Source organism: Hylobates moloch, unplaced genomic scaffold, assembly GCF_009828535.3.
Source record: "Hylobates moloch isolate HMO894 unplaced genomic scaffold, HMol_V3 SCAFFOLD_16, whole genome shotgun sequence".
NCBI classification, from domain to species: domain Eukaryota; kingdom Metazoa; phylum Chordata; class Mammalia; order Primates; family Hylobatidae; genus Hylobates; species Hylobates moloch.
Window position 1 is genome coordinate 34,776,704 of NW_026652291.1, and position 72,089 is coordinate 34,848,792.

At 39.2% G+C, this 72,089-nt stretch overlaps 2 protein-coding genes and 1 long non-coding RNA gene across 4 annotated transcripts in view; all 3 read left to right on the forward strand.

Annotated features, from left to right (window-relative positions):
- Positions 1–262, forward strand: part of LOC116484852 (uncharacterized) — a 33,443-nt gene extending 33,181 nt beyond the window's left edge. Inside the window, exon 3 of the long non-coding RNA XR_004252689.2 lies at positions 1–262. This exon is cut by the window's left edge and continues 2,289 nt beyond it. This is a non-coding gene — a long non-coding RNA (uncharacterized LOC116484852).
- An 8,347-nt stretch (positions 263–8,609) lies between these two features.
- MED6 (mediator complex subunit 6) lies at positions 8,610–31,008 on the forward strand. 2 transcript variants are annotated; one of them, XM_032179833.2, is made up of 9 exons: positions 8,616–8,656; positions 10,017–10,122; positions 11,516–11,675; positions 12,595–12,686; positions 15,916–15,998; positions 16,301–16,409; positions 17,894–18,009; positions 23,474–23,501; positions 24,309–31,008. In XM_032179833.2, the coding sequence occupies exons 3-9, from the start codon at positions 11,647–11,649 to the stop codon at positions 24,437–24,439; spliced, it is 588 nt and encodes a 195-aa protein (XP_032035724.1). In that variant the 5' UTR covers positions 8,616–8,656; positions 10,017–10,122; positions 11,516–11,646; the 3' UTR covers positions 24,440–31,008. The 2 variants fall into 2 exon arrangements, with proteins under 2 accessions (XP_032035723.1, XP_032035724.1); XM_032179832.2 differs by lacking the exon at positions 10,017–10,122 and having other exon boundaries at positions 8,610–8,656.
- A 38,759-nt stretch (positions 31,009–69,767) lies between these two features.
- The window catches only part of ADAM20 (ADAM metallopeptidase domain 20), a 12,938-nt gene continuing 10,616 nt past the window's right edge, over positions 69,768–72,089 (forward strand). The window contains exon 1 of the mRNA XM_032180257.2: positions 69,768–69,974. The gene's annotated coding sequence lies outside the window, so the exon portion shown is untranslated. The remainder of the gene's footprint in view (positions 69,975–72,089) is intronic.

The window sequence follows — 72,089 nt, forward strand, 5'->3', positions numbered from 1 at the left end:
TATGAATTACTTGTTTTATCTTTGAGTGTATATATGTATACGTGTATGTCTTATTTATCTAAAATACAAACTTAAGCATGTTAAGAATAGAAGCCTTTCCCATTATTCCACACCTCCATGGGGGCTTTAGAGCTGACTGATATTCTGTAAACTTATAATATCTATTATATCACTTTTCACTTTGTATTACAATATTGGATTATATGGCCATTCTGTACCCACCCACAACTGAGAGCTGAAAGCATAAACAAATGAAGACGGCAAATTGTTTGAGTGACTTGTCCATGAATCAGACAAATATTTTCAGGTTTGTACATAGCATATTTTTTAAAGCGCTGAATATTAACACATATACAATATGGTTTTACATTGTTTACATGGGTTTACTGTATATCCAAAAATTATATACATTGGTATTCTTCATTCGCTTATAACTTGAAGATAACTTATAGCAAAAACTGGAGACAAGAAAAGACACTGTATTATAAAATCTATTATTTTCAACCTTTTTTTCCCTGCTGCTAAGGTTTATTTGGCTGATAGTGAATTTTTAAAATCTTCTTATGTTTTTTATTTTTATTTTTATTTTTTGGTTTTTGAGACAGAGTCTTCCTCTGTCACCCAGGCTGGAGTGCAGTGGCACAATCTCAGCTCACTGCAACGTCCGCCTTCTGGATTCAAATGGCTCTCCTGCCTCAGCCTCCTGAGTAACTGGGATTACAGGCACGCACCACCACGCCTGGCTAATTTTTGTATTTTTTAGTACAGACAGGGTTTCACCTATTGGCCAGGCTGGTCTCGAACTCCTGACCTCAGGTGATCCTCCTGCCTTGGCTTCCCAAAGTGTTGGGATTATAGGCATGAGCCACTGTCCCGGCCTAAAATCTTCTTTTAACCCTGATCTGTGAAATGACATTGAATCTTATTCTTGACCACCCACAGAAATGTAAAGAATTAGCTCACTTTATGTATGGAAATCACATAAAGCCATAGCCGCATGGACAGACACTGGTGGGGGAAGGGTCACTTTCATCTGGCAGGAAATGGAACAAAAACCCAGAAATTTTCTTCCTATTAGTAAATATCTTGTAAATGTCCTTATATAAATACACACTATACATGAGCCTATGAAAATAAAATATTTCTTTATGTCCACATATTGTAGGTTTAGAAATAAATGTAAACTTCAGGAAAACTCAACAGGGGATAATTATAAGAGAATACAAACAACATAATTACTAGGAAGACAAGCCTGGGATCAGGGTTACCAGGTGACCAATCCCAGGGGAAAGTAACATGAAGGTGAATTGGGATATAGAGTCATCCATATAGAGTTATCCAATTAGCCAAATGCCTGGGCAGCTAGGTGTCTGAGAAGAAGTGGAATTGAACATGATATTTTATGGTGGCTTAGGAAAATTTCCTATCAAGTCAACAGAGAAATGATGAAGAGAAGGGGACTATTTGCTGACATGTTATTTCCTGTTTCCTGCCTTCTCCCTACCCACCTATTTGTCTCCAACTAAAATTTCATTAATCATCGTCAGCATCTACAGAATAACAAACCTTTTTTTAGTTTGTTGTTGTTGTTGTTGTTTGAGACAGAGTCTTGCTCTGTCACCCAGGCTGGAGTGCAGTGGAATGATCTCGGCTCACTGCAAGCTCCATCTCCGGGGTTCATGCCATTCTCCTGCCTCAGCCTCCCGAGTAGCTGGGACTACAGGTGCCTGCCACCACGCCCGGCTAATTTTTTTTTGTATTTTTAGTAGAGACGGGGTTTCACTGTGTTAGCCAGGACGGTCTTGATCTCCTGACCTCCTGATCCGCCCGCCTCGGCCTCCCAAAGTGCTGGGATTACAGGCGTGAGCCACCGCACCTGGCCAGTTGTTTTTTTTTTTACATAGTCTAATCTTGCTTTCACATGAGTAGAATTTTCCAAATAAATTTATGTTTGTGTGTATGCGTGTGTGCATACACATTTGCTCTCCTGTGTGGTGGGTTAAGGGTGTGAGTGAGGATAGAGACACAACAGCATTCCAAGTTTCCAGGTAGAACCATGCCCAAAGACCCAGAGATATAAACATCTCAGACAGTCCGGGGATCTGTGAGAAGCTCAGTGTTGCAGGGGTTCAGTGTGTGCAGTGGTGATTTCGGGTTGAGAGATAATGCTGAAAAGTAGGTTGGGGCCCATTTACATTTCATGTTGTGGGCTGAAAATAGAGTCGGTAAAGCTTTTAGAGCAAGAAAACACTATTTATGGAAAAATTACCCTGGCAACAATGTTCAGGCAAGACAGAATGGGCACTGGGATGGGAAGAATAGCAGTGGAGATGCAGAGGAGAAGCCCGATTCAAGAGAGGAGCCTGAGAAGAATGGACAAGACTTGGCACTAGATTAGTGTGGGAGGTAAGGAAGAGGGAGTGGCAAGGTTTCTTAGTAAGATCAAGAATACAGGTAAGAGTGAATCTCTTGTACTTTGGAACAGAACAGCAAGTTGGAGCTATCCAGTATGCAGTTACAAATATGTTCCTGGGATTCATGAGAGAGGTCTAGATTAGGCTGTTTTGTGAGCCATGATAACAGAGACAAAAACTGCAGCCACAGTGTGAATTAAATCATCCAGAGAGGAGAGTGAAAAGCAGGAAGATAGGAAAGATGGGGGGTGGGGCTGAGGATTAGAGGTCTTATAGGTAAAACAGAGGAAGAGAAGCCACTGTAAGGAATAGAAAAGGAATAGTCTGAGAGGTGGCAGAAATACTAGTGGAGGGCGGTGCCGTGGAGACCAAGAAAAGACAGTATTGAGAAGTTGGGGTGTCTAACACTGCCAGATTTTGTATCCAGCACTTAGAGAAGGCATTGGTTTCTTAAGCACACATGATCATATAAGGCATGAAGCAAAACCAAATGACAATTAAAGAATAGGTGTTATGTAGAACATGTTCCTTGAGGAAAACGCAATTGAGTTAGAAGTTAATAACAGGCCGGGCATGGTGGCTCATGCCTGTAATCCCAGCACTTTGGGAGGCCAAGGCAGGTGGATCACCTGAGGCCAGGACTTTGTGACCAGCCTGGCCAACATGGTAAATCCCCATCTCTACTAAAAATACAAAAAATTAGCTGGGTGTGGTGGTGCGTGCCTTTAGTCCCAGCTACTGGGGAGGCTGAGGCAGGAGAATTGCAATGGAGCGAGACAATGTCTCAAAAAAAAAAAAAAAGTTAACAAAAAGATAAATTTTAAAATTCCATATACCTGGGAATTAAAAAATAACTCACAAAGAAAAAATCAAATCAAAACTTAAAAAACACTTAGAACTAAATGATAAAGAAAATACTATACATCAAAACTGAAGGTATACAATGAAAGTGTTTCTTTGGGGGAAAATTTATAGCCTTACATGCTTACTTAAGAAATGAATAGAAGGCTGGGCATGGTGGCTCACGCCTATAATCCTAGCACTTTGGAAGGCCAAAGTGGGGGCAGATCACTTGAGGTCAGGAGTTTGAAACCAGCCTGGCCAACGTGGTGAAACCCCATTTCTACTAAAAATACAAAAAAAATTGGCCAGGAGTGGTGGTGGGTGCCTGTAATCCAGCTACCTGGGAGGCTGAAGTAGGAGAAATGCTTGAACCCCAGAGGCGGAGCTTGCAGTGAGCCAAGATTGCACCACTGCACTGCACTCCAGCCTGGGCATCAGAGGGAGACTCCGTCTCAAAAAAAAGAATAGAAGCTGAAGATTAATTGTTTAATGTTCATCTCAGTAAATTAGAAAAAGAACAACAGAATAAAGCCAAAGGAAATAGAATAAAAATATGAACCAAAAAATGAACAGAAATAAGTGAAACAGAAAAAATATAATAGAGTGAATTAATCAAGATAAAAGTTCATTCTTTAAAAGTACAATCAAATTGGATAAATCTTTGTTGACATTCATCATGAAAAAAAGAAGAAAGAAATATAATTAAAAAGGGAGACGTGGGTTTAGATATAGCCTAGATTAAACGGACAATATGAGAATACATTGAGCTACTTTATTACTGATAAGGTCCCAGAATTACTACTTTCTTCCCTGCATTTTTCTTCAGGAAACTGTCTAATCCTCTACCCACAGATCCTTAAGAGTAAAGCAAGAACTACCAGCAGATTTCCAAGATACTGCCACAGCCACCTCCTTTTCAGGGTTTGCTGGGATTGTTCCTTGAGACACAGCAATTTGACTTTGAGTCCCTACCTGCCGTATTGAGTTGGCAGTCAAGTATCTTCCTTGGGATGCTTCTCTTTGCTCTGCTCCAGTATTAACCAAGCATCTCAGGGGCATACTCACCCCAAAGAATGTGGGGGTTATTAAATATTCACCCCAAAGAATGTGGGGGTTATTAAATATTTTCTCATGCCATACTGGAGTATGATTACCTAGTTTGCCTTTGTTATTGCTTTTTGATGCCTTGATGGAGTCTTGCTTAAAGTTAGTGCTGTGTAATCTCATGGGCCCTTGACAACTATCCTGCAATGAGAGGAAAATCCACAAAGGTTCTTTGAGGGAAGATGATTCTGTTTGGACTAAGCTTATTTGTACTCTATGTTTAGGATTCTAGGGTTAAAGCTTTGTGATTAGATTTTTTTTGTTTATGATTACAGCCACTTCCTAAGGTAAACAGCTGCTTTCAGAATTACTGCCACAGGTCAGGTTTTGGCATTTGCCTTAAGGGGTTGTGTAGCTTTTCTTGTAACCCTTAAATCACAAAAAAATTGGTACCATATCTCTCCCTAGACCACTGGGGCCAATCTCAGAGTTTCCAAGGTAACTTTTCAGAGATAATTCCTCAGTATTTCTAAGGCAATTTTCTACTTTCTATAATGAAGTAGCTGGACTTTTCCTCACTAAATAAGAAGGAAAAACACCCCACACATTTGTCATTTGCTAAAATACTTTCCTGATAGGACACCAAATAAAATATAACCATGTTGTTTTTATTTAGAATATTAGTATAAATAAAGTTGTGCATTTGGCATTATTCTAACATCAGGAGAGATTTTAAGAATTTTCTTATAACTTCCCATAAATCAATTTCCATTAACAATTTCATATTTCATTTATTATTGAATGAATGAAGTTTATTATTTATCTGAGGGCCACTATATCATCCATTCATTTCTACATGAATTTGTTCATTCAACAAATATTTGTTGAACACCTACTATATCAAAAACACACTGCCAGAGACTAAGTAACACCAGGCAAACACAGACATGACTATGTCCTCACAGAGTTTACAGTCTAGAGAATTTTTTTTTAGAAAAGAGTCTGAATTCAGGCCACGCAATTATAGAGGTATTCCTATAAGGAAGGGCACACATTTCTATAGGTACAGAGTGGGATGACATGACGTGTAAATTTAGAATATTGGAGAGAATGTTAGAGAAAGAAAAACATAGTAATGAGGATCATGGTGTCAGGTATTTAAAGGGAGCGTATGTGAAGAAAAGCTGTTTTTCTAGATGGTGATCTTATGGAGGAAGATGAGTACCACACATTATCAATTATCCAAGAGCATCATTTCATCTTTAACCAATCAGAAATCATTTCCACTTCCATAGTGAAGATCTTGTTTTTTCTCTTTTACTTGCATTCTTTGTTTTTTTTGTTTTGTTTTGTTTTTTGTTTTTTTTTTTTTTTCAGATGGAGTCTCGCTCTGTCACCCAGGCTGGAGTGCAGTGGCGCAATCTCGGCTCACTGCAAGCTCCGCCTCCTGGGTTCACGCCACTCTCCTGCCTCAGCCTCTCCGAGTAGCTGGGACTACAGGCGCCCGCCACCAAGCCCGGCTAATTTTTTTTTTTTTTTTTTTGTATTTTTAGTAGAGACGGGGTTTCACTTACTTGCATTCTTACACTTACATATTAAATTATCTAAGTTTCCAAATCATAAAGCCTCAGAAGGTCATACTGTATATAGCAGAGGCAGGTACACATTTTAATATATCCTACAGAAAATAGATTACACCAGTATTACTGATTTTATGGAGGAGACAGTACATAGCAATTTTGTGTGCATGTGTGTGTTTTAATACAATAAAATCTTATTTCTTGCTTTGGATCCAGTTTAGGTCAGCAAAGTGGCTCAGCACCTGTGGTCAGTCATTCAGAGACCCTACCCCCCCAACTCCCCATCACCACCACTTTCAATCCATGACCTAAGGTTTTTCTGGCATCTAGCTGGTGAATACAGAGAGAGAAAGTGAAGATGGAACCAGTGTTTTTCACTGTCTTGGCCTGGAGGTAACACTTATCACTTCCATTCACAGTCCCTTGAGAACTGGCTACATAGCTCCATCCAGGTACAAGGGTGGTGGAAAATATAGCTTAGCTGTATACTCAAGTAGATAATAAGTTTTGCGAGAAGCTAGTTCATCTGCTTCAGTCAGTCTCATTTAAAAATGGGAGTAATAGCTTCTGCCTCATAAAATTGTTTTGAGGGAACTAGATAGTTCGTCAAAGTGCTTAGCACAGTGCCTCATCCATAGTAAGTGGCTCAATAAGCACAACAAATACTTTTGACATCCATAAACAAATTTCCAGTCAGAACTAATACCTTTGTGGCATTCTACTCTTTCAAATCTTTTAATAGTTCCTATGTTCTTTGAATAAAAAATAAATTATTGACCAGGCTCTCTATCATCTGGCCCCCGCCTTCATTCCCAGTCTCTTTTCCCACCATTCATCCTTCACTCACACAACCCAGCTTACACCGGCCTTTCTACAGTTCTCAGACCAACCCCTTTCCCACTGTAGGGTCCATGGTCCCCTCTGCCTGATATGCTTGTGGCCCAGCTCTTCACATGAGTGATTTGCTTTCATCTTCCAGGTCTCATCTCAGGTATCACTTCCTGAGAGAGGCCTGTCCTGACTGTCCTACCCAAAGTGGCTTCCTCCCTATCTTGTGTTCTCTTGTTTTTGTTACCACAATCTTTTTAATTTCTATTTCTTTATTAATTGAAACAATTAATATAAAAGAAATAGAGATGGGAATCTCGCTATGTTGACCAGGCTGGTCTCCAGCTCCTGGGCTCAAGCAATCCTCCCATCTTGGCCTCCCAAAGTGCTGGGATTACAGGCGTGAGCCACCTCGCCCTGCCTTCCTCAAGTAATCTTTCTAAAATGGAAGCTTGATCACATTTCTCCCACTGCCTACAAAATGAAGGTTGAGCTTCCAGGTCTTATTTACCATGCATACCATATGTTTTATTATCTACGGATCTGCATTCTGTCACTATTCTTCCTGATCTTCTAGCCTAATCAAAACACAAGGAAACAAAAAACTAGAAAAACAAAACAAAAAGCTTTATGTATCACACTTTTTATTGGACACGATACTCCTCCTTTTTGCAATGTCCTCCTACTAGGCTCCCAACCAGGCCTTCCTGAAAAATTCTCTCTCAAAACTCTACTCTGTGCATGCACATACTTCTGTTGGGACACCTATTTTATACATAACCATCTCAGGCAGAAAATTCCCAAACTGAAATGTACAGGCAATGTACTTTTATTCTACGGAGTTAAAAAATTTTGAATTCCTTGTCTATGAGGTTGAAAATCCCAATTAAATTTATGGTCTTCCCCTCTTGCCCCTGGGTTGTGGTTAAATTCTTGGGGAGTCTTCGCAGTACCTAAGTTTTGGAGAAGATGTAGGCACCCGCCCTCATCCCTCCCTTCAGATTTTGGTATCCTCTTCCTAGTATCTGTGTGTTGTTTGCACATTTCTGTATCGTTTTGCTTTTACAGAGCCACACTGAAGCTTGAGAATCTGAGGCTTTCTATAGCTTCCCCGTACACAGAATCATTCCCTCTTTGGAGTCTTGCTACCTACTCCAGACTACTTGGAATGCAGACATTTGCTCATTACCCTGGGACCCAGGGGTATTCCCTTTCTCTTAATCTTATTAATATTTCACTTCAGAAGCATTTCCTGTGTTGTGAAATTTTTCTCAGAGGCTTCCTTAATTGGTTTAGATTTTTAATGGATTTAGTCACATAAAAGCCAATAAATGACTCCCAAATTCTTAAGTCCTGTCCCATCCCAATAGCTGAGGCAGGGAGAAAAATATAAATGACCATCGTTCCTAAATCTGATAGCTCAGTGGATACACGAGGAGCTTTTAAAATTAAGAGACGCTCCCAAGCACAACTCTACAGCATCAGAATTTGTTTTCTTGACGATCACAGACGATCAAGACAGAATTCTTCCATCAGTGGTGGGCGTTGGGCGGGACTCCACTCGGTCTTTCTGTCCTCTAAGTCTTCTAATTTTTTTCCCAGTCATCCGCCCTCCCGTTCTCCTTCTTCGGCCCATCCCTCTTCTAGTCTTTCCCTGCTCCCCTGCACCAACCTTTCTGCGTCGCGTCCCCTCCCATCCCCCCAGCCCACCTCGCGTTTCCCGCCTCCGCCCGCCTCTCCCGCTTTCCGCCCCCTCCCCTCCCACCCGCACCTCCCAGCCCTGCCTCTCTCCTGCCCGCCCCGCCCCCTCTTCCGCGCTACGTCCCTCCTCACCCATGCGCACTCTCTTCAACCCGCTGCTTCCGGCGGCCTAGGCTTACGTTTACTTTGCGCCGGAAAGAGAGCCTGTGAACGCTTTCGGAATTATGGCGGCGGTGGATATCCGAGGTATACTGTATCGGTATATTTTGTCTCTTGATTGTCTATGGACTAGTTTGGGATGTTATAGCTCGCGGTTTCAAGGTTTAGGTTCCTTTGTGTGAGGTCTCAAGCTTTTTTGAGTTGTTTTTGTGGACAACCCGAGGCTGTGATCTAGCGAAACGTTGACGAGTTTTTTTTTTTTTTTTTTCAAGTTCTTGGAGCGTCTCTTGGAAGCGTCGGAGAGAAGGGGTTGGAAGAAGCTCTGGGTTTTGAGCTTTCAGAGCTGGAGTATTGTTCTACACACATATCTCTGCAACAACATTAGGGCTATTCTTTTGGAGTGAAGGAATAGCCTTTAGGCAGAGAAGAGAATGGGGTAATGAGCCAACTTGATTTGATTCATCTCTTGGGGCTTGGCGTGGTGGCTGCCTAATTCTTTAGACCGCGCCGCACGGGTCCCTGAGCATGAATCCCAAATATTTTCTTTTTTTTTTGAGTCGATAATACTTTACACCGAACGTCCAGCAATTATTATGGGCAGGGGTCGTATTTTTTTCACAGCTGAACTGTAGAGGTACTCAAATATTGAATCAGTCAGTGAATAAATGTATGGAGATGCCACCCCTTAACTGCTGCTTGATCTTGGGGAGCACGTAGAGTTGTTTTTGTTTGTGTATACAGTACTTGATTTTTAAAGGGAGGTGTTTGAGATGCCTTTTTAAAAATATTAACTGGATTGGGGCCTAACACATTTATTACAAATATTCTCATTTATAGTTATCCGGTGCCCTTCAGCACTTCTGGATCATGATTTTACATACGTGTCTTTTATTATTAATTTCATCACTTATGATTGTTAGAATGCTGTTAGAATGCTTGGGCTATGTCAACATGTTGCCTTGCTACAGAATAAAAAAGAGAAACATTTAGTTTGTAAAATGTTTTACTTATAATTCAGATTGTTAGGATCATGGCAAAGACTCTAAAATAAGAGTGTGTTTGGTGTGTTAAAGGAACAGCCAGGAGGCCAGTGTGGCTGGAGGGAAGTGAGAGAGGATGTGGGAAGGAGATGAGGTCAGAAAGGTGTTGAAAGCTATGATAAGGTCTTTGGCTTTTCCTCTGAGTAAAACGGAGAGCCATTGGAGGGGTTTCCATCAGAGGAATGATGTGATCTGACTTTTTTTAGGACTACATTGGCTGCTGGGAACAGTGTAGGAGGGCAAGGGTAGAATTAGGAAAACCAGTTAGGAGGCCATTTCTGAAAATGTTATTTCCTGGCCTGTTGTGTATTTGGTTATTGCATGATCCAGTTATGATGAACTATCTAAATGGTCTATACTAATTATTTGGTTATTAACGCACTTTATCTGTCTCCTTTATTTTATAGCACACAAAGTACATTTTACCTTTATATAATTTTTCTCAGTTGAGTCACTTGGCTCAAAACTGCCTGTCACCTTGAATTAGGTCTGACTTCTTTGAAGATGCCTGAGGTAATGACAGTATAAGAGAGATTGAAGTTTTTCAACCAGTATGGTATAGGCATTTTGATGTTCATGATTTACACCTAGTGGTGTTCAGTACAGTCAGTGGTGTGAAGCATGAAAGCCAATAGCCAATACAAGCTCATTTATTAAAAGTATCTAGCTCTATCATGTCTTTTTAAAAGCTGTGATTTAATTCTACTCTAAATATGAAACCGTGTGGCTGTAGTTAAGGGAACTCTACTTCCTGTTTATCCCGTAGCTTTTACATCATTATCATCTCATCTACAATAATAGCTTCCTAACTTCTCTATCCCTAATTGAGAGATCTCAAACTGGTAGCTATAGATGTGTTCTCTTGGGCATACATGTTATTTGAAAATTTTGAATTCCTTGCCAGCATGAAGGATTTCCAATTAAAAAAAAAGTCCTTTCTAAATTTTAAATCTTATCACTTCTTCACCTAATGAAATTATTCTCTAAAGATATAATATACTTTATATTTTTACACCTCTGTATATACATTCTCTCTGCTTGGAATTACTTTGCCCTTTTCTCTGTGTAAGTTTCTATTTATTCTTTAACATATCATGCTAAAACCCACCTTCTCACCACATGAAAAATGATTGTCATTTCCCCAGGTCCTCTGTAGTTTCGTAACACGTTTCTTCATGTCTTTTTTTTTGAGACGGAGTCTCGCTGTGTCACCCAGGCTGGAGTGCAGTGGCGCAATCTCGGCTCACTGCAACCTCCGCCTCCTGGGTCCAAGCGATTCTCCTGCCACAGCCTCCCGAGTAGCTGGGATTACAGGTGTCCACCACCATGCCTGGCTGATTTTTTTGTTTTGTTTTTTTCTTTTTTTGAGACAGAGTTTCACTCTTGTTGCTCAGGCTGGAGTCCAATGGTGTGATCTCGTCTCACCACAGCCTCCGCCTTCTGGTGCAAGCGATTCTCCTGCCTCAGTCTCCCAAGTAGCTGGGATTATGGGCATGCGCAACCATGCATTTTGTATTTTGTATTTTTAGTAGGCTAATTTTGTATTTTTAGTAGAGACAGAGTTTCTCCATGTTGGTCAGGCTGGTCTCAAACTCCCAACCTCAGGTGATCCACCTACCTCAGCCCCCTAAAGTGCTGGGATTACAGGTGTGAGCCACCGCGCCCAGCCAGAATTTTTTTGTATTTTTAGTAGAGACAGGGTGTCACCATGTCTTTATTGTAACACTTAATCATGTTATTGCTTTATTGCATAATCTCTTCTGTTACATCATGAGAGTGTGTTGGTTAGGATCTACGTTATCCTTATATTCATAGTGCCTACTACATTTGATATATAATAAATATTTGTTGGATTGGATTCTTTCTTTTTTTCTAATCCTTTATCATTTTGTTTTCTTTCCCATAGACAATCTGCTGGGAATTTCTTGGGTTGACAGCTCTTGGATCCCTATTTTGAACAGTGGTAGTGTCCTGGATTACTTTTCAGAAAGAAGTAATCCTTTTTATGACAGAACATGCAATAATGAAGTGGTCAAAATGCAGAGGCTAACATTAGAACACTTGAAGTAAGTTATTTTAAGAAGGTTAGCACTTTTACCAAATACAAGTTTTGCAATGAACAGTTCTTTCAAGCTGTGGATCATGAAGTGCAGAGTAGAACTTTTAGAAGAAAAACTGGAGTTTTGTTTGGGTTTATGCAAATTTGACATGCAAGGTAACTGTTAGTATTCACTTTTAACAGAGGTCTTTTCTGTATAACTTCATAATGTTTAATTACAATATAACAGGTTTAGATTTCGATCTGATGAGTGATTTTGGCAATGCTACTGTTATTCTCAACCAGGCAACTATCATTATTGTCCCTTTTATGTCTAGTTTATATTACAAAAGTATTTGAAACAACTGTTGATATAATTTTCCTATTGTCAGCTAAATATTGAGGAGGAGCTTATAAGATTAAATATCTGTTATATTTTAAATGGCTTTTGTTATGGGCCAAATACAGCTGTTGAGACAACTTATTGTTGCTTTTAAACATAATCTGTCAGGTAAAAAAATTTGTTGGGATGAGGATAAAGTTTTTGATGTTTTCTAGTTTGGTGGTATATATAGTTGTGTCTTCATGTTTATTTTTATATTTTGTATGTATTCGTAGATTTGGTCAGGAAGCATCATGGCATTTTGATTGCCTTTTTGAAATGGACACTCTTCGGTGTACTTTCCTGACTGAAAATACTTAGATTTAAATTTATAATACATTTTTGTAGAGAAATTTTGTTGCTTAAAAACAAATCTTACTGTATCTATATGCCACCTGTCTGGGAAAACAGCCAGTTTTACTCAACAGCCAGATTTTAACACCAAACATAGGCAGTTTTAATCCTACTTAAAGTGTTGCTGCATTTTTATATAATAATTTGAATGTCTTATAAAATTATTTGTAGGGCATTTATAGATCTTTGGATGTCTGTGTTCTGTTTTCAGTCAGATGGTTGGAATCGAATACATCCTTTTGCATGCTCAAGAGCCCATTCTTTTCATCATTCGGAAGCAACAGCGGCAGTCCCCTGCCCAAGGTAAAATGTGTAAACTTTAGGCATTGATTTCTTTTTGAAATACCATGATTTATTTACTTCCTGACCTAACTTGTTTTCTTGATTGGTTTCTGTTTGGGGGGTCTCCAAGACCACATACATGTTCAGTACTGTGCTGGAGGACTCACCAGACTTAGCATATGGTTTCACTTACAGCTAAGATTTGTTATGACAACACAGTAAGGGTACCAGCCAGATTAGTACTGGAAAAAGACATGTCAGGTGGGGTCTGTAGGAATCCATGTGCAAGTTTCCTACACTTTCCCTCTTGCTTGTGAAGCGCCACAGAGTGTGCTCTCCATCCAGCAGTGATCTGTAGCTGCATTCAATATGTCTGCTCAGGGAAGTCCATTTGAGACTCTGAGCCAGGGATTTTTATAGAGGGCTGGTTGCTTGGACATCCTCTGCCCACCAAATTTTTAGATTTTCCAAAAGAAATCTGGTGTCTACTATAATCACATTGTTTGTACAAATTGTCTGCAAAGGCTAGTACAACCAGCATAACTATCATGTAGGAAATGTTTCAAAAGCCAAGTTCCACTAGTTGTATACTTGGATACCAGGACTCTTCAAGCATGCCCAAGGACAACTCTTCAAGCACTAGCAGTCAGAGCAACTCGCTGCATCAAAGCTACCTCTTTCTGTGAGCCCAGTTGGTATACCGACTGAACGTCAAGCATCCCAAGTAACTTTGTTTTATTTTTTGACCTCTGAACTTTTTATTTGCCTCCTGCTCCTCAAAGGGTACCCTGCTTCTGCTGGCTTAATGTCTCAGAACTTTGATGTTGTTGGTCTCAGACATCACTCTGCCATCCATTACTTGGCGGATGGGGTCTTTTGGATGGTTTGCACAGAGTTGTTGCTGTCCAGGGCATCACCAAGATTGAAGTCCTGGCTGTCTTCCAGCAGGCGGTTGTAGGTGGTGATCTCAGCCTCCAGCTTGACCTTGATGTTCAGCAGGGCCTCATACTCCTGGGCCTGGTGCTGCCTCTCTGCCCCAGCCTGTGCCAGCTCCAACTCCAGGTACAGCAGGATCCTGTTGAGCTGCTCCATCTGCAGGGCGTAGCGGGCCTCCACCTCCCTCAGGCTGTTCTCCAAGCTGGCCTTCAGATTTCTCATCTAGTCCAGGTCCATCTCCAAGGACTGGACCATACCTCTCAGCTCCGTGAGCGTCACCTCAGCAGCTCCAACCTTGGCAGACTGCATGGTGACAACTGTGGTGCTCTCCTCAAGCTGCTGAGACCAGTACTTGTCTAGCTCCTCTCAGTTCTTCTGAGCCAGCTCTTCGTATTAGTCCCGGATGTCTGCTATGATCTTGGCGAGGTCCTGAGATTTGGGCTATCTACCTTCATCATCAACCCAGAGCTGGAAGTCTGGGCTTGTAGGCCTTTTACTTCGTCTTCATGGTTCTTCATGAAGAGCAGCTCCTCCTTGAGAGCCTCAATCTCTGTCTGTAGCTGAAGCCGAGTGACATTGGTGTCATTGACATTGCAGAGCCCATGGATACAGACTGATACATGGCCAGCTCTGTCTCATACTTGATTCTATGAGCAGCAAGATGGGCATTGTCGATCTGCAGAACAATGTGGGCATTGTCCACAGTATTTGAGAAGATCTGAGCCCTCAGGTCTTCGATGGTCTTGAAGTAATGGACCCAGTCTCTGAACTGGGGTCCCTTCTTATCCAGATGCTCCTGGATTTTGCTCTCTAGCCTCTGGTTCTCGGTCTCCAGGCTTCTCTGCCCAGGTAGGAGGCCAGGCATTGAACCAGGGTAGGTTCAGGCTTTGCATGGTCTCCTCCTCATTCTGGTTGCCTCCCATTCCTGCTAGAACCCTGGCCATCCCATGGCCAGGTCCCCGTACCCCAATCTGCCCTGGAAGCTGGTGGAGCAAGACACGGAGATCCGGGAACCAGAGCCTCCGGTGCCTGCATAGACGCTGACCGTGCTGCTGACTGGCTAGGTGCCGCAGCTGGGCGCCTGGATGGAGCCCAGGGACCAGTAGTTGGTGGAGAAGGTGGAGTGAGTGGTGAAGCTCATGCTATCTGGGGAGGAGAGTGAGAGGACAGGACTCAGGCTTTGCTGACGACCACAATTTACTTTGTTTTTTCATCTCAGTCCACTGAGTTAATTCTTTCACAAAATGCATGGTAGATCCGGTCATATCAAATTAACAGAGGATCAGTTGAAAATCCTCAGTGATGCATTCAACTAAAAGCCTCTCCTGGGTTATACTACCTGCTGAAAACTTGGTTTAGAAACAACACTGAAGAGTGTAGAGTCCAGATTTGGTTTTGAATCAAAGAGCTAGACACCGTTTCCAGTGATGACCAGAAATTGAAGACATTAGAATCAAGCCAAGACCATGGATAAAGTCATACTTAAGAGAAGATTCAAGATAGGGGAGCCAGATGGGTGTTATTCTAGCTACATCTCTCAATTAGATACCCTCATTAAGACATTTATGGACAACCTTTAACTTGGCATTGTTTTCAGAGAATGACTTGATAAAGAAGTTGTGATTCTGGAATCCAAATTTAGTTTCAAAATCAAAGATCTAGAGTCCCTGCCCAGAGTAAAAGAGAACTTTAGAACCAAGGCAAACCAGCGACAAGACAAGATTTCCATGGTGAGAGGATTCAAGGTATAGAAATTACACAGGACGGCAGTAGCCTCACTAGCAGCTATCTTATTCCTTAGGACTCAGCACTGGGGCACAAAAGCAAGCTCATTGCATTTGATATCTTTACACTGGACCCCCAGTCTGTCTTGCTCCAAGGTCTTACTCCCTTAAGTAAGGTTGACTGACAACAGTATTGGCATCTTTTGGAAACTCGTTAGAAATGCACTATCCCTACTGAATAAGAATCTGATTTTAACAAGGTCCCCAGGTAATTCAGATGCACATTAAAATTTGAGAAGCACTGCTGGAGGGCAACAGTGGGCATACTTTTTCTGAAAAGGGCCAGTGACTAAATACTTGGGGTTTGTGGGCCTCATAGTCTCTGTGACAATGCTCAATTATTGCCAGAGCAGCCATAGATAATGTGTGAATGATTGGATGTGGCTGTTTTCTAGTACAGCTTTACCAAAACAGTAATTGCTAAACCCTGCCTTATGGGAAAATGTCAGATTTTAGTTCTTTTTATGAGAATCTGTTTAGCAGTTTGTGTCCATAGCTGTATTTATAAACCTTTTTTCCCACTGTTTTAGTTATCCCACTAGCTGATTACTATATCATTGCTGGAGTGATCTATCAGGCACCAGACTTGGGATCAGTTATAAACTCTAGAGTGGTAAGTGTCTTCACATTGTTTAAGCACTAAAGAAAACTTTTAATTAGCTGCCTTGCTTTCAGTAATCAAACTGGAGCTCCTCTGCCTTTTGTAAGTTGCTATAAAGTATTGACTATTAGAATGTCTTGAACTTTGGTTACCGTGAGCCAAGTCGGTGCTCAAAGTATATTTCATAGTCTCAATAGTAATTTAGGTTCTGAAAAATAGGTTCTGTCTTTGCATATGTAATATTTTATGAGTATTTACTTTGGAAATTTTGGTCGACCTAATGAGAAATTTAGAATTTATTTTCCTTTTACAAGCTTACTGCAGTGCATGGTATTCAGTCAGCTTTTGATGAAGCTATGTCATACTGTCGATATCATCCTTCCAAAGGGTATTGGTGGCACTTCAAAGATCATGAAGAGCAAGGTGAGTAGAACGTCCAGACCCTCCTAAAGCACTTTTTGATCCTCTGAGAATGAAGCTGTTTTCTTTAGGAAAATGGCTGTTGATCTTTTCTAAGCGTGTTTCACTTTTTCATGGGATGATGGCTTTGTTGCAGCTGAGATTCATGTAACTAGATGTGGTAATAATAGCTTTCACATAGGAACAGATGCAAGTTCACTCTGTTAGGTAACTGGTAGTCTTTGTTAAGGTGATTCAAGGTTTTAAAATATTTGGGGCCAGGTGTGGTGGCTCACTCCTGTAATCTCGGCACTTTGGAATGCCAAGGCAGGTGGATCACCTGAGCCCAGGAGTTCAAGATCAGCCTGGGCAGCATAGTGAAACCTAGTCTCTACAAAAAAAAAAAAAAAAAAAGGAACATAGGAGAGACAGTGATGTGGAATGAGCAGAGATGATATTCCTTACTTACCTGACTGTTGAGTTATCTTGGTATCTGGAACTCTTTATTCCTCCAGTCTTCAAAGCAGAGGAGATGAGAGAGATTGCTTTTTAGAGCCCTATCCCCAGATGGCCAGTCTGTTTTCTGATCTTTCCATCTCATCACCTCTTGTGGCTCCAGGTCCTCTAAGTTTCCATGTAATCTGCTACTGTCTTCATCATATTTTACTGTTCGACTACTTCCAGAAATGTGCCTATAACAGCATACTTGTATTCTCCATTTCCTTTTCTGAGAAATAGCAACTCAGGATAAATTACTGAGGGAAACATAGCGTTTGTATAGAATTCAGACCTGTATCTTCTTAATAGTAGGTATAAGCAGGAACATTTGATGAAGGAAAGTTTGCCTTTGTTGACTAAAATTGGCCCAATGGCTCTTTTCCCCTACGATAACCAAGTGTTCGGAGTAACACTTATCTGGAATCCTTCGCTTAGAGACAGTTTCCCAATACACCTCCCTCCCAAGGGCAAATCCCACATGTGATTAACTTCAGAATTTCTCTTTCAGGTTTTCTTTTTTGTCTTCATGATTTTCTGTTTTATTTTATTTTTTCAGTGAATTACAGTCTTAATAATTGAATATGGTAGATTGAGTTTGTGAAACCTGCATTTCCATTTGTTCCTAGTAGGTTTTGTGGGAAAAGACCATTTAATACACTTAATATAACAAAGGTAATTTCAAGCCAATAATTTGGATTGTGATTTAGGTAATTATGAAAAACTTTAGCTTTAAAGCTCTTATGGTTGTGCATGCTTATATACCAAAACTGAAGTATCTTTAAAAGACATATGTATCAGCTTAAATGTTAGAATTTAACTTCAGTTAAGAGGGAGAGTTAACAACACTTCTGTATATATACTGTGTTTACCTTATTTTGGGAATTATCTTTGGCATAGCAGCCATTAAAAATAATGAAGTTTGGGTATATTCATGGTGGATAAAGATTTGTAAAATAGGAGACACCAAACTAAGTAGGCAATGTTTTGATTTGGACTTCGTATTCTAATAGATAAAGTCAGACCTAAAGCCAAAAGGAAAGAAGAACCAAGCTCTATTTTTCAGAGACAACGTGTGGATGCTTTACTTCTAGACCTCAGACAAAAATTTCCACCCAAATTTGTGCAGGTAATGAGAAGATGTGTGGTTAATCTTGATTTGACAATTCTTTACGGCATATATATTTATTTTTAATTGAGAACTGTTTCAGATGTGACCTAAAATTATGATTTTCCTCATTAGTTAAAAAATGATCTCTATATCAAAGGAAAGGTTTCGAAAGACTTAATGGAAGAAATGGGTAAATGGAATGGAATTAACACTGTTTTGTGTTTCTTACTGAATCTTCACAAACTATGAGGACTGCATGTAGATAATATTCTCATTCAAAAGGTTGCTGAAAGTGTCACAGATGGTAACAAAACTAGAATATGAAACTCATGCTCTTTTTACTCTACGTGCCACCTTCCAGCCTGATGTAGTAGATATCTGAACAACCTAAATGATAGAATAGTTAACACTTGTGTAACAAAAAGAACAGAACATCTGAGGTAGAGTGGCATAATAAACAGAGGAGACAGGGGTGATTAATAGAGATACACTGTGTTGGAGTTTTAAGTTATGAATTCCACTGTGTGATTTGGAGGGGCAGGGAGTTTTCTAACAGCAATAGCAAATCCACCTGCCATTCTACTAAATGAGCTTTTGGAGTCTAGTAGATATGGAATGGAATCGATGAATATGCTGTTCTCATGGCTAGTCTCAATTCTTCTGGACCTTTACAGTGTACATACAAGATCATATACCCTATTTTTGTTAGGAGCTCTTTAAGGGATTTTCAAGGGAGATTTTAAACTAAATGAAAATTTTCACATGAGATGACTTTAGAACAGGCCTCCCCTCTCTCTTCCCTGACTCTGCTGTAGTGAGAGATAGGTGCTATTGGAATTATGATGTGGTGAAGAGAGCAGAGGACACAAGATGGAACTCAGGACCGGAAAGCCAGTTTAGAGGAATCTCATCAACTGCACTTGAAGATGGAACATTGTCTGTTGAATGAATAAATAAATGAATTATAGCGTGTGTAGGGTGATGAGTGACCTCTACAGAATGTAAGAAGTTAGGTGTAGTTGACCATTCATTTGGTGAGTACATAGTATATGCTAGGTAGGCCAGGGGAAGACACCTAGACATGTGCTGTCCAGTACGGTAACCACGAGGCACGTGTGACTATTAGCATTTGGAACACAGCTAGCCCAGATTGAGTTGTGATGTAAGTGCAGTATACGTACTGGAATTCAGTCTTGTATGAAAAAGAATGTATGTAAAATATCTCAGTAGTTTAAAAATTTGATACATGTTGAAATAATATTTTAGGTATATTTGGTTAAATAAAATACAAGTTTCTTTTTAAAAATGTGACAAGAAAATTTAAAATTACATATATAGCTTGCATTTGTGGCTCACATTTCTTTTGAACAGTCCTGATCTAGAAAATGGTAATAGAACATGCAAAACCAGAAACATGAGTTAGTGAACGTATGTTCAGAAACCAGAAAAATCCTCTGAAGGTTTACTCTGTTTGTGGAGGGGAAGAGTAATGGAAGATGAGACTTAAAAAATGGATTAAGATCAGTTGAGAAGGATTTTGTATGCTATGCAAAGGAGCTGAGATTTAATCCTGGAGGCCTATGTTTCTTCTCTATTTTAAACTTACAACCCATTACCACTCCCATAAACATAACAGGCCTCCAGATGCATTCAGAGTTATTTTAAGTTTTAAAACAATAGCTATCATAACCAAAGACAGACCAAACCAGGAGAAATTTTGTATAATCTTTTTCAAGTATATAGTCTCTACGAGTGTATTCTCACTAAAAACTCCTCTACCTCATCTTCAAGTGACTAGCTGAGAATTATTGCTGTTGGTAATAAGGACCCATTGGATATTTAAAAGTAGTTGCAAGGGAGTAGTGTAGTCAGTTTTGTGTTTTAGGAACGTAACTAGTAACAGTATGGTGGGGGATGCTTAGGAAATCACATGTGAAGTTCGGAGTCAGGGCACTTAAATTGTGGAAAGCTTGAATTCTGTGGCCATAGGATAGAGAGGAGACAGATTTAGGAGGTATTTCAGAGTTAGGATTGCTTTAATTTGGTGGTTGGATTTGGAGAGATTGGACAAAGGGTGATTCTGGGGTTTTAGGCCTAGAATTAGACTAGGTATTGTTAACTAAAATTCAGAATACGGGGAAAGAAACAGATTTTGGTTGAAATACAGTTGTTAGGGGTTTGGTTTTCATTGACCAACCTACAGAACATTCAGTAGTTTGCTGTTGTATTTGAGTCCTGAGGTACTCCAGTGAAAGACAACTTTTTTTTCTTCCCCTGGCTAGGGGTGCTGCCTTGATTCTTGTTTGCTGTCCTATCCTAGTAAGCTAGGCTAGACATTGTAGAAAGCTCAAAGACTCTCTTGATTCTTAAAATAAAAACTCTTTAGTTTATAGAAAAGTATGGTAATTTTAAAAACATGAAAGCAGAGAGAATAATTAAAAATAAAATCCCCTCCACCCTTTAGCCTGCCTCAATAGTTATCAAAATGACCAAGCTTGTTTTATCTCTTATTCCCCTACTTCCTTCCAATTATTATTATTATTATTATTATTATTATTATTTTTGAGACGGAGTCTCGCTCTGTCATCCAGGCTGGAGTGCAGTGGCACGATCTCAGCTCACTGCAAGCTCCACCTCCTGGGTTCATGGCATTCTCCTGCCTCAGCCTCCCGAGTAGCTGGGACTACAGGCACCTGCCACCACACCTGGCTAATTTTTTGTATTTTTTAGTAGAGATGTGGTTTCACCGCGTTAACCAGGATAGTCTCGATCTCCTGACCTTGTGATCTGCCCGCCTCGGCCTCCCAAAGTGCTGGGATTACAGGCATGAGCCACCACGCCCGGCCCCTCCCAATTATTTTTAAGCAGACTGCAGATTTCATATCATTTCAGTGAGTTTTTTACCTTTTTCTTTTAAAGGTTTAGCCACATTCATGCTTATATCATCATATTCCTGAACCCCACATTTCTTTTACCAAGGGCCAAAAACCAACTCCCAAAGATAGAGTATATCCAGCTCTGTGTAACGTAGCTAGGAGAAAGATGGCTTTCTCTAGAACTATTAATAATCTTTTTGCTTTTCCTACCAAAAATTTTTCCAGCCTCAGATCTAGAGAAGAAAATAATCTACTTCAAGTCTCCCAGAACTTCTTTTAGCTCATATGAACTCCTCTTTACCCACTGCATCCTCCAGAACTATTTGTAGTTCGGATAAGGATACAGCAGGTATTCCTACTTATCAATGTTATCGAGAAGTTGGGCTTGTGGTACGCAGGGATGTTGCCCCTTATAAGGGGATGCTCAGGAGAATATTGGAGAAGTCCTGTCTGCTTCTTTGAAGCTCCTTTTTCCATATTTTAATTCTTGTTACTGCTGGAAGTTGCACTAATACTGATGTGATGAGCGTTTTGGTCCTTGGAGCCTTTTATGAGGACTGTCTTTTTATTGCTGGTTTTAGAAGCTGCTAGAATACCATAGGATATTACTTCAACTAGGATTATCTAAACCAAAGCTACCTGATTAAATTTGCTCCAAGACGCACTCTTGTTATATATCCCCGTCTCAAACCATGTTCTACTAGTCTGGCAGGATTTACTAGAAAAGATTAGACAGTATATTATGTTGGGTAAATAATGACATTATTCAATGTCCAAATACAGTTCAGTGTCCAATATAGTTTAAATATAGTTCAGTGCTGACAGTAGAAAAATCACCCTTTTCAAATTTTTTACTCTCCTCAACGTTCCTCCCTATGTTTCCTCTCCTATTTTAAAGGAAAACAATTTGTTCCCTCAGAATTACTTTGGACATGTTTAAGTATTGATATTTTCACAAGATAATGTGATTATGTGGCTTTGTTGGGGGTTCTCATGACGACTCCCATATTTGGAGATTGCTAGCAGGACTCAAAGGACTCAGCATGTAGTTGTACTCAGCTAAGATTTATTGCTATAATATAGTAAGGATGTATAGCCAGATCATAAGGGAAAAGGACACAGCAGAGTCTGGAAGAATTTATGTGCAGGCTTCCTTATACTTTCTCCTTCCCTTAAGAGGTTACACAGAGTGCAGTCTTCTCTCAACAGTGAAAATGCAGCAACATATGTGTGATATTTCTGCCCAGGGAGATCCATTAGAGACCTGGTACCCAAGGTGTGTTTTTGGAGTTGGGGGAGCTCTTCATGTAGGTATCCTCTATCTAGCACATACCAAAATTCCACAACCTCTGAAGAAAGCAGGTATTCAGCCTAAACTGCATTATATGTGCAGTCTAGGCACAGTAAGCCACTATTATCAGGGAATGGTGGGAACCCTCCAAAAATCTAAGTTTCTAGACACTAGCCAAGGGCCAACCTGGCAAGCAGGCCTTTCTAAGTATAGCAGCCTCAGGCCTTCTGTGGTGACCTTTTTATTGCACAGTGGATAATAATATGAAGCTCAGTTTTGGTCTTGTTAAGTGTAAAGATTCCCAGGACTTGCAGTTGGGGTAGGATAATTGGCAGTTGTCAGCGTGAACCTGGAACATGTAATATCAGAAAATTTTGTAGTTGTTAGGAGTGGGAATAGGTAAGAAGGCCTAGGGAGGGCATGTAAATCCAGAACGATTCAGCAAACAGATGGAGGCATTAGAAATGAAGAGACTACTTTTTTCTTCTAAGATGATATGGAAGTAATAAGGTATTTTAAATATATATGTGTGTATATGTATATAAAGTTATAATAAGTTTGAAAGTAGATGGTAAGGAAGTTGGTGGTGTTGGCATCCTGGTTTTGTTGTTGTTTTTAAACATGGGAGACAGTGTCATCGGATGAGAATGAGGGGTAGAAGAAGACAAGAGTGTTGTAGAGCATTTAACTTGGGGAATGGGGCAAAGGAGATGACAGAGCTTAATCAAGTGAAAGAATTGCTCTACAGAGTGAAGGACCTGACCTTATTTCTAACCTCTAATGCTCTTATCTTTTTTTTCCTATAGATTGGTTTTTAATAATAGACTCATCAGAAATCTCTTTTCCCTCCAAATTTCCCATGCCTGCCAACTTTAAAAGTCATGGTTCATCCATACTTCATTCTCCCTTCCCATAATTCATATCCCCTAAGGAAATAAGACTCTGGAGTATTGAAAGACTTCATTATTTCTTCCCATTGGATTCTACTGAACTGCTTTTTATAAAGCATTGTAGCCTGGGTGTGGAGGTGGAAGTCTTTGTTAAATATTCAAGTGTTTTTATGGTTGGTTGACTATCTTGTTCTAGTTTTTGATTTGTGTCTTTTCTAGAATGGGGACTAAGAAGTAGAAAATGATAAATTTACTTTATAGTACATAAATGGTAGCTTTTCTTCACAAAGTCGTTTGAAATGTAATTTGGATGAAGCTTTCATTTTATTAATATGACATCAAGAAGAAGAAATTTTGCCAACTTGACCTGTTTTCTTCTTTTTCCTCTTCCTCCACCTCCGTGTTTTCTGAACAATTAATTATAGCTAAAGCCTGGAGAAAAGCCTGTTCCAGGTATGGTTCATGTAATGTTCTTACTACTCTTGAAATAAGATCAAACAGCCTGTAAATCGGTAACAACTATAGCGTGTGAAATGAACTGTGGTCATTTTGTCCTTCTAGAGCTGGGGCTGGGTCTCATTGGAAGAATTGTCTTGGGTCACACATAAAATAACACTAATGATAGCTGATGAGCTGAAAAAAAGGGAAAAAAAAGTCTCATAACGTTTTAAGAAAGTTTACAGATTTGTGTTGGGCCACATTCAAAGCCATCCTGGACCACATGCTGCCCGTGGGCCAAGGGTTGAAAAGTCTTGTTCTAGAGTCTCCCATTGTAGTTTTTCACTCTTAATCTTTTGAGAGCTACTGAACTGTCAGCAGGTGGTGCCATTGTGGTAGTGATTGTGGTAGTGAAAAGATGAATTGGGAAGGAAAAAGTAGGTATTGAGGAGGTGTGAGGAAGCCACCGTGATTCGAGGTGTCTTCATCAAATCTGTGTTTTTACACAATGATGTTTTCTGTTACATTATTGAAAATAGGTATTGAACCATCATGGTACTGGGTTAGAATAATTATATATCTTGTTTTTACATACTGTCTTAAATGCTATGTAGTTTTGTCTAGTATCTTTAATTTCCTTGAGTTACCAGGTTAGGTTTTAACTGGGTTCTTGTATACATCTGCCTGGGGAAACAGCTAGATACTAGAACTTGAGATAAGCAGTTAAAAATGAATTTGAAAATGTGAACCATTCATATTAACCATTTATCTCATTCCCCCCACACATATCTCCCTCCCAAAAAAATCTGCTTTGATATCTAGTGGATCAAACAAAGAAAGAGGCAGAACCTGTACCAGAAACTGTAAAATCTGAGGAGAAGGAGACCACAAAGAATGTACAACAGACAGTGAGTGCTAAAGGCCCCCCTGAAAAACGGATGAGACTTCAGTGAGTACTGGACAAAAGAGAAGCCTGGAAGACTCCTCATGCTAGTAATCATACCTCAGTACTGTGGCTCTTGAGCTTTGAAGTACTTTATTGTAACCTTCTTATTTGTATGGAATGCACTTATTCTTTGAAAGGATATTGGGCCGGGCGCGGTGGCTCATGCCTGTAATCCCAGCACTTTGGGAGGCTGAGGCGGGTGGATCACTTGAGGTCAGAAGTTCGAGACCAGCCTGATCAATATGGTGAAACCCCATCTCTACTAAAAATACAAAAATTAGCTGGGCATGGTGGCGGGCACCTATAGTCTCAGCTACTTGGGAGGCTGAGACAGGAGACTTGCTTGAACCCAGGAGGCGGAGGTTGCCCTGAGCTGATTATCATGCTGTTGCACTCCAGCCTGGGCGACAGAGCGAGACATCATCTCAAAAAAAAAAAAAAGATATTATTCCCATTATGATTTCTTGTGACTATTTGTTATATATCTTCTGTAACCTTTCCTCTCCTGGAGTTGAGCAACCTACACACTCACATGTTTACTGGTAGATATGTTTAAAAGCAAAATAAAGGTATTTGTATATATTGCTTCATCATGACTTTTTACTTCATCATAACTGATAATTTTTCAGATGCACTTTGAAGACACAAAGGATGTTAAAGTAGTAACTAAGCGTATTTCTTTTTGTTAAGTTACATAATCCTCAGTATTAAAATAAAAAGTTGCTGACATTTTGGAAGATGAAGAAAAGGAAAAACCTCACTCACCAATACCATTACCCTATAAATACTTAACAGTGTTGTGAATTTCAATCTTATTCTGTGTGTAGATACTTTTGTTTTCAATAAAGAAAAGGAATTTATTTTTTTAAAAGTTATGAAGGCTGAGAAGTCCAGCATTGATTGGCTCCATCTGGTGAGGGCCTTCTTGCTGGTAGGAAGTCTGCAAAGTCCCTAGGCGGCACAGGGTATCTCATGGCAAGGGGGCTGAGTGTGCTTGCTGCATATAGATGCTTTTAAAACTGTACTTTAATCATTCCTTTCATACAATTTTACTTTGTTACATCTGTTGTAAGCTTTTCCCATGTTTATGTAGTTTTTATAGACTGTTTTAGTGTCTGAATTTCTGTAAATGATTGTATCTCAGTTTTCTTTCTGTGTTATATTTGGGATTTTTTCCCAGTTTACATTATTTTAAATAAGACTGCTGTGATTAAACCTTTGTATAATGCCTTTTCAATGTTTGGTATTTGTTTCCTTAGGATAGAGTTCCAGAAGTGGAATCACTAGAGTCTCTGCATTTTTATTGCTCTTAGTCCATATTGCTAAGTTGTTCCTCGAAAGGTTGGACTAGTGATCACTCAAACAGCAAAGTTTGAAAGTATGTATCAGGTTTTCCAGAATTGCTACCACTGAATTTTGTCATTTATGTTTTTAGTGTTAATTAAGTAGCAAAAGTGGTATTTTAGTATTTAAAGTGGTTGAAGAATTTCTCATCTTTGTTTTCTGCTTTTATGAAATGTCTAATTTTATGTATTGTGTGAGATTTTTGTCTTTCAGCTTCTTATTTTGACATAATTTCCAGCAAACAGAACAGTTGTAAGAATAGTGTAAAGAATTCTTACATATACCTTTTACCCTGGTTCTCCATCTGTTACCATTTTTCTGTATTTTAGTCTTTATTTTCTTTCTCTCTTTCTTCTGTCTCTGACTCTTGCTCTCCTGTCACTTGCTGTTTCTCTCTTTCTCCCTCTCTCTTTCGATCTTATTTGTGTTTCATCAGTGGTGCCAATAATGTCATTTGCAACAGAAGAAAATCCTGAGTTACGGGCCACATTTAGTTGTCCTGTCTTTTCAGTCTCCTGTAACCTGGAATAGTTCTTTAATCTTGCTTGTTTTTCATAACCTTGATATTTGTAGTTGAAGTCATTCATTTTGTGGAACGTCTCTCAATTTGGGTCTGTTTGATATATTCTCATGGTGAAATTCACCTCATGCATTTTTGTGAGGAATGCCGTAGAAAAGATGCTTACGGAGGCACATGCTGTCAATTTGCTCCATTTCTGGTGATGTTAACATTAATCACTTGGTTAAGCTAGTGTCTATAAAGTTACTCCACTGTAAAGTTATTTTTCCTTTTATAAGTTATAAGTATCTTGGAATATTTTGAGGCTCTGAGTATCCTATTATTTCTCAAACTTTTGCCCACTGGCTAGCCTCCATTGATAAGTCTTGCCTGAATCATTTATTACTCTGATAGTTGCCACATGGTGATTTTCTGATTTCATTGTTCTATGTTATTAGTTAGCTTTCTGCTATAAACAGCTTTTATTTCTCCCCCCTTTTTAAAAACAACATTGTGGACTCCTGGATTCTTATTTTCCTCAGTATGTATATTTCTTTACTATCATTCATATTGATGCCCAAATTGTCCTAAATTGGGCCAATGGGAGCTCCTTCAAGCCGATCCTGTGTCCTTTTGATATGACTTTATCATCCATTGAGTGATTTCTTTGCTCTTTAGCACAATCTGATATTCCAGGCTCATTTCAACCCTGGAGCCAGGCACTTCTATTTCTTTTAGTGGAGAATAGCATTTGGAAATCAAGATCTGTGTGCTGGGTATGTTCATTGCTACTGGGATGTCATTGCTTCTAGGCCTTTTCAACTGACAGGGTCAGTAATGGAGTAAAACTCATTGTAATCGTGTAACTTATGTGGGTTAAGAAATTGAACTTTGCTAGTACCCCAGAAGCTCCTTTATGTCCCCTCCTGATTTTAACGCTTAATCACCTTCATCCTCAGTTTTATGGTAATCGCTTGTCTTTACAGTTTTACTCTGTAACCATGCATCCCTAAATAAATGTTTAGATTGCCTATTTTAAAAATTTAATATAATTGATTCAGTGTGTGTGCATTTCATGTATGGCTTCTTTTATGTCTTTGAAGTTCATCAGAGTGTTTCATTTGTAGTTATTTTAATTTCTGTGTAGTATTATATTGCATGAATATATTACAACTTTAGAATTCATTCTAATGGTGATAGACATTTGTATTGTTCATAGTTTTTGGCTATTACAATTGCTTTTATGAATATTCTATTTTTATGAGCCTGTAATATGCAATTTCAGGAATATTCTAATCGTATGAATATTATATTGCTGTTTGGTGTATATTATGGGCTGAATTGTGTCCTCTTCTTCAAATAAGGTATACAGAAATCTTAACCCCTAGTACCTTAGAATGTGATTGAAAACAGGGTAATTGCAGATGTTATGGGTTAAGATGAGGCCATACTGGAGTAGAGTGGGCCTCTTATCTGATATGACTGGTGTCTTTATAAAAGGAAAGTTGTGTGAAGAGACAAAGGGAGAATGCCATGTGAAGATGGAGGATCGGAGTGATGCATCTACAAGCCAAGGAATGCCAAAGATTTCCGGCCAGTCAACAGAAGCTAAGAGGCAAAGAAAGATTCCCCTACAGGTTTCAGAGAAAGCATAGCCCATAGCCCTGCTGACACTTTGATTTTGGATTTTCAGCCCCCCGAATTTTGAGACAAAAAATTTGTTGTTTAAGTTCCCCAGATTGTTGTACTTTGTTAGGGCAGCTCTAGGGAACTAATGCAGTGTACACAGGCTCATTTTACTATTTTATTCAAATTGCTGGCTCATGAAGCTCCCTTTATTCAACTTCAGTTGATGATGTGAAAATACTTACCAAAGTGGTCATACCAGTTTATATTCCAGCCAGCAGGGCATAAGGCTTCACTTGTACCACACCTTTGTTGACCCTTGATATTGCCAAGGAAAAATTTAGTCATGTTTTCAGTGGTATCTTTTTGGGGCTGCAATGTACATTTCCTGGTAATTGGTGATGAACATTTTTTCATACGTTTGGCTACTTGGATACTCATTTTTGTGTTTTCAGGTCTTCTGCACATTTTATTTATTGGTTCATCAACGTGAAGTACATTCATGTTGTACTTTGACTTCACCATTATTCATCTCCAGAACTTTGTTATCGCAAATGGAAACTCTGTACCCATTCAACAGTAACTCCACTTTCCCTTTTTCCTCCAGCTCCTGGCAACCACCATTCTACTTTCTGACATTGACTAGATACCTCATATAAATGGAATCTTACAGTATTTGTCGTTTGACTTAGCATGATGTCTTCAGGGTTATTCTGTGTTGTAGCATGTGTCAGAATTTCCTTTTTAAGGCTGAGTAATATTTCAGTGTCTGTGTGTGGACACACGTTTTGTTTATTCAACTTTCAGTGGACATTTGAGTTGTTTCCACCTTTTGGCTACTGTGAATAATGCTTCTATGAACACTGATGTACAAATATCTGTTTGAGTCCCTGCATCCAATTCTTTTGTGTATGTATTCAGAAGTGGTAATTCTATTTTTAACTTTTTGAGGAACCACCATGCTGTTTTCAACGGCATCTGTACCATTTTACATTTCAACCAGCAATCCCTGAGGGCTCCAGTTTCTCCACATCCTCACCAATTCTTGTGATTTTCTGTTAATAGCTATCCTAATAGGTGCAAGCTGGGATCACACTGGTTTTGATTTGCAACCTCTAATGACTAGTGATATTAAGATTTTCATGTGCTTATTGGCTATTTGTTTAGCTCCTTTTGAAACATCTATTCAAGTGCTCTGAACATTTTTTTAAATTTAATTTTTTAGACTGAATGTGTGTGTGTTTATTTTTTATTGTTTATTTTTGTTGACTTTGTCAAATATCAGTTGATTGTAGGTGTGTGGCTTTATTTCAGGGGCCTCTATTCTGTTCCATTGGTCTATGTGTCTGTTTTTGTACCAGTACCATGCTGTTTTGGTTACTGTAGTCTTGTAGTATAGTTTGAGTTGGGGTAATGTGATGCTTCTGACTTTATTCTTTTGTTTAGGATTGCCTTGGCCAATCCATGAGTGTGGAATGCATTTCCATTTATTTGTGTCTATGATTTCTTTCAGCGATGTTTTGTGGTTCTCCTTATAGAGATCTTTCACCTCCTTAGTTGGATGTATTCTTAGGTGTTTTGTTTTGTGCCTATTATAAATGGAATTGCATTCTTGGTTTGGTTTGCAGCATGAACATTATTGGTGCATAGAAATCCTACAGATTTTTGTATGCTGATTTTGTATCCTGAGACTTTGCTTAAATTACGTATTATGTCTAGAAGTCTTTGGCAGAATCCTTAAGAGTTTTCTAGGTATAGAATCATATTGTCACTGAAGAGAGATATTTTGACTTCCTTTTTTCCCTATGTGTATGCCTTTTAATTCTTTGTCTTGCCTAATTGCTCTGGCTAGGACTTTTTGAACAGACACTTCCAAAAAGACATACAAGCAGCCAAAAAAACAAAAAAAATGCTTAATATTACTAATCATCAGAGAAATGCAAATTAAAACCACGACGAGATACCATCTCATGTGAGTCAGAATGGCTATTATTAAAAAGTCAAAAAACAGATGTTGGCAAGGATGTGGAGAAAAGGGAACACTTACACACCTGGTGGGAATGCAAATTGTTTCTGCACCTGTGGAAAGCAGTTTGGAGATTTTGCAAAGATCTAAAAATAGAAGTCCCATTCGACCCAGCAATCCCATTACTGGGTATCCTACCAAAGGAAAGTAGATCATTCTACCAAAAAGACACCTGCACTTGTGTGTTTATTGCAGCACTATTAACAACAGCAAAGACATGGAATCAAGGTGCCCATCAACAGTGGATTGGATTTAAAAAATGTACATATACATCGTGGAATACTATGCAGCCATAAAAATGAATCAAATAATGTCCTTTGCAGCAACATGAAAGCAGCTGGAGGCCATCATCCTAAGCAAATTAACACAGAAATGGAAAACCAAATACCACATGTTCTGACTTACAAGTGGGAGCTATACATTGAGTGCACATAGACACAAAGATGGGAACAATAAGCACTTAAGATTCCAAAAGTGGGGAGGGAGGGGGGCAAGCGTTGAAAAACTTATCAAGTACTATGTTCCCTACTTAGGCAACAGCATTGTTAGAAATCCAAACCTCAGCATCACACAATATACCCTTGTATCAAACCCCCATGTGTACCTCCTGAATCTAAAATTTAAAAAAGAGGCATCTGTTCATGTCCTTTGCCCACTTTTAATGTTATTTGTTTTATTCTTGTTCATTTATTTAAGATCCTTATAGATTCTGGATATTAGTCCTTTGTTGGATGCATAATGTGCAAATAATTTCTCCCAGTCTGCAGGTTGTCTGCTTATTCTGTTGATTGTTTCTTTCGCTGTGCAGATGCTTTAGTTCAAGTAAGTCTCATTTGTCTATTTTTTGTTTTTGTTGCATTTGCCTTTGAGGTCTTAGTCATAAGTTCTTCACCTAGGCCAATGTCCAGAAGAGTTTTCCCTAGATTTTCTTCTAGGATTTGCATAATTTGAGGTCTTACATTTAAGTCTTTGGCGCATCCTGAGGTAGTTTTTGTATATGGTGAGTATTAGAGGCCCAATTTCATTCTTCTGCATACACCTAGTCAGTTTTTCCTGCACCACTTACTGAATAGGGTCTCCTTTCCCCAGCGTTTATTTTTGTTGACTTTGTCAAAGATCATTTTTAAAAAGGATTTTTTTTGGTGGTTTTGAATTGTAGAAGTTCTTTTATATATTCTGGATGTTAAATTCAGTATTAGTTTTATGATTCACAAAGATTTTCTCCTATGTGAGTTGTTTTTCATTCTGTTGATAGTGTCCATTGATGTACAAAAAACTTTAATTTTTCTAACGTCGAATTTATTATTTATTCTATTGCCTGTGCTTTTGGTGTCATCCAAGAAATCACTGCCAAATCCAGTGTCATTAAGTGCTTCCCCTATGTCTTCTTCTAAGTGTTTTCCAGTTTAAGCTCTTACATTTAGTTCTTTGATCCATTTTGAGTTAATTTTTGGATATACTGTAAAGTAAGAGTCCAGCTTGTTCTTTTGCATGTGTATATCCAGTTTTCCCAACTCCATTTGTTGAAAAGACTATTTCTCCATTGAATAGTCTTGGTACTTGTCAAAAACCATTGACCTTGTATTTGAGAGACTCTGTTGTATTCCATTGGTCCATATGTCTGTCTGTATACCAGTACTACACTGTTTTTGATTACTGTAGTTTTGTGGTAAGTTTTGAAATCAGGATGTGTGAGAACTCCAATTTCATTATGTTTCAAATGAATTTTAGGGGTTATAGTTCTGCGCCAACCATTTTCCTTTCAAGGCTTGAAGGTAGTTGTTTCATATATTTTTTCTAGCGTTCTAGTTCTTATGATGTAAGGACATATTTGGTGCCAGTTACTCCACTATGGCAGAAAGTGGAAATCTAGTAGTTTTCAGTTTTATCAAACACATTTTATATGTACTTTTTTGGGAGGAGCATCTGTTGAGATAACAGATGATACTTCTCTTTTCTTCTGATAATATGATGGATTACACTGTTTTCGTTTTCATCCAAATGTTAACCAATGTTGTATTTCAGGAATAAACCCCACTTTTTCATGATGCTATCTTTTTATGTACTATTGAGGTTAATTTGCTGAGATTTTGTTTAGGATTTTACACTTGATTTAACACTTAAGATTAGCCTGTGATATTCTCTTTCCTGTAAGTTTTTATTTTGGTAACAAGGTTATGTGAGCATCATATGAGTTGGGAAATATTCTCTTCCCCGAAAGAGTTTGCATACCAAACAGTGTGGTTCCTGGAAGGGCTTCTAAGACCTTTATGCCTTTGAATGCCTGTTCTTGTACCTAGGCTTTCTTACCCTTCTCTTTGCCTTCCTTCTTGCTTATTCTTCACAGCCCAGCTCAGGGAACATTTACTGTGGGAAACATTTCCTGAGTTCTGGTCTCACTGGATTGTGAATCCCCCTTCTGTCTATTATGAAGGCAGCTTAATCCTAGCACTTTCCCTAGCAGGAAAACGTTAGCAAGTCATCCTATTATTTATTTTTGTAAGTGCTTCAGTGGCATGCTTAACACAGGGCACTGCTACCTACCTGCTACAAAGCCCATTCTCCTTCCCCCTCATGTCCCTCTTCAACCCTCTTTATGTACCCTATGTAGTTCTGACCTTCTTCTGTTACCCTGCTCTCTGTGAATTACTCCATGCACATGGCACATGTCGGATATTGCCATCTACTTGTTAGTATCCACTGTTGATCTTGAGTTTCTGAGGGTCAGTTGTTTATGGCTATTGAGTACATGAATGAATGAATGAGTTTTATTATTTCTTCCTCAAACACAGTAGAATCTACCAATGAAACCTGTATTATATTTGGCTAGAAGACTTTTAGTTATAGATTAATTTTCTTTCCTATTCAGATTTTTTTTTTTTGAGACGGAGTCTCGCTTTTTCACCCAGGCTGGAGTGCAGTGGCTCAATCTCGGCTCACTGCAAGCTCCGCCTCCTGGGTTCACGCCATTCTCCTGCCTCAGCCTCTCCAAGTAGCTGGGACTACAAGTGCCCGCCACCACACCTGGCTAATTTTTTGTATTTTTAGTAGAGACGGGGTTTCACCGTGGTCTCGATCTCCTGACCTCGTGATCCGCCCGCCTCAGCCTCCCAAAGTGCTGGGATTACAAGCATGAGCCACCGCGCCCGGCCCCTATTCAGATTTTTAAAATTTTATCAGCTTTTGTAAATTATATCTTTCTAGTTAGTAATTTGTCTATTTAAATTTAAAGTTAAGGCTAAATTAAAGTTGAAGTTAAGGCTAAAGGTGGTTTGTAACAGTGTGTGATATTTTACTGTCTGCAGAAGGTGTTATGCCCCCTTTTAAAATTTCTGACAGTTGCATTGATAGTTGTCTCTTTTTCGGATCAGTGTTAGTAAAGTTTTACTTTTTTTTTTATCTTCAAAGAACAAACCTACACTTTTGTTGATATCTCTATGTTATTTTATTAACTGCTAATCTTTATTATTGCCTTAATTCTACTTTCATTTATTTTAATTTTTATTCTTTTTAAACTTTTTGAGATGGATACATAGCTTGTTGATTTTGCCAGCTTGATTTTCTTTTGCACTTTTAGAATTGAGTTAAACATGCTAACTACATTCTGTAAGCTTTAGTCTGTTGTATTTTCCTTAACATGTAGTTTTAAATATTTTTGAAAAATCTCACACAGCACTGTTAATTGACTCTACTTGGGTCTTCTATCTATTCATATTGTATATTCAAATTTTTGTCTCTTTTTTAAGGCTTATTTTGAAATGCAACCTTTTCTGAGAAGCCTTTCCTGAAAACTTTCCCTCTTCTAAAGATCTATAGTTGTCTGGTAATACCTTCCTTATGACACTTATTTTTACCTAGAATTATAGTTACTTATGTATATCTCAGATCTCACTTTGAACAGCATGTCCCTTAAGAACAAACTCACCTGAAAATTTTAATAATATGTATATTTTTTAGTTTTACTGAGGTATAATTTTAAACAAAATTTTACAACTGTAATATATATGTCTTGTTTAGTTTGTATACATGCATATACTAGGTGATACCATTACCACGAACAAGGCGTTAGACATATCTGTTGCCTCTAGATCTTTTTGTGTGTTCTTTTGTGGGTATGGGTGTGTTGTGAAGAATAGTTAACGTGGGATCTATTCACTTAATATATTTAAAAGCAGACACAGGGTTTCACCATATTGGCCAGGCTGGTCTCGAACTCCTGAAACCCCATCTCTACTAAAAATACAAAAATCAGCTGGGTGTGGTGGTGTGCACCTGTAGTCCCGGCAACTTGGAAGGCTGAAGCAGAAGAATCGCTTGAACCTGGGAGGTGGAGGTTTCAGTGAGCTGAGATCACGTCACTGCATTGCAACCTGAGTGACCGAGCAAGACTGCCTCAAAAAATATATATATATATATATTTATATTATATATATGCATATATATGTTTTAAAGTACACAATACAATATTGTTAACTGTGGGTACTATGTTGTGCAGCAGATCTCTAGAACTTATTTATCTCGTGTTACAGAAAATTTATACCAATTGAAAAACAATTTCGTGTTTCTTCCCCCTCTATCCTCTGGCAACTGCCATTCTACTCTCTGCTTCTGTGAGTCTAGTATTTTTTTTAGGTGCTTCATTAAAGTAGATTCATCTAGTATTTGTGTGTGTTTGTGGCTGGCTTTTTTTACTTAGCATAATGCCCTCTAGGTTCATCTATGTTACTGCAAATGGCAGGATTTTCTTATTTTTTAAGGTTGAATGGCATACCATTATATATATATGCTGCATTTTAAAAATTCACTTGTTTCATTTGTTTTTCTAGTCTCTATTTCATTTATTTCTGCCCTGATCTTTGTTGTTTCTTCCTTTTGCTAACATCAGGCTTCGTTTTTCTCTAATTCCTTGAGATGTAACATTAGCTTGTTTATTTGAGATCTTTCTTCTTTCTTTTTTTTTTTTTTTTTTTTTGAGATGGAGTCTCGCTCTGTCCCCCAGGCTGGAGTGCAGTGGTGCGATCTCGGCTCACTGCAAGCTCTGCCTCCCGGGTTCACACCATTCTCCTGCCTCAGCCTCCTGAGTAGCTGGGACTACAGGCGCCTGTCACCATGCCCGGCTAATTTTTTGTATTTTTAGTAGAGGCAGAGTTTCACTGTGTTAGCCAGGATGGTGTCAATCTCCTGACCTCATGATCTGCCCACCTTGGCCTCCCAAAGTGCTGGGATTACAGGCGTGAGCCACCGTGCCCAGCCTCTTCTTTCTTAATGTAGCATATATTGCTATAAAATTTCCCCTTCGTACTGCTTTTGCTGCCTGTTATAAATTTTGGTATGTGGTGTTTTTATTTGTCTCAAGACATTTAAAATTTTTTTCTTTGACCAATTGGTGGTTCAGGAGTATTAATTTCCACATTTGTGAATGTTGTACCTTTTGTCTTATTGATTTCTAGTTTCGTATAATTGTTGAAAAAATATTTCAGTCTTCTTTAATCTGTTAAAACTTGCTATGTGGCCTAAGGTGATCTTCTAAAGAATGTTCTGTGTGTGCTTGAGAAGAATTGCTGTTGGCTAGACTGTTCTGTATATAATCTGTTAGGTCTATTTGATTTAATGTGTTGTTCAAGTCTGCTGTTTCTTTATTGATTTTCTGTCTGGATGACCTTTCTATTGTTGAGAGTGGGCTACTGAAATCTGATATTGTATTGGTATCTACTTTCTTCTTTGTTCTATTAATATTTGCTTTATATATTTAGGTGCCCTGATGTTGGGTATATGCAATTGTGTCTTCCTAATCATTATACAATGATCTTTTTTGTGTCTTGTGACAGTTTTTTATTTAAAGTCCATTTTGTCTGATACAAGACTAGCCACTTCTGTGCTCTTTTAATTACCATTTTCATGAAATATCTTTTCTATCCTTTCACTTCACTTTCAGCTTAAATGCACCCTTATAGCTAAAGAGAGTCTCTTGTAGGCAGCATCTGGTTGGATCTTGTTTTTGTAGTCACTCAGCCACTCTATCTTTTTCAAAAAAATTATGAATTCAGGTGGTGCTTGTTATGTTGGTGTATTGGGTAATGCTAGGGTTTGGGCTTCTAATGAACCCATCACCCAAATAATAAACATAGTACCCAATAGGTAGTTTTTCCAACTCTTTCCCATCTTTGTCCCTCATAACTGGAATCCCCAGTATCTATTGTTTCTATCTTTATGTCTCATGTGTATCCATTGTTTAGCCAACTGATAAGTGAGAGCATGCAGTATTTGATTTTCTGTTTCTGCATTAATTCTCTTAGGGTAATGGCCTCCAGCTGCATTCATGTTGCTCCAAAGGACACAGTCTCATTTTTTATAGCTGTGTAGTATTCCATGGTGTATATGTACCACATTTTCTTGATGCAGTCCACCTTTGACAGAAACTTAGGCTGATTTCATGATTTTGCTATTGTGAAGAGTGCAGTGATAAACGTACAAGTGCACATGACCTTTTGATAAAATGATTTCATTTCCTTTAAGTATATACCCAGTAGTGGGATTGCTGGGTCAAATGGTAGTTCTATTTTAGTTCTTTGAGAATTCTCCGTACTATTTTTCTAGAGGGGTTGAACTAACTCACATTCTCTACCAACAGTTTATAAGCATTCTCTTCTCTACAGCCATACCAACATCTATTATTTTTTTACTTTTTAGTAATAGCCATATTACCAGTGTGAGATGATATCTCATTGTGGTTTTAATTTGTATTTTTATCTGATGATAGTGATGTTGAGCATTTTTTCATATGTTTTTTGGCTGCTTGTATGTCCTTTGAGAAATCTGTTTGTGTCCTTTGCCTACTTTTCAATGGTTGTTTTTTTTCTTGTTGATTTTTGTTCCTTATAGATCATAGATATTAGTCCTTTGTTAGATATGTAGTTTGCAAATATATTCACCCATCTGTAGGCTGGCTGTTTACTGTGTTGAAACTGTCTCTTTTGCTATGCTAAAGCTCTTTAGTTGAATTAAGTCTGATTTGTCTATTTTTGTTTTTGTTGCATTTGTTTTTGAGGTCTTAGTCATAAATTCTTTGGGCCAATCCAGAAGAGTTTTCCCTAGGTTTTCTTCTAGGATTTTTATAGTTTGAGGTCTTACAGTTGAGTCTTTAATCTAATTTGAGTTAATTTTTATATATCGTGAGGTAGAAGTCCAGTTTAATTCTTCTTTGTATAGCTGGCCAGTTTTCCCAGCACCATTTATTGAATAGGGAGTCCTTTCACCATTGATTGGTTTTGCCAACCTTGTCAAAGATCAGATGGTTGTAGAGGTGTGGCTTTATTTCTGGGTTCTCTGTTCTATTCCATTCATCTATGCATCTGTTTTTGTAGTGTAGCAATAAAATTTGAATTTGGGTAATGTGATGCCTCTGGCTTTATTCTTTTTGTTTGGGATTTATTTGGTTAGTCAGGCTCTTTTTTGGTGCCATGTGAAGTTTCCATAATTTTTTTGTAGTGCTGTGAAAAATGACATTGGTAATTTCATAGGAATTGTGTTGAATCTGTAGATATCCTTTGGCAGTATGGTCATTTTAGTTATATTGATTCTTCTAATCCATGAGCATGGAATGTTTTTCCATTTGTTTGTATTATCTATAATTTCTTTCAAAAGTGTTTTGTAGTTCTCCTTGTAGAGGTCTTTCGCCTTCTTGGTTAAACATATTCCTACTTATTTTTTGTGTGTGGCTATTTCTAGATGGAATTGAGTTCTTCATTTGGTTCTCAGCTTGAACGTTATTGGTGTACAGACATTCTACTGATTTTTGTACATTGATTTTTGTATCTTGAAACTACTGAGTTTATCAGGTCTAGGAGTCTTTTGGATGAATCTTTAAAAGTTTTCTAGGTACAGGACTATGTCAGCAGTGAACAGAGATAATTTGACTCCCTCTTTTCCTATTTTGATGTCTGTTGTTTCTTTCTCTTGTCTGATTGCTCCAGCTAGGACTTTCAGTACTATGTTGTATAAGAGTGGGGAGAATGGATGTATTAGTCAATTCTCATGCTGCTTATAAAGACATAGTTGAGACTGGGTAATTTATAAAGGAAAGAGGCTTAATTGACTCACAGTTCAGCATGGATAGGAGGCCTCAGGAAACTTACAATCATGGCTTAAGGGAAAGCAGACACATTCTTCTTCACATGATGGCAGGAAGGAGAAGTGCAGAGAGAAGGCGGGGGGGGAAGCCCCTTATAAAACCATCAGATCTTGTGAGAACTGATTCACTATCCTGAGAATAGCATGGAGGTAACCACCCCCATGATTCAATTACCTCCTACCGGGTCCTTCCCACAACACATGGGGATTATGGGAACTACAGTTCAAGTTGAGAGTTGGGTGGGGACACAGCCAAAGCATATCAGTGGACATCCTTGTCTCGTTATCATTCTTAAGGGGAATTCATTCAAATTTGCCCATTCAGTATGATGTTAGCTGTGGGTTTGTCATAAATGGCTTTTATTATTTTGAGGTATGTTCCTTCGATGTCTAGTTTGTTGAAGGTTTTTATGAAGGGATGCTGGATGCTATTGAATGCTTTTTCTGTGTCTGTTGAGATGATCATACGGGTTTTGTTTTTAATTCTGTTTGTGTGGTGAATAATATTGATTTGTGTATATTGAATGATCCTTGTTTCCCAGGAATAAAGCCCACTTGATCATGATGAATTATCTGGTTGATAAGATGTTGAACTAGTATGTTGTTGAGGATTTTTGCATCTATGTTCAGAAAGTATATTGACCAGTAGTTTTTTTTTTTCTGTGTCTTTGCTAGATTTTGATATCAGGATGATGCTAGTTTTGTAGAATGAATCAGAGAGGAATTGTCCTTGATTTCCTATAACAGTTTCAGTAAGATTGGTGCCAGCCTTTTGAACATTTGGTAGAATTTGGCTGTGACTCTGTCCAGGGCTTTTTTTGGTTGGTAGATTTTTTTATTACCGATTCAATTATCTAACTCATTGGTCTGTTCAAGATTTCAGTATCTTTCTGGCTCAATCTTTGGAGGTTGTGTTTTTCCAGGAATATATCCATTTCTCCTAAGTTTCCTAGTTTGTGTGCATAGAGATGTTCCTAGTAGTCTCTGGTGATCTTTTGTCTTTCTGTGGTATCAGTTGTAATGTCACCTTTATCATTTTTTATTGTGGTTATTTGAATGTTGGTTTTTTTCTTGAGTAATCTCGCTAGCACTCTTATCAATTTTGTTTCGATGAACCAATTTTTCATTTCGTTGATGCTTTGTTGTTGTTTGTTGTTTTGGTCTCAGTTTCATTTAGTTCTCTAATATTTATTTCTTTCTTTTTTTCTGATACCTTTGGATTTGGTTTGTTTTCCTAAGTCCTTTAGATTTGACCTTAGGTTGTTAATTTAAGATCTGTCTTTTCACGTAGGCATTTAGCACTATAAACTTTCCTTTAAACACTGCTTTTGCTTTACTCAAGAGGTGTGGGTGTGTTGTCCAAGAAGATACTTGATATGATTTCAGTTTTTTTGCATTTATTGAGACTTGCTTTATGACTGAGCTTGTGGTCAAATTTAGAGAATGTTGCATGTACAGATGATTAAAGAAGTGGGTATTTGTGGTTCTTGGGTGGAATATTCTCTAGATGTCTATTAGGTACTTTTGGTCAAGAGTCCAATTTAAGTCCAGAGTGTTTTTTTTGTTGTTGTTAGTTTTCTGCCTCAGTGATCTGTCTATTGCTGTCAGTGGGGTAGTGAAGTCCCCCACTATTATTGTTTCACTGTATATCTCTGAAGTGCTACTAGTATTTGTTTTATAAATATGGGTACTTTGACATTGGGTGCAGGTATAGTTAGGATAGTTAAGTCTTCTTATTGATTGAATTGAATGTTTTATCATTAAATAATGCCATCTTTTTCGTTTTCTTTTTTTTAGCTTTATTCATTTAAAGTCTACATTTATGTGCTACAAGAATAGCAACTTGCTGGGCGCGGTGGCTCACGCTTGTAATCCCAGCACTTTGGGAGGCCGAGGCGGGCGGATCATGAGGTCAGGAGATGGAGACCATGGTGAAACCCCGTCTCTACTAAAAATACGAAAAATTAGCCGGGCGTGGTGGCGGGCGCCTGTAGTCCCAGCTACTCGGAGAGGCTGAGGCAGGAGAATGGCGCGAACCCGGGAGGCGGAGCTTGCAGCAAGCCGAGATTGCGCCACTGCACTCCAACCTGGGCGACAGAGCGAGACTCCGTCTCAAAAAAAAAAAAAAGAATAGCAACTCATCCTCTTTTTTGTTTGTTTGTTTTCCATTTGCATGATAGATGTTTCTCCATTTCTTTACTTTTAGCGTGGGAATGCCGTTCCATCTGAGATAGATCTATTGAAGGCAGCAGAATACTGTTTTTTAAATCCAATTTGCCACTCTGTGTCTTTTGAGTAGAGTATTTAGACCATTTACATGCACGACTAATATTGATATGTGAGGTTTCATTTCTGTCATAGCTTTCTTAGCTAGTTGTTTTGTAGTCTCAATTGTGTAATTGTTTTGTAGCATCTGTGCACTTTATACTTATGTGTTCTTTTATGGTAGCAGTATCATTCTTCCGTTTCCATCTTTAGAACTTCTGTGAATATTTCTTGTAGGGCTTGTCTGGTGGAGACAAATTCCCTTAACAGTTGCTTGTCTAATAAAGGCTTTATTTCTCCTTTATTTATGAAACTGTTTGGCAGGATATGAACTTTTTGGCTGCCATTTTTTTTTCTTTAAGAAGGCAAAAATAGGCTTCAGTCTCTTCTGGCTTGTAAGGTTTCTGCTGAGAAGTCTGCTGTTAGTCTGATGGGACTTCCTTTATAGGTAATTTGGGCCTTTTCTCTAGCTACCTTTAAGGTTTTTTTTGTATTAACCTTGGGGATGGTTGTGTTGTGTAGTATTTCTCAGGTGTACTCTCAGTTTCTATCTGGTTCTTGACCTCACTAGCTAGATTAGGGAAATTTTCCTGAATTATTTCCTCAAATATGTTTTCCAATTTGCTTGCTTTTTCTTTGTATTTCCAAAGGCTTTGTTCTCATTTTTACTTTTATCTGGGTTAATTTGAATGACCAGCCTTCAAGTTCTGAAATTCTTTCTTCTGCTTTGTCTAATCTGTTATTAAAACTTCCAGCTGTATTTTGAAATTCCTTTAGCAAAATTTTCAATTTCAGAAGTTCTATTTGTTTTTTTCTTAATATAGCTATCTTGTCTTTCATATCCTGAATTATTTTTCTAGTGTCTTTGTGTTGGATTTCAACTTTATCTTGGATCTTATTGAGTTTCCTTGAAATCCTTATTTTGAATACTTTATCATTTCAAACTTTTCAGTTTGGTTAGTATCCATTACTAGAGAGTTGGTGCAATCCTTTGGAGGCGTCAGGACATAAGCCAGAGTTCTTGCGGATTCCTTCTCGTCTGAGGAGCTGCTACTTCTCATTTTTGAGTTTGCTATCATTTGCATGGGATCTTTTAATTTTTCAATCCTTTTTTCCCTTGAGGGTATGACTGTGGTGTATGTTGTGTATGATCTTTCTGTTTCATTTATTGGCACTTTCAGGGGGCCAAGGCTGTATATGGGTACCTTGGTTGTGGATAGCCTCTGTGTAGTGACTTTCTTAGATGCTGATTGTTGTAGCAATGTATTGAACATAAGAGCAGACACACTATTTCCTGTGGGGTTGAGAGTGTAGGTGCACAGGTCTCAGGAAACTTAGACCAGCACTAAGCCCTTCTGGTAGCAGGATTTTTGTTTGGTGGTGCAGTTCAGGCTGTAGTCCAGTAGATGGAGATGACACTTAAGAGTAGGAGACAGCTCATGCTCAGGCTGATGTCAAGTGGTGTTGACAGGAGGCGTGAGAGGGGTTAGGGGGCCAGTGGGGAACAGGAAGCAATCTTGTTGGGGCCCGCTGAGATCTTGGAGGAAAGGTTGGGAAGGTGCATCAGGTCCTCATCCTGAATCAGCAGGAATGCCATTTGCTTTGCTATCTTGTCCCTGTTGCAAAGCTCACGACCTTAGTTCATAAATACTTTTGGTTCCTGGTTGCAGAGCAGCTGTGGGCCACCAAAACACTCTCTTGAAGGCTGGGACAGAGCCTCTTCTCCCAGTTCAGGGCAGGCAACTCTGTGATTTTTCTGTTCTCTGTTGCTGGGATGCTGCCATTCTGTGTAGGGAGGGCGAGTTAGGCCCTGCCATTCGAGTAAACCCCATGCAGTATGGGCTTACTTTCAGTAGGGATGGAGCTGCAGTGAAAAGCTTAAAAAATGCTTTCTCCAAATGCATTCCCCAGCCCCCAGTGGGAAGAACCTCTGCTGTGTCTGCAATAGTGTATGGCATTGGGTGGGTGGGAGATGTCCCTCTCTCCATGTTCATTTCCTGGTGTTGGCACTGCCTCCTTCAGCAATCAGTGCTGCATCCACATTCCCTTTGTCCTAAGGGGACTATGGCAGGCTGCACTCCCTTGTTGGTAGCCCATGCTGATGGTTAGATCTCCAGGGCCCTCACAACTTCCTGGGGGCCCATCAGTCTCCTGTGCTTGCCAAAGCCAGAGTGGGTTGTAAGTTATATTTGTGAGGGTTCTGGTGGTGTGATGACTCAAGGGCAGAGAAACCCTAGGCAGGGCAGAGGTCCACTAGGTGTCTACACCAGTATTACACCTGTCATCTCAATTTGGGTCAGGGGAGTACATGAATTCCTACAGGAGCTAGCCAGCTGGTTCTCTATCCCTGGGAAATTCCCAAGTCACCACCAATAGCTTTGCCCTAGGTCTTGAGGACAGAGGGGTTCCCAACAGTTTGGTGGTCAGCAGATTGTTAGAGGGGTGAAGGGAGCAGAGCAGCATTCCCACCTCCTTTTTTTTTTTTTTGGATGGAGTTTCGCTCTTGTTGCCCAGGCTGGATTGCAATGGCATGATCTTGGCTCACTGCAACCTCCGCCTCCTGGGTTCAAGCGATTCTCCTGCCTCAGCCTCTTGAGTAGCTGGGATTACAGGCGCCTGCCACAACGCCTGGCTAATTGTTTCATATTTTTAGTAGAGATAGGTTTCACCATGTTGGCCAGGCTGGTCTTGAACTCTTGTCCTCAAGTGATCTGCCCGCCTCGGCCTCCCAAAATGTTGTGATTACAAGCGTGAGCCACTGCGCCCGGCCTCCCAAAATGCTGTGATTACAAGCATGAGCCACCGCGCCCAGCCTCCCACCTACTTTTTCTGCAGGACTCCAAGTTTCTCTGGGGTTGATCTCTGCCAGATTCTTCCTCTTTGTCTTTTGTTTGGGGAATTTAATTGATTTACATATAAAGTAATTATTGATCGGTAGGGGCTTACTATTGCTATTTCATTAATTTTTTTCCGTCTATTCTGTAGTTCTTTTATTTCTTCTCCCCTTTTGTCTTCTTTGGTGACTTGATTTTTGTAGTGTTATGCTTTGATTTTTTTCTCTTTCTCTTTTGTGTATCTCCTATAAGTTTTTTCCTTTCTGGTTACCATGGGACTTACATAAACATATTTCTAACAGTCTATTTTAAGCTGATAACAACTTAACTATGCTCACATACAAAACTACCCATTTACTCTCCCCTAATTATTTGTTATTGATGTCACAATTTATATCTTCTTAAATTGTGTATCCATTAATTGTTACAGTTCTTAGTACTTTTGTCTTAACATTTATATTAGGGTTAAAAGTGACTTACATACTTTACAATATTAGAAGATTCTATATTTACTTACATATTTACCCTAAGCAGTCAGTTTTATACTCCTGTGGTCTTTCATGTTGCTATTTAGTGTCTTCTTGTTTCAACTTGAAAACTTTGTGTAGCGTTTTTCATAAGATAAAAAACCTAGTGGTGATGAACTTCCTCGGCTTCTGTTTGGGAAATTTTTTTCTTGCCTTCATTTCTGAAGGACAGCTTTGCTGGGTATAGCATTCTTGGTTAGTAGTTTTTTTTTTCTTTCAGCACTTTAAATATGTAGTGATCCCCCAGTACCTGTAGGGTTATTGGTTCCAGGAAACTGCACAGATAATGTAATCCACAAATTCTAAAGTCTGTTTTATAAAATAATGTATTTGCATATAGACCATGTACATCTTCCTGTATACTTTACATCAGCTGTAGATTACTTATAATACCCAATAAAATGTAAGTGCAACATAAATATTTGTTCTAACTATATTACACTTATTTAAATTTTTAATTGTTAGATTGTTTTTTGTTTTGCTATACAGTTGCTTGAATCTCCAGATGCAGGACATGTGGATATGAAGGGCTGACTGTATATATCATCTCACTCTCTTGGCCTGCATAGTTTCTGATGAGAAATCTGCCAGTAGTCTTATGGAGCTGCTTTGTCTATAATGAGTCATTTTTCTCTTGCTGGTTTGAAAATTCTCTAGTTGTCTTTGATTTTTGACATTTTGACTATAATGTCTTGTTCTAGACCTTTTTGAATTTATTCTATTTGGGCTTCATGAATCTGGATGTTCATTTCCATGCCCAGATTTGGGAATTATTGAGTCATTATTTTTTTAATTAGGGTTTTTACAGCTTTCTCTTTCCTTCTTCTCTGGGCCTTCCATAATGTATATATTGGTTTAATGGAGTACCATGATTCCCTTAAGATTTCTTCACTTCTTTTCATTATTTTTTCATTTTGCTGTTCTGACTGTAATTTCAAATTGCCCATCCTCGAGTTTTCAAATTCTGTCTTCTGCTTGATAAAAGTTTGCTGTTGAACCTCTCTTGTGATTTTTTAATCCAGTTATTCTTTAATAAAATCTAATTTTCATAATAGAAAAAAAAACAAAATCCAATTTTCTAGTATTTTTAAAATTTAATTAAATTATATTTATTTTATTTTATGTTATTTTTGAGATGAGGTCTTGCTGTGTTTGTCGCCCAGAGCTGGAGTGCAGCGGTGTGATCATAGCTTACTGCAGGTTCAAACTCTGGGGCTCAAGCAATCCTCCTGCCCCAGTCTTCTGAGTAGCTGGGACTACAGGCATACACTACCATGGCTGTCTATCAAAAAAAATTTTTTTTAGACAAGAGGTCTTGCTGTGTTACCCAAGCTGGTCTTAAAATCCTGGCTTCAAGCAGTCTTCTCACTTCAGCCTCTTGAGTAGCTGGGATTACAGGTGTGAGCCACTGTGCCTGGCTAAAAAAAAAAAAAAAAAAAATTACATTTATCTCTTTGTTGATATTCTCAGGTTGTCCATGTTTTATTTTTTGATTTAGTTTAGTTGTCTATCAACTTTCTCTTTTATCTCACTGAGCTGCTTTAGGATGATTAATCTGAATTATTTTCAGATACTTCATAAATTCCCATTTATTTTGGGTCGGTTGGTAGAGATCTATTTTCTTGCTTTTTTTTTCAATGTTTTCTTGATTCTTCATGTTTCTTATATGATTGTATTCATGCCTGCACATTTGATGAAACAACACTTTTTCCCTGTGTTGCAGAGCAGTGTAAGCTCTAGAGAGGCATCCTCCCTTCTTCTCTTGTTCCTGGCTGGTCCAGTCATCTAACTGTCCCAGGCATCTAGATTCTACTGTTTTTAATGCTAAGTATGAGACAAGATAGAAATTAGGCCCTTGGAAATGCACTGAAAGTTTGGGGACAAGGCTCAGTTTGCTTTTCCCACTCCCGCCTGAAGAGAAAGCCTTAGTTCTCTGACATTTACCAATCTTGCTCAGCAGTGCTGGTGTAAGAGGATACCTGCCCCCTCTCTTTTGCTCCTAGTTGTCTCAGGCTCACAGGCTCTACCAGTCTTTCAGTGCTTCAAATGTGAGATGACAGAAATTAGCCCTTGGGGAGTACACTGAAATGGCAGTAGGCCAGGCAGCTGGCACACTCTTCACTGTCTCCTTCCCACTCATGGGAGAAGTCATGGGCTGAGGTGATCCTCTGGCTCTGAACTAAGCCAGTTTGGGGGAGAGACTGATGTGGGAAAATTAAGTTTGCTCTTTGTATTAGGCCCTTCTTGCATTGCTCTAAAGAAATACCTTAAATTAGGTAATTGATAAAGAAAAGTGGATTAATTGGCTCATGGTTCTGCAGGCTGTACTAGAAGCTGCTGGCATCTGCTGGGCTTCTAGGGAGGCCTCAGGGAGTTTTACTGATGGCGAAGGTAAAGTGGGAGCTTGCATGTCACATGGCAAAAGCAGGAGCAAGAGATAGAGTGGAGGGGGGCAGGTGCCACACTTTACAGCAGCCAGGTCTTGGGAGAATACACTCACTATTACAAGGACACCACAAAGCCATAAGACATCCAATCCTGTGACTCAAACACCTCCTAACAGGCTCCACCTCTAACACTGGGGATTACATTTCAACATGAGTTGCAGGCGGGGACAAATGTCCAAACTATATCACTCTTCTTCCTATGTTGGTTGCAAGTTTTCTCAGCTTTGTTCTTGTGTAGAGTAACACAGTTTTTTAACTGGATTAAAAGTTTCTCACACAGGTATTTCAGTCCAAATATTTATTTTTGTGTTTCTGAGAGTAAACCAACACCAGAGTTCTTGCTCTGCCATCTTGATGTCATCTCTACACATCTACTTTTTTTCCCCCAGAATGTCTCTCTCCCCTGCCTGCAATATAGCAAACCTTTTCCTTTGGGGAATTGTTCATTTCTGTGTACTCCAATCGTGTGGTTGTAATGAGGGCTGCTAATTACCTGTCATTCTCCTGGCTTCAGGGAAGGGTGTGTGACTTAGACCTGGCCAAACGGGTCATCTCATTTGATCGAGTTATGGTCATGTGACTCAAGCAGTGACAATGTGTTCATTTCTGGATTTCTAAATGGTAATTGTGAGAATTCTTTTCTTCTCAGATTGCTAAGGAATATGAATCCAAAGCTGATTGAAAGTTGTCAAGTTTCATTAATGAATATCCTACTGTAGGGAATATGGTTGGCAGACATTGAAATAGATGTAATTTAGAGAAATGACAAGCTACCAACATTGAGAATTCTTACTCAGAAACATATTTCTCCATTTATTCAGAAGTTGTATTAGTTTGTTCTCACACTGCTATAAAGAACTACCTGAGACTGGGTAATTTATAAAGAAAGGAGGTTTAATTGACTCACAGTTCCACAGGCTTAACAGGAAGCATGACTAGGAGGCCTCAGGAAACTTACAATCATGGCAGAAGGTGAAGGGGAAGCAAGCACTTTCTTCACTTGGTGGCAGGAGAGAGAGAAAAAAGGGGGAAGTGCTACACACTGTTAAACCATTGATCTTGTGAGAACTCACTCACTATCATGAGAACAGCAAGGGAGGAATCTGCCCTATGATCCAGTCACCTCCGACCAAGCTCCTCCTCCAACATGAGATGTGGATGGGGACACAAATCCAAACCATATTATTTCACCCCTGGCCTCTCCCAAATCTCATGTCATTCTTACATTGCAAAAATACAATTATTCCTTCTCAACAGTCTCCCAGCCTTAACTCATTTCAGCATTAACTCAAAAGTCCACAATCCAAAGTCTCATCTGAGACAAGGTAAATTCTTTCCATTTATGAGCCTGTAAAATTAGAAACAAGTTAGTTACTTCCAAGATACAGTGGAGATACATGCTCCCATTCAAAGTGGGAGAAATTGGCCAACACAAAGGGGCTACAGGCCCCATGTAATTCTGAAACCCAACAAGGCAGTCATTAAATCTTAAAGCTCCAAAATAATCTCTTTTGACATGATGTCTTACATTCAGGGCATGCTGATGTAAGGGATGGGCTCCCAAGGCCTTGGGCAGCTCTGCCCCATGGCTCTGCGGGGTACAGCCCTCCTCCCAGTTGCTTTTGTGGGCTGGCGTTGGGTGCCTGTGTCTTCTTCATGTGCTTGGTTCAAGCTGTCCATGGATCTGCCATTCTGGGGTCTGGAGGATGGTGGCCCTCTTCTCACAGTTCCACTAGGCAGTGCCCCAGTGGGGACTCTATGTGGGGACTCCAATCCCACATTTCCCCTCTGCATTGCCCTAGTAGAGATTCTCCATGAGGGCTCTGCCCCTGCTGCAGACTTCTGCCTGGACATCCAGGCATTTCCATACATCCTCTGATATGTAGGCAGAGGTTTTCAAACCTCAACTCTTGCCTTCTGCATCCTGCAGGCCCAACACCATGTGGAAGCTGCCAAGGCTTGGGGCTTGCACTCTCTGAAGCCATGACCCAAGCTTGGCCCCTTTTAGCCATGGCTGGAGCTGGAATGGCTGGGATGCAGGATGCCATGTCCCAAGGCTGCACAGAGCAGTTGGGCCCTGGGCCTTGCCCACAAACCATTTTTCTGTCCTAGGCGTCCAGACCTGTGATGAGAGTGACTGCCAGGGAGGTCTCTGAAATACCCTGCAGACATTTTCCCCATTGTCTTGGCTATTAACATTCAGCTCCTCTTTACTTATGCAAATTTCTGCAGCAGGCTTGAATTTCTCCCCAGGAAATGTTTTTCTTTTCTACTGTATGGTCAGGCTACACATTTTCTAAACTTTTATGGTCTGCTTCTCTTTTAAATATAAGTTCCAATATCAGACCGTCTCTTTCTTCACGAATATGTGCACACACTTTTAGAAACAGCCAGGTCAAATCTTGAATACATTGCTGCTTAGAAATTTATTCCACCAGATACCTCAAATCATCTCTCATAAGTTCAAAGTTACATAGATTTCTAGGGCAGGGGCAAAATGCCACCAGTATCTTTGCTAAAGCATAGCAAGAGTGACCTTTACTCCAGTTCCCAATAAATTCCTCATCTCCATCCGAGACCACCTCAGCCTGGACTTCATTGTTCATATCACTATAGGCATTTTGGTAAAAACCAATAAGTTTCTAGAAAGTTCCAAACTTTCCCATATCTTCCTGTCTTCTTCTGAGCCCCTCCAAACTGTTCCAACCTCTTAATGTTACCTAGTTCCAATGTCACTTCCACATTCTCAGGTATCTTTATAGCAGAGCCCCACTCCTGGTACCAATTTTCTGTATTAGTCCATTCTCACACTGCTATTACACCTGAGACTGGGTAATTTATAAAGAAAAGAGGTTTAATTGACTCACAGTTCTGCAGGCTTAACAAGAAGCATGACTGGGAGGCCTCAGGAAACTTACAATCATGGTGGAAGGTGAAGAGGGGAAGCAAGCACTTTCTTTACACATGGTGGCAGGAGAGAGAGTGAAGGGGGAAGTGCCACACACACTCTTAAACCATCAGATCTCATGAGAATCACTATCATGAGAACAGCAAGAGGGAAATCCACCCCATGATCCAGTCATCTCCCACCAGGCCCTTCCTCCAATTCAACATGAGATTTGGGTGGGGACACAAATCTAAACCATGTTTTCTGATGTTTGGAAAAATTTTATAATTTTTTTCTATGAGTCTGTCACATTTCTTTTCAGGTTTACTCATAGGTATTTTATAATTTTAGTTGATACTGTGAATAAGATCTCCCTCCCCACCCCCATTACATTTTCTAAGTGGTTTTTGGTATGTTACTGGAAAGCTGCTGGTTTTGGAGTATTTATTAGCATCTCTATTCAGCCATGTGCCTGGACCATTATAAAATCTTTTTTGATTGAGCCTTTTTGGTATTCTAGGTAGACTATCAGAAAGTTCATAAATAGTGATAGTTTCATGTTTTTATTTCTATTTCCTTTCTTTTTGTTTTAGTAATACATTTAAGATTGCCATTAAAATATTGACAAACAGTTATTCCAGGCAACATCTTTACCTCATTCATGAATGTCTTTTAATACTCCAGATTATTTTCTATGAATATTTTTTATTCACAGCTTGTAATAAATTTTATATTGGATGAGTATTGAGTTGGATGAAAACATATTTTGAGAGTGCTTTAGATTTTCCTACATTTTCTCCCCTTTATTCTTAATGTAGTGAATTAGGCTAATGGATGACACAATAACATAATTATTATTAACACAAGAGCAATAATAGAATAACCTCCCTATCTTCATCATAGTCTAGTCATTTAAATACATTCCTTTATTCAAATGGATTTACTTTATGGATCATCCCTTCCTTGCTTTCTTCTTTCCTTTCTTCATCTCTACCTCTCTCCTGCTTTCCTTCCCTCCATCTACACAGGTCAAAGGAGCAGCAAGAATAAAGACCCTGAGGTGGGTGTATGCTTTGGTCTGTTAGTGGATCAGCAAGGAGACCAGCTGAAATGAACAAAGGGAAGAATAAATAGGACATGAATTAGGTAAAAAAGGAGAGAGCGATAGTGATGGCAGGAGGTATATTGGGTACAGCCTTGTAAAGCATTGTACAGACTTTTACTATGAATAAGATGGGAAGCCACTGGAGCATTCTGAGCAAAGTAATGATATGATATGACTCGTATTAAAACAGAATTTCCCTGATATGTGGGAATTGAGTGTCGAGTATAAGAATGGATGCAGGAGACATGTTAGGAGGCTAAGGCAGTAATCAAGGTGGGAGACAATGGTGAATTTGACCAGGGTGATAATGGTGGGGATGATGAGAAGTGATCAGATTTTGAAGGTCAAAACAACAGGATTTGCTGACAGATCGGTTGTGGGGTATGATGAAAAAGGAATTAAGGATGACTATAAGCTTTTGTTTTTTCTAGGCAACTTGAAGGATAGAATTGGGATTAACTGAGATGGGGAAGGCTGTGTGTTAAGCAGGTTTAGGGAGGAGGTGGTGGGAGGAGGGAGCTAAAGAATTCACTTTGGACATATTTATTTTCAGATGCCAATTACACATTTCAAGTGATGATGCCATGTGGGCAGTTTTTAGGTTGAATTTAGGTTTTAAGAAGTCCCAGGCTGGAGATGTACATTTTGGCATCATAGAATATATATGGTCTTTAATACCATGAGATGGATGAGATCACCAATAGAATGAGTACAATAGAATGAGTATAGAGAGAGTTAAAAAGATGTCCAAGGACTGAGCACTGGAACTCTAACTTAGTGTTGGGGAAGAAAGGGAAGATATAAAATAATAGCAAACGAATATGAGAAGTAGCAGCTACTGAAGTGATCCCATGGAAATCAAATGAAGAAAGCAATTCAAAGAGGAAGAAGTCATCAACTCTGTCAAATGCTGATGATAGTTTTTTGTTTGTTGTTTGTTGATTTGGCAAATGTTTTTCCCTTTGCCTGAAATGTGTGTATTCTGCCTCCCCACTTTTATGTATTTTATTTATTTTTACTTTATTTTCATGTCTCCCCTCTAATAACCTGTACTTCCAAGAACACTGTGCACACCCATGTTAATAGCATTTACCCCACTCCACTGTAGTTCTGTACTCTCTTATCTGTTTCTCCCAGCTGGACAGTGAGCAACTCTGAGGGCAGGAGAGTCTCTACAACTCTAAACACTGTACTTGGCACCACACACACACACACACACACACATTCATACATGTATAACACACAGACACAGATACATATGTTTGAAAAGTAATTCACCAGCATCATTATCCAGACATCTAAGTGGCAGCTAAAGACAGCTAGAATCTGCAGGGTTCCTTTCTAGTAGCCAGGGTAGTAAATATCAAATCTGATCTATTTATGTTTTCTTACCAGATTCCTTTTTGAAACTACCTCACTGGAGATCCTAGGCTTTCTACAAAATCCTTGTATTTGACTACAAGACTTTTTATATCTCTTTATAATTTTTTGTCCCTTTATGGCTATTTTGTTATCCTTATTCTTCAGTTTTGATTGCTTCTACCATTTCTCCTTCAGATTTTACAAAGGGAACCTGTACCTATCAATATTCTGTCTCTGTGATTGTGCCACACACTTATTACCTTATATCTGGTTAAAGTGTATATCCACAGAGCTAATATGATAAAAATAGTGGAACACATTCCAGGATTCCCTACTGAGTGCAATCCTACCTTAAATGGAAAGAAATGAGTCCTTTTTAAGGACAAGATATTTAATTTCAAAAATTCAGTGCCTGTTTGTCTTTCAGTTAAATACAAGGAACCAAGAAAATCTGCCTTTGATCGCATCTTCTTAATCAAGGGTGTCCAATCTTTTGGCTTACCTGGGTCACACTAGAAGAAAAATTATCTTGGGCTGCACATAAAATACACTAGCAATAGCTGATGAGCTTAAAAAAAAAAAAAGTGCAAAACATCATGTTTTAAGAAAGTTTATGAATTTGTGTTGGGCTGCATTCAAAGCCATTCTGGCCCACATGCAGCCCATGGACAAGCTTGTCTTAATTAATGAACTGGAAGTCACTGGACAGTGATCATGCACTATCTTCTCTTTCCAAAATGTTTTCTTTGAATCAGTGAATACTTTGTAATACTTCTATTTCCTATTTCAATCCTAATGATATTTTCTTGAGTAAAAACTTTGTTGAAAGCAGTACTCTGATAAAAGTGTAAGATAATGAGGCAAGGCAAAAGAGTGTGAGTTGAATTACTGTGCAAAGAATTGTTAATAGTTGGGGAAGGAGACTACCCCGTGGAGCTGAGCCACTGTTTGAGCTTTCTCCATAGCCGGTAAACTCACAGTAGGTAGGGTCCACCCATATAAACCATGGCAATCTTATGACATTTCTTCAATTTGCAGTCATATATAGAATAATTGACATAGCTCCTCATATATTATCTTTTCTAGACCACAAAGGTGCCATCTTTTACTTGCCCAATATCAACTGTATCCCTTCCAAAGTAATAGTTCCCCAACACCTGGGACCATTAACTGATTTTTTAATTATAGCATTATGTTGTTTTTCCTTGGAAATTGTTTATATATTTTCACACAAATTATTTGACGAAGGGCATCTTTTGTATATTAAACCTTCCATGCCACAGGGACTGAAATGATCTCCTTGTACATTAATTTTTTATAGCAGCTCAGAGAGGCATTCCTTGCTGTCTGGCCAAAAATATATCAACATTGTTTATTGTGACTGTTGCATATTTTGTGATGGGGTAGACACTGTAGACCACAGAGTGTCCTATCTGATACACAGGGATCTTCAGGGCACCACCTTGCGTTTTCTTTTTTTTTTTTTTTTTTTGAGACGGAGTCTCACTCTGTTGCCCAGGCTGGAGTGCAGTGGTGTGATCTCGGCTCACCACAAGCTTCGCCTCCTGGGTTCACACCATTCTCCTGCCTCAGCCTCCCGAGTAGCTGGGACTACGGGTGCCCGCCACCACACCCGGCTAATTTTTTTGTATTTTTAGTAGAGATGGGGTTTCACCGTGTTAGCCAGGATGGTCTCGATCTCCTGACCTCGTGATCTGCCCGCCTTGGCCTCCCAAAGTGCTGGGATTACAGGCGTAAGCCACCACGCCAGGCACCACCTTGCACTTTCATAGCACCATTCAAGAAGCTTACATGCACTGATGTGTGCTCTACACAGCTTTCCCAGAGAAGCAAATTTACATTTCATACAACAAGGCCCCAAATCACAGTCTGCCCAAGGTTTTAATTTACAATTAGAGTCATGGCAAGGATCCTTTCTGCACTGAAGTTCTGACTCACAGTCACATTCTTCTTCACCTTGCAGTATCCTGGTACCACACTGTTCCACTGGGTTAACATTGCAAGAAGACAGTGTGTTTATCAAACTCCTCTGTGGTTCATGAGGTTAACCACAATGCCTAAAACGCTGGTATTTGTATTATAGGCATTCATGATGCAATATTTTTTTCCTGCATAAGCAGAATTCCTCAGTGTGGAGGATTATGGCCCAGTGGGTGAGCAGTGGCTACTGCAAAATGAAAGAAATCTCTCTTTTTACAAACTGCTGACGCAAAATGAGGGGAGCATATTCCTGGATCCAAGCCAGTCCAAAGATTAAAAATTACTGCCCACAGAGAGTCCCAGAATCACATGGCAAATGAGGATAAAGATGAACACTTCCGCATTCACTGAAACTGTCAGGAAGTTGACTTATGTCTTGTTCAACATTGATAAGATTCCCATTTCCAAATCTCAGTCTCAAAGAAACCTGAAGGCCTAACTGTATTGAAGTAGAATCTACTAAATTGATCACATTTATCTTCTGTTGCCTTTGAGTAGCTGAAACTATAGTTACCCACCACTACAACTCCACAAAGGGCCAGCAGTGAGTCCACCAGCCGACAGAATGTTGTGGTGGTTTTGAATTCTGTACCACAAACCGCAGCTTCTGATACTCTATACAGTTGTCCCTTGGTGTACCACAGAGATTGGTTCCTGAACTCCCACGTATACCTAAATCCATGCATACTTAAGTCCTGTAGTTGGCCCTGCAGAAACTGTGTATACGAAAAGTCGGTTTTCCATATATGTGGGTTTCACATTCTGTGAATACTGTATTTTCTGCATCTGTGTTTGTGGAGGGCCAACTGTATTTATTGAAAAAATCGCACATGAGTGGGCCTGTATAGTTCAAACCCACGTTGTTCAAGCGTCAACTGTATTTCCTCTTTTGTTAAGCCAATTTCATGGCGGCAATTGAATCCTATCTTATCTGGTGTTCGTATGTGGTAAAATGCCTTATGGGCTCGATTTCATAAGTTTGCTTGGTTATCTGTATCTGTGCATCCCTCCGAAGTTTTCCAAAGGGGTGCTGAGAACTCCCAGAGACTTGGGGCTGGGGGCTCCATATAACCGTGATAGTAGCAGTCATCTTGGACAAAGGGCTGATCCTCGTGGGGAGCGTGCTGCTCCGTGCAGGTGAACACTAGGAGGCGCCTGGAAAGGAAGGGCCTCTTAGGCCTTAAACGAGTGATGTGGGTATGGCGCCGCAGGTGCAGGCCATGAAGACAGCCCTCAGACTTGTTGAAAGCCCCACTTCTCCAGGGAAAATTCTAGGGAATCACCACTTGGGCGGGGCAGAGCGCCAGTAGGGCCTGGTTTGTGAGCCGCTGGCAGGGGCCAGGAGCATCTCCCGAACAGCAAAAGAGCGTCCTGCTGCAGGCTTCCGGCTGCACCTGTTTCAGGCAGCTGCCTTCTGGAAAGACTTGGTTGGTGACTGCTAGGAAAGTGGGCGTTGGAGACTAGAGTCGGAAAATGCTCTTCGGAGGAGGGAGCCCTGCCTCCTGGGTTTGTTGGCCGCCACCCCATCCGGGGAGTGGTTTCTCATCCTTGGTCCGTTAAAAGGAACTGTTGCAGGTAAGGCTGGGATTCTAGGGACAGGAAGCTGGCAGGAGAGAGGTTTAACGGAAAAAGCAGATGGTGAAAACAAGAGGGAATTGAACCAGAAACTAAGTGGTTTGGAAGGGAGAAGTAAGAGGGTGCAGAGGGACGAGTAGAGACAGCAGAAAAGTTGCACTGGGGTGATGGAAATTAAATTCAGAAGAGAGAAACTTAGGGAATCTTGGCCACACTGTAAGAGGCTATGGAAAATTAGAGCCAAGGCTGGTTCACCCCTTAATGTCTGTCTTGAAAAAAAAGAAGGAAAACTAAATTTTCAGTAAGTTGTTTCCACAGAGAACTGATAAAGGTTTGCTAAATCTAGCTGCTGGCTGTCCCTAAAAGGGATTTAATGCAAGCGTTTCCCAAGAAAGACTAAGAGGGTGTTCGTATATTTTCACCAAATTCCTGCAGTAAATAGTGCGTGTTATAGAAAATTCTCTGAAGTGTGATTTTTCACCTTTTTTAAAAAAATTGACAGTTAAAATTGTATATATTTAAGGTATACAACTTGATGATTTGATATACACTTGCCTTGTGAAGTAATCACCACAATCAAGCTAATTAATGTATCTACATCTCACACAGTTATTTTATTTCTTTTTTTGTGGTGAGAACACATAAGATCTACCTGCTTATTAAATTTCAAGTATAAAATACAATACTGTTAACGATAGTCATATTGTTTGTTGTACATTGGATTTCCAGAACTTATTCACTTTCATTACTGAAACTGAGGCAGGTAAATAGGGTCTGGAGGCCGGGGAACATAAGGGCGATTCACACTTCAGCTATAACTGGAAATATTCTCTCCATCGGGCGTACGCCGTAAATGACTTTATAACTTCACTTCATCCTCTCCATTTACATAAGGCATACCTGAAGCAACCAGTGGAATACTCTAGGGGGTATTTAAACTCCTAAAAATTCTGTCACGGGGCCTTTGAGCCCCCATGCTCAGACCCTCTCCCACACTGTGGAGTGTACTTTCATTTTCAATAAATCCCTTCATTCCTTCCTTGCTCTGTTTGTACGTTTTGTCCAATTTGTTCAAGATGCCAAGAGCCTGGACACCCTCAACTATTAACAAAACTTTGCACTCCTTGACCAACCTCTTCCCATTTCCTCCTACCCCTAGCTCCTAGCAACCACTATTCTATTCTGTACTTCTGTGAGTCTATTTTAGATTCCACTTATAAGAGATCAAGCAGTATTTGTTTTTCTGCATCTGGCTTATTTCATTTAGCATGATGTCCTCCAGGTTTATCTATGTTGTTGTTAATGGCAGGATTTTCTTCTTTGTTAAGGCTGAATAATATTCCCGTGTGTGTGTGTGTGTGTGTGTCTCTGTGTGTTTGTCTATCACAATTTCTTTATCCATTCATCTGTTGACAGACATTTAGATTGTTTCCATATCTTAGCTATTGTGAATAATGCTGCAGTGAACTTGAGAGTGCAGTTATCTCTTTGAGATCCTGATTTCAGTTCCTTTGGATATATATTTATAAGTGGAGTTGCTAATTGTTCTAGTTAGTAGGTAGTTCTATTTTTAATTTTTTAAGGAATCTCCATACTGTTTTCCATAATGGCTATGCCAATTTACATTCCCATCAACAGCATACAAGGGCTCCATTTCTCCACATCCACACCAACATTTGTTATCTTTTATTTTCCTGATAGCAGCCATTCTGTAAGGTATTTTATTTTATTTGTGGCTATTGTAAATGGGATTACTTTTTAATTTCATTTTCAGATTGTTCACTCTTAACATATAGAAATGCTACCAACTTTTGTACTCTGCAATTTTACTAAATTTATCAGTTCTAGTAGTTTTTTGGTGGAGTCTTTAGGTTTTCCAAATATAAGATAATATCATCAGTGAACAATAATCATTTGATTTCTTCCTTTCCAGTTTGGATGCCCTTTACTTCTTTCTCTTGTCTGATTGCTCTAGCTAGGACTTCCAATACAATGTTGAATAACAGTGGTGACAGTGGGCATCCTTGTCGTGTTCCAGACCTTCAAGGAAAGGCTTTCAGTTTTTCCCCATTCATGATGCTAGCTGTGGGTCTGTCATGTATGGCTTTTTTGATGTTAAGGTATGTTCCTTCTATATCAGTTTTTTTTTTTTTTATCGTGAAGGGATGTTGAATTTCATCAAATGCCTTTTCAGCATCAGTTGAAATGATCACATGGTTTTTGCCCTTCATTCTGTTGATATGATGTACCATCTTGATTGATTTGCATACGTTGAACCATCCTTACATCCCAATGATAAATCCTGCTTGGTCATGATGAATGATCTTTTTAATATGCTTTTGAATTTGGTTTGCTAGTTTTTTTTTTTTAGGATTTTTGCATTAATATTGATTAGTGTTATTGGCCTGTGGTTCTCTTTTTCTTGATGTGTCTTTTGTTTTGGTATCTGGATAATACTGGCCTTGTAGAATGAGTTTAGAAGTATCCCTTTCTCTACTTTTTGGAACTATTTGAGCAGGATTGGTATTAGCTCTTTAAAGCTTGAGTAGAATTCAGCAATGAAGCCATCACATCCCGGATTTTTCTTTGCTGGGAGACTTTTCATTATGGCTTCAATATCATTATTTTTTATTGGTCTGTTCAGGCTTTGGATTTCTTCATAGTTCAATCTTGTAGATTTTATGTGTCTAGGAATTTATACATTTCTTCTAGATTTTCCAATTTATTGGCATATAGTTGCTCTAGTAGCCACTAATGATCCTTTGAATTTCTGTGACATCAGTTGTGATGTCTCCTTTTTCATCTCTGGTTTTATTGATTTGGGTCTTCTGTCTTTTTTCCTTAGTCTTGCTGAAGGTTTGTCAGTTTTGCTTAACTTTTCAAAAAACCAGCTTTTTGTTGTTTTTTTTTTTTTTTGTATTTTCTTCATTTCAATTTCTTGAAATGTTGATCTTTTGTATTTTCTTCATTTCAATTTCATTTATCTTTGATCTTTATTATTTTTTTCTTTTACTAATTTGAGGTTTGGTTTGCTCTTGCTTTTCTAGTTCTTTAAGATGCATTGTTAGGTTGTTTATTTGAAGATTCCTTTTTTGTTGATGTAGGTGCTGTGAAAGGAAAGTATCTTGGATCCCCAAAATCACTAAGCTAAAGGGAAAATTCAAACCCAGAACTGCTCAGGGCAAACATGCCTTCCATTCTATTCAAAGTCATCCCTCTGCTCACTAGATAGATGCATATTCTGATTGCCTCCTTTAGAAAGGGTTATCAGAAACTCAAAAGAATGCAACCATTTGTCTCTTACCTACCTGTGACCTGGAAGTCCCCTCTTTGCTTTGAGTTGTCCCCGCCTTTCTGGATGGAATCAATGTACTTCTTACATATATTGATTGATGTCTCATGTCTCCCTAAAATGTATAAAACCAAGCTGTGCCCCAACAACCTTGGGCACATGTCATCAGTACTGTGTCATGGGCGCACATCCTCAAACTTGGCAAAATAAACTTTCTAAATTAACTGAGACCTGTCTCAAATTTTGGGGGTTCACAGTACTTATATCTGTAAACTTCTCTTTTAGTATGGCTTTTGCTGTGTCTCATAGGTTTTTGTATGTTGTGTTTCCATTACCATTTGTTTCAGAAAGTTTTTCAATTTTCTTCTTAATTTTTTCATTGATCCAGTGGTCATTCAGGAGCTTATTGTTGAATTTCCACGTTTGTACAGTTTCCAAAATTCCATTTATTATTGATTTCTAGTTGTATTTCATTGTTGTCAGAGGAGATATTTGATGTTATTTCAGTTTTTTGAATGTTTTCAGACTTGTTTTGTGGTCTTGTCCTTGAAAATGATCCATATGCTGAGGCAAACAAGGTATATTCTGCAGCCATTGGATGAAATGTTCTGTAAATGTCTTTTGGGTCCATTTGGTCCATACTGCAGATTAAGTCTGGTATTTCTTTTTTATTTTCTGCCTGTGAGATCCAGTGCTGAAAGTGGAGTGTTGAGGTCTCCAGCTATTATTGTATTGGAGTCTGTCTCTTGCTTTAGCTCTAATAATATTTGCTTTATATATCTGGATGCTCCAGTGTTAGGTGCATATATATTTATAATTGTCATATCCTCTTGATGAATTGACCCCTTTATCATTATATAATGACCTTCTTTGTCTCTTCTTTTTTTCTTGAAATCTATTTTGTCTGATATATATATAGTGATATATATATATTGCTCTTTTTTGGTTTCCATTGGCATTGCATATCTTTTCCCATCCCTTTATTTTCAGTTTCTGTGTGTCTTTATAGGTGAAGTACATTTCTTGTAGGCAGCAGATTATTGATGCTCCCTCTTTGGGCAGGTGTCAGGTGAGCACAGCCCAGTTCTGCTTTCTGCTGTGACAGGGAAGCACTGAGTTCAATGCAAAACCTCACAGTCTCTGCACCGTCCCTCTCCCAAGTGCACAGATTCTCTGTGCCAGGTGGGATGGGGGAAGGGTCATGTCAGCAATTCAAGATTGTCTTTCCTACCCTCTTCAGCAATAAGAAGTCAAAACGGGGCACTGCGAATGCTCACCTGATTTTTGGTTCCTATGAAGGTGCTGCCATTGTGTAGATAATTGTCAAACTTGGTGTTTCTTCAGTGGGGTTAATCGGTGGAGCTTTCTATTCAACCATCTTCCTCCACCCAAAAATCTTTTCATTGTATTTTTAAAGGTATTTTCTCATGTTGCTTAAATTTTCAAATTTATTGCCATAAAGTTGTTCCTTAGTACCTTCTCATTGTTTTGAAAATATGTATCGGAACTAATACTTACAATTTGTGTTTTCCCTATCAATATTGATCAATATTGCTAGATATTCATAAATTTTATTATTCCTTTCAAGAACCAGCTTTTGTCTTTGATTTTTAAATATTTTTAAAAATTTAGACATCTATTAATGTTGAAAATTTATTTTTAATTGACACGTAATGATTATACATATTTATGGGATATAGTGTGATGTTTGATATATGTTTATAATGTGTAATAATGAAATTAGTGTAATTAGCATATCTATCACCTTAGACATTTATCATTTCTTTGTGATGAGAAAATTCAATATTTCTAGCTATTTTGAAATACACATTATTGTTAACCCTACTGTGTAATGAATTATTTTGTACTTTCATTCTTAGTTTTTATTTTATTCTGTTAAAGGTTTAATTAGGTATTTTCTCTGTTATTTTTAAAAATCACTTTTTATATAAAATATTTTCAGTCTTTCTCCTTTCTCATATATACCCTGAAAGCCAGAAATTTCCATGTAAGCACTGCTTTAGCTGCATCCTACAAGTTTAATACATAGTATTTTCCTTACTAGTTATAAATTTTCTATTATGCGTTTTGAATATATTTGGACCACAGCCATTTAGAAGGATGTTCTTTAATTTTGAGGCATGTAATTATTTTCTAGCTGTAAGAATTAAAGAAAGAGGAAAGAAACATGAAAAGCGGCTCAACAGTCAAAGACAGGTTTATTTTGGAGAATAAACCTGAGAGGGGCTTCTGGCCGATTTTGGTCAGGAGTGCTCTCTCTTACAGACAAAGAGTTTTTATTGGTTTTAGGATGAGAGAACTTATCACAGGCTTGCAATGTTTCTTTGTGGGGGAGAAGTTTATGGCGGGGTTGAAATGTCTCTGGTTGGAGGGGAGGTTATCTTGGGGCTGACATCTCTCTAGCTGGAGGGGAGATTATCTCGGGACTGGCATGTCTCTGATTGGGGAGGGGTTTATCTTATGGTTGGAATGTTTCTGGTTGGAGATGTCGTTTGTGGTTTATGGTCACGCTGACCTTAGCCATTAGGCTGATGCACTTTGGATTTAGGCAGTTTTTGATCAAGGTGAACCTTAAAATGGCAGTGCTTATCCAAGATGGTGATGCTCCTGCTCTGTCAATCCAGACCCTATAGTTATAAAAAGGACGAGGGGTGGTGTGTTCTTTCTGGCTACTTCCTGTGGACGAGGGGTTGGAGAGTTTTCTGGTCTCAGAGTGACTGTAGGAGTAATGCCACCTCTAGATGTTTTTGAGTAGTTGTCTGTGAAATGGTCATGATCCTGTCAGTTAAAAATCTTTGAAAAAGGTTTGGTAGGCAGGGTAAGAACATTAGTCCTAGGCATATTATTAGGAAAGGGCCCAGGAATGGGATGACCCATGCTATTATTTTGTTCCCAAACCAATAATCTATTTGGTTGTTTTGGTATTCCTTTAGCTTTTTAGCCCTTTCTTTAAATTATATGGCAGTGTTTCCAACTAGACCCGACTGGTTGAGATAAAAACAACATTTCTCACCCAATAAGAGGCAGAGATGCATGTTTGGAAAGGCCCATGTGTTATTTTCTATTAGTAATTATTATTCCTGCTATGAGGATAATAATTAAGCAAAATGCTATAGTAATTAAGATTCCATCTGCTATTCCACCCTAAGAGTGCTACAGTATATAGTCCTACTGCAAATAGTAGAGTCAGTAAAGCATTCCCCCAAGGGTAGCATAGTAAATAATTTCCATTAAAAAGTTTTAATATTTGGCTTAAAAAGAGAGGTAGGAATGACAAGAAGTATTTGGTGAGGTAGGGGGTATTGGAATGTAATTTAAACAGTATAAAATATAAAAATTGAAGAACATTAGGCAACACTAGAATTTAGCAACAGGTGTGTAATAGTTTTTGAAACATAATTTTCTTTCTCCAGTTTCCCATTTTTATTAAAAGACAAATCACAGTAGGACTGGTTTGCTTTCTTATACTTGGTTTAATTATTTGCATACAATGCAGCAAGAGTAATTATTTGTTACAAGGCCTCTTTTTTTTTTTTGAGATGGAATCTTGCTGTGTCCCCTAGGCTGGAGTGCAGTGGTGTGATCTTGGCTCACTGCAACCTCTACCTCCCGGGTTCAAGCGATTCTCCTCCTCAGCCTCCCAAGTAGCTGGGATTACAGGCATCGGCTATCACGCCTGGCTAAGTTTTGTATTTTTAGTAGAGACAGGGTTTCACCATATTGGCCAGGCTGGTCTTGAACTCCTGACCTCAGGTGATCTGCCCACCTTGGCCTCCCAAAGTGCTGGGATTACAGGCCGTGAGCCACCATGCCTGGACATAGGCCTTTTAAGTTGGCTTTGATGGAACTTTGTTCCATAGATGGAATCTGATAAGACCATTTTAAAGCCAAACCCAGCCATGGATTTGTACCATCAAATACCTATGAGTTGGGTGAATTCCTGTCCTCTTGAGGTTCCAAGATAACCTGGGGTTCCTGGCCTGTCAGAAAGTGACATTCTTTACTTATCACAGGTCAGAAACCCTGTACAGGGACTGCATACACAAAATCTGAGGCCAGTTTCCAAAGGAGTTTATTAGCTTCATAAGTCAAGTTTGATTCCTTAAAGGAAAGCACACCATTCCATTCAAAGCCTTGGTAAAAATAACCAGTTTTTCCAATTGCGTCCTCTTATAAAAGAAAACAGATTCTTATTGAACTTATGCATGTAACTATATTGCCATAACTTAAGAATACTCACAGATAGTTCCTAAATTCTGGAGAAAATCAGGTAGAGAGAAACAAGTATGCTGCAAATTTCGTTCATGGGAGTATACTAAATTTTTAAAAGCTGTCAGTAGCTCAGAAGAAAAGTTTATTTGACTTTGAAAAGCAAAACAAAGGATTAGCAATATTTTAAACAAAACATCAAAAGGATCACTCTAGTCTCCCTATTAGTTCAGTTCATGCAGTTAATTCCTGTCCTACTTTTTATCAAAATCCTTCATTCAAGGGCACCTGTTAGAGCTTCATAGCAGTTATAAAACCACCTTCTAAAGGTGGTTTTATATAAACCAGACAAGAATTGTTTATGGATGACAAAAGTTTTAGGGTAGCCAAAGTTAAAGACACAATTACCTTTGTGGCACACAATAATTTTAACATAACAATTATAATTATTACTGTACTGATAATGTACAGTGTAATTATTACTGATAATGTACAGTAAGATATCAGAATTATGAGTCTCCCATAACTTTGGAACACATACCAATAACATATTTATACAAATATAGCCCAAAGAAAACCAAACACTATTTTATATTTGACGATGCTTCCTGTATGCTTTTATACAAAATAAGCCAAGTTTTACCTTTATATTAGTGTGCTATTAATGTTAAACTCAGTTTTTAATAAAACCTTGTAGATACATATACCTCATTTTACTGTTTGACCATAAGGTAAGATTTTTATAGACCTTTTTTTAACCCTGTGTAATTTTTGTAAAAGAGCAGGTTAGTGTTTTAGAAAAACCCATTGTGCTTTTAATGCTCAATTTACAGAATTGCCTTTACAATTAACCTTTCAAAACTCGCTTAACCCTTCATTTTTATGTTATTCAACTTAAAACAATTCTTTAACCTTTTAATCTAGGTAAAAATGTGTCTTAGGTCTTACCTAGCTGCAAACCATGCAAATTGTACAGCTAAGCTTATTAGTAGCATTTTATAAAGCATTGAGGAGGCCTAATCACTTTTAAATTATAATGTCTTGCATAAATTGCCTTTTATAAAATTTTTCGTGACCTTCACAGACAATCTCTCACGTGCCTCGAATTTCTGACCTGTTGTAAACATTCCTTTCCTTAAACAACCAGTTAATTTACTTTCGGACAAGAATTTACCATATAAGATTATTTTTGCCTGGGCGTGGTGGCGCACACCTGTAATCCCAGCACTTTGGGAGGCTGAGGTGGGTGGATCATGAGGTCAAGAGATTGAGACTATCCTGGCCAACATGGTGAAACCCCGTCTCTATTAAAAATACAAAAATTAGCTGGGCGTGGTGGCATGTGCCTATAGTCCCAGCTACTCAGGAGGTTGAGGCAGGAGAATCTCTTGAACCCGGGAGGTGGAGGTTGCAGTGAGCCAAGATCGCACCACTGCACTCCAGCTTAGCAACAGAGCAAGACTCTGTCTCAAAGAAAAAAAAATTATTTTTATATAAATTCTCTTTAATATCAAAGATGATGATAGTCCTTTGCCAAAGCAAACTTCCTTCATGTCTGTGGACTAGACTGCCTAAGGCCACAAGATTAGAAGTTAGGGCATTTCACTAAATAGTTCAAGATGTAGCTGTCTTTATTAAACCAATATTAATGTTTCATTTGTTAAAAAAATTACACAAGCAAAGATTATTCTGTTTGGGCTGAGTTATAGTCTTGTAGCCTCTATGACAAATTTTGATACCTTATAGTATTTGGCAGAGATAAGTATAAAATTGCTTGATCGATAAATGCAAATAAAAATGTATGGTGGCAACTCTTAAGACATTTCTCATCTTACCGTGCCAGTAAGTTTTAAAGATTAAAGTCATGTGAACTGAAAGTTTCCATGGCTTTTAGTTTTCCCTTAAAAATATTTGATTTAAGCACTTATTTTTCTTAGGCCAATTAATTACAGCTTTTTTAAAATAGACATTGCACACATAACACATATATAGCCACACAGACAACCAGAAGAAGATCCAATAGTTATAATTTTTTTTGTTTTGGCTAATTTCCCAATTGGATTATTGGCCTTCGGGTGAGGCCTTTTAAGAACAGGGCTAGGGGCCAGGCACAGTGGCTCATGCCTGTAATCCCAGCACTTTGGGAGGCTGAGGCAGGCGGATCATGAGGTCAAGAGATCTCGAGACCATCCTGGCCAACATGATGAAACCCCGTCTCTACTAAAAATACAAAAATTAATTGGGTGTGTATTGCAGGACCTGGCCAGCAGCCCACAATGCAATGGGGCTCTCTCTTTGTTCCCAGGTGGATCGGCAGATTGAGAAATAATAGACACACACAAGATAGTGAAAGCTGGGTCCAGGGGGGTCACTGCCTTCTGGTCCCGCGGTGCTGCCAATGCACTGAATATACCAGCATTTATTATTAAGTTTAGTGAGGGCAGAGTAGGTTAGTGAGGGATTTAGGGTCATTTGATTATGAGGTGAGAGGGTCACATGGGGATGAAGTAATTCTTTAACATAACATCTGTATGCAGAACTACAGCATACAGAGATAAGAATTTACACTATAGTGTGTGCATCAGTAATTTCTAACAGAGCCTTAAAACAGAAACACAGTCTTTCCATAACCTATGATTAGCAAGATATTAATCAGCAGTAACAGTTCCAGCAAAAGCTGGTTACAAACAATCCATAGAAACAGGATGTGAAGCTAGACAACCAGTCAGACCAGAAATTCTCAGAAGGGAGTATGCTTTAACCCTAAAGAGGCCTAGAAGAGCCTTGGCAAGATGAGGGCATTTATAGCCCTATCTTATCCATATGGACAGGTGCCCCTCATGCATCCATTTATAGGCTCTCCACAAGGGTCGCATTCCATTCCCAGAGCTATGAACATCTGCTTTTCTGGGATAGGAATCTTGGTGATGTGAAACCTTCCTGACTGCACATCCATTCATAGGCTCTCTGCAGGGGGAAGCACATTACGTGCTGTTGGCTCGTCTGGCAGTCCAGCCTGGCATTGTCTTTACACAATCCTGCATGCAATTTTGTATTTACAATAATCAGGAGCATTTCATCTTTTATTCCGTAGCAATAGTTTCAGGGGTCTCCGTACAGGAATCGGTGATGTGAAACCTCCCTGACTGCATGTCCATTCATAGGCTCTCTGCAGGGGGAAGCACATCATACGCTGTTGGCTCGTTCTGGCAGTCCAACCTGGCATTGTCTTTACACAATCCTGAATGCAATTTTGTATTTACAATAATCAGGAGCATTTCATCTTTTATTTCATAGCAATAGTTTCAGGGGGTCTCCCTACAGGCATGGTGACACGTACCTATAGTCCTAACTACTTGGCAGGCTGAGGCAGGAGAATCACTTGAACCCAGGAGCTGGAGGTTGCAGTGAGCTGAGATCGTGCCACTGCACTCCAATCTGGTGACAGAGCAAGACTCCATCTCAGGAAAAATAAATAAATAAATAAATAACAGGGCAAGGAAAACAGTTTCCAGGGCCTAATAAACAAGTATAGCTGGAAGACAAAGATGATTTTGAGAGGTACTTATCCACCTCTAATTCCAGGGGTTCTGTGAGGAAAACAGATTTTTTCTGTTTTCCCAACGAGTCCCAGGGCACCAGAAGTCATTTTAGTGTTCTTCATACGTGCACCAAGAATGGGAAGACAAAGTGGAAAAAAGTAATTCAGTTAACTGGGAAAAAACCTTTTCCAGGAAAACAAGATTTATGAAGAGAAAAACATAAAGGCCTTTTGAATATACTCAGCTTGGATATTCATTTTAATTAAGCTGAGTGCTCTTTTTCATCAGGGTGAGGGTGGAAGTCAGAATTATATAAATATCATGCCAAGTTAAATTAAAGGATTAGGTTATGTGCCAGGAATTCCCTGAGATAATGAGGGGGATTTTCAGAGAAAGATCCCAGATGCTGTTTGATCTGTGACAAATCAGACATGGAAAAAGGCATATGAATGCGAGCAGTGCCTTCAACCCCAGCCACTTCTCAGAAAGAGAGAATAGCAGAGGTGGTTTTCGAATGGGTAGCAGGTGGAGAAGGAGGAGTGGGATTTGGGGCTGAAGGCTTGGGGGCAGGGCGGGACACCGCGGCAGAGAGTTCAGACAGGTGCGGAGCATCATGATGCAGGGGGATGAGAATACAGAGGGGATTCATCTGCAGGGTCAAAAGGGATTTCAGAGGAAGGAGTTTTGAAGGAAGAAGTTTTGGAGGAAGGAGAGACCCAGGGAGCGTTTTCATTAGGAAAAAGGATTTCATGAGGAGTGCAAGCTTGACACAGGGAGGGTTGGGATCTAAGGTAGAAGAAAGCCTGAATATAGAGAACCTCTTGCCGTTTACTGTTCCTGGTTATAAAGTTGTCAAGATCTCTGAGAATTTGAAAGTTAAAGGTGCCATTTTTGGGCCATCAGCTGTCATTATCTAATTTGTATTGGGTCCAGGCCATGTTGCAATAAAAAACTAAACGCATATGTCAAGTTTGGCGAGGTTGTGAAGGAGACAGCCCAGTGGAGAGGACGAGGAATGTGGGATTGTTTGGCACCCATGTAGACTGGCAAGAAGAAGCCGAGGGTGTCTGTTTTTGTTCCAGTTGTCCCCAGACAAAAGACAGAAACCTGGAATCCTCTTTCTCAAGAGGACGTCCAGCTGAGAAGAAACTGGGCGTACCCAAGATTTCTTCTAGCTTAGTCCCACTGGTCCTCCAAGGACTGGGACAGCAGACCTGACTTTCCCCAGGTACTGTAAGAACAGCAGGGGAGGGCAGATCTTACCAGCTGGCTGAATCAGTGGCTGATGTTGGATGTTCCGGTTGGAATCAGCAAAGGGCCTCTTGGACTGGAGCCGTACAAGGAAGAGAGTGAAGGGAGGATGAGGAGAGACAAGAGGAGAAAGCAAAATATCCGTTATGGGTGGTCAGAGGTGGATTCCTGAGACTTGAGGATTTTGAGGGCTCACTGGAGAGTAGCCCCAACCTGAGCCCTCACAGTCCCCTTGAGGTTAGTTGTCCTCCTCACGCAAATTGCTCAAAAAGTGAAGTGAGAGACAAGACGAGGTAGGTGGCCAGAGACTCTCAGGATCCAGCGGGATGAGCAGCTGCTGTCCACTGCTCCCTGGGTTGCATGACAGCCTGTATCCCCAACACCCATCCCAGGTTTCAGCACCAAATATAAGACGTAAAGAAAGAGAAAAGAAACATGAAAAGTGGCGCAACAGTCAAAGACAAGTTTATTTTGGAGAATAAACCTGAGAGGGGCTTCTGGCTGATTTTTTTTTTTTTTTTTTTTTTTTTTTTGGTCAGGAGTGGTCGCTCCTATGGACTAAGAGTTTTTATTGGTTTTAGGGTGAGAGAGTTTATCACAGGCTTGGAATGTTTCTGTGTGTGGGAGAAGTTTATGGCAGGGTTGGAATGTCTCTGGTCGGAGGGGAGGTTATCCGGGGCTGGCATGTCTCTGGTTGGGGAGAGGTTTATCTTATGGTTGGAATGTTTCTGGTTGGAGATGTCATTTGTGGTTTATGGTCATGCTGACCTTAGCCATTAGGCTGATGCACTTTGGATTTAGGCAGTTTTTGATCAAGGTGAACCTTAAAATGGTGATGCTTTTACAAGACGGCTATGCTCCTGCTCTGTCGATAGCTCTTTGTATTTATATAATTTTCTTTTTAAATTCTGTAGTCATTAAGATACATACACTGTGCAATTCTTTTTTTTTTTTTTTTTGAGACGGAGTTTTGCTCTGTTGCCCAGGCTGGAGTGCAATGGTGTGATCTAGGCTCACCACAACCTCTGCCTCCTGGGTTCAAGAAATTCTTCTGCCTCAGCCTCCTGAGTAGCTGGGATTACAGATGCCCACCACCACGCCTGGCTAATTTTTGTATTTTTAATAGAGACAAGGTTTCACCAATGTTGGTCAGGCTGGTCTCGAACTCCTGACCTCAGGTGATCCACCTGCTCAGCCTCTCAAAGTGCTAGGATTACAGGTGTGAGCCACCATGCCTGGCCCCAATTCTTATTTTTAGGATTTGCTGATACTTCCATTATGCCCATGGATATTATGTATTTTGGTGTATGTCCCATGCACATTTGAACTTCATAACTGTGCTGCAATTGTTGGATGTTTTTACATGTGTACATTAGGTTAATTTGATTAACATTTCTTAAGTTTTCTATTTCCTTACTAATTATTTTTTAAATTGTTCTATCAGTTACTGAATGAAGCATGTTATACCAACAAGTAGACTTTGAAGTTTTCTATTTATCCTCTTATATCTCTTACAATTTCATTTATATATTTTGAAGCTATTTTGTTAAATACAAATTCCTGTTGAATTTCATTCTATGAAGTATATCCACTTTATTTTGTTGCTGCTTCATCATTTCTGTTATTAATATGGTTTCTTTGGCTTTATTTTGCTAATATGAATTAGTAAAATGTTGCAAATATTTTGGAGTAGAAGTTATTTCCTTCCAATTGAGATTTGGAACTTTGCTCTGGAGCGTGTTGAGATCTGATTCTTCTTTGCATCTAGAGCCAATAAGGGGTGGTAGGAGTATGTCTTGAGGAGTCTAGGCATCCGTTTTCAGGATAAGTTCCCCAGCTGAGCTCATTGTAAGGTCTCAAGCTTGAGGTGCATAGACTTCTCAGACAGGAGAGCTCTGGGCTCTTTCACTAGTAAAGGAGACTCAGGGATATTTTGGAGTGTTTACATGTTCAAAATCATCCAAATTCACCAGGAATTCTCTATTTCAAGTCTCAAAGTTTTCCCCCTTCCAAATCAGTTTCTTCCCTTTCCCTTGATGTATCTATGTATTCAACTTATGTTGTGACTCTGCAAGCATTCCAATTAAATTTTGTTTTCAGTGAGCTTTGTTGTATGGCTAAAACAAAGGAGAGATTCTTTTAGGTCCACCATTATAAGCTCTCTGTTTAAACTGTGAATTTCAAGCCTTTGGCCTCATCATGTAAATTTCCCAGTATACTTAAATATAGCTATTTCACCTCTCAGTCTTTGAGATACTCATAGTAAGTATCACAGCAGTCACTTCATCCCCTTACACACTTGTGTCAATAGGGCAGTTCACTGCAATCAACACTGAGCAGTAACTAATTGTGATGTCATTACATGCCATTCTCCATTGGATGGGAGTTCAGCAGTGTGTTTAAGACTAGGGTCATGCCCACATCAATCTCAGATTCCCATTTTATCTTTCTTTTTTATATCATTCCTAGTACCAAGTCTTGTGTCTGTCAATATCCTGTCCAAAAAAGAAAAACACACCAAGGAAAATTAATATAGGAAAAATTTAAAAAGTTATTAGAGGACTGAAAATATAAAAATGGAACACTGAAAGACACAGAGGTAAGATTTGCTAGAAGGAGCTACAGTATTATTAACTATATGCACATTATTGTACAGCATATCTCTAGAACTTTTTCATCTTGCATGACTGAAATTATATATATCCATTGAATAGGAACTCCTCATTTCCCTAATCCCTCAGCACCTGGCAACTAACATTCTATTTTTTTCTTCTAAGAGTTTTACTACTTTAGATACCTCATAAGTGGAATCATTCTGTATTTGTCCTGTGACTGGCTTATTTCACTTAATATAAAATTCTCAATGCTCATCCATGGTGTAGCATATGACAGGATTTCCTTCCTTTTTTGGGTGTTGCATCTGTTGGGAAACATTTACATTTTTTTCTACCTTTTGGTTATTGTAAATAATGCTGCAGTTAACATGGAAATGCAAAGATATCTTCAAGAGCCTGATTTCGATAATTTGGATAAATACCTAGAAGAGGGATTACTGGATCATATGGTAGTTCTATTTTTAATTTCCTGAGGAACCTCTATATTGTTTTCCATAGCAACTGTGCCATTTTACTTTCCTACCTCCAACATTGGAAGTCACATTTTTTTTAAGCATGAGAATTTTATGTGATAAATGGGAAGGCTTCTATAAGTATAAAATAAAACATAAAATAATTTGGGATAAGATTAATACATTTAAGTGTTTTTTTTGTTTGTTCATGCTTTTTTTTTTTTTTTTTTTGAGACAGGGTCTTGCTCTCTCGCCTAGACTAAAGTGCAGTGGCCCGATCTTGGCTCACTGCAACCTCTGCCTCCCAGGCTCAAGCGATTCTCCTTCCTCAGCCTCATGAGAAGCTGGGACTACAGGTGCCCACCACCATGCCCGGCTAATTTTTGTATTTTTAGTAGAGACGGGGTTTCACCATTTTGGCCAGACTGGTCTCGAACTCCTGACCTCAGGTGATCCACCCGCCTTGGCCTCCCAAAGTGCTGGGATTACAGGCATGAGCCACCGTGCCCAGCCTGAATGTTATTTTTTCTAAGAGGGTTTTTTTTTTTTTTTTTAAATTTTAAGTTCTGGGATACATGTGCAGAACGTGCAGGTTTGTTACATAGGTATACATGTGCCATGGTGGTTTGCTGCACCCATCCACCCATCATCTAGGTTTTAAGACCCACATGCATTAGGTATTTGCCCTAATGCTCTTCCTTCCCTTGCCCCCCATCCCTCAACAAGCACTGGTGTGTGATGTTCTTCTCCCTGTGTCCATTTGTTCTCATTGTTCAACTCCCACTTATGAGTGAGAACATGCAGTGTTTGGTTTTCTGTTCCTGTGTTAGTTTGCTGAGAATGGTGGCTTCCAGTTTCATCCATGTCCCTGCAAAGCACATAAACTCATTCTTTTTTATGGCTGCATAGTATTCCATGGTATATATGTGCCACATTTTCTTTATCCAGTCTATCGTTTATGGGCATTTGGGTTGGTTCCAAGTCTTTGCTATTGAAAATAGTGTTGCAGTAAACATACATGTGCATGTGTCTTTATAGTAGAATGATTTATAATCCTTTGAGTATATACTCAGTAATGGGATTGCTGGGTTAAATGGTATTTCTGGTTCTAGATCCTTGAGGAATTGCCACACTGTCTTTCACAATGGTTGAACTAATTTACACTCTCACCAACAGTGTAAAAGCATTCCTATTTCTCCACATCCTCTCTAACATCTGTTATTTCCTGACTTTTTAATAATTGCCATTCTAACTGGCATGAGATGGTATCAGAAGTTACATTTTTTTTTTTTTTTTGAGACGGAGTCTTGCTCTGTTGCCCAGGCTGGACTGCAGTGGCTCTATCTTGGCTCACTGCAAGCTCCGCCTCCCGGGTTCACGCCATTCTCCTGCCTCAGCCTCCCGAATAGCTGGAACTACAGGCGCCCGCTACTGCGCCCAGCTAATTTTTTTTGTATTTTTGGTAGAGACGGGGTTTCACCGTGTTAGCCAGGATGGTCTCGATCTCCTGACCTCGTGATCCGCCCGCCTTGGCCTCCCAAAGTGCTGGGATTAAGAAGTCACATTTTAACATGAAATTTGGAGCGTACAGAACATCCAAGCTAGAGGTGAGACCTCTTTGTGGTTTTGATTTGTATTTTCTCATGA

What these genes read in the sequence shown, in the direction of transcription:
- MED6 (XM_032179832.2), top strand. Translation starts at nt 8,635, where the DNA reads ATGGCGGCGGTGGATATCCGAG. An exon ending in GGCGGCGGTGGATATCCGAG is followed by an intron (nt 8,657 to 11,515) that starts GTATACTGTATC and finishes TCTTTCCCATAG; the next exon opens with ACAATCTGCTGGGAATTTCT. An exon ending in CAAAGATCATGAAGAGCAAG is followed by an intron (nt 16,410 to 17,893) that starts GTGAGTAGAACG and finishes GTATTCTAATAG; the next exon opens with ATAAAGTCAGACCTAAAGCC.